Source organism: Emydura macquarii, unplaced genomic scaffold (genome assembly GCF_026122565.2).
Source record: "Emydura macquarii macquarii isolate MOO-44397 ecotype Brisbane River unplaced genomic scaffold, CSIRO-AGI_Emac_v2 contig_2994, whole genome shotgun sequence".
Lineage (NCBI taxonomy): Eukaryota > Metazoa > Chordata > Testudines > Chelidae > Emydura > Emydura macquarii.
This window is the reverse complement of record NW_027133131.1, coordinates 1,903,510-1,964,376: the sequence shown is the minus strand read 5'-3', so window position 1 is coordinate 1,964,376 and position 60,867 is coordinate 1,903,510. Positions and strand designations below refer to the sequence as shown.

At 58.9% G+C, this 60,867-nt stretch overlaps 3 protein-coding genes across 5 annotated transcripts; all 3 read right to left on the bottom strand.

The window, feature by feature from the left end:
- Window positions 1–2,813: 2,813 nt before the first annotated feature.
- On the bottom strand, window positions 2,814–20,841 carry PA2G4 (proliferation-associated 2G4). 2 transcript variants are annotated; one of them, XM_067529889.1, is made up of 13 exons: window positions 20,577–20,841; window positions 17,697–17,825; window positions 15,757–15,862; window positions 15,449–15,518; window positions 14,029–14,121; window positions 12,000–12,063; window positions 9,796–9,874; window positions 8,485–8,563; window positions 8,034–8,167; window positions 7,210–7,304; window positions 6,576–6,703; window positions 5,617–5,670; window positions 2,814–4,800 (listed from the first exon to the last, which is right to left on the bottom strand). In XM_067529889.1, exons 1-13 carry the CDS (start codon window positions 20,662–20,664, stop codon window positions 4,735–4,737), a joined length of 1,185 nt encoding a protein of 394 aa, XP_067385990.1. In that variant the 5' UTR covers window positions 20,665–20,841; the 3' UTR covers window positions 2,814–4,734. The 2 variants fall into 2 exon arrangements, with proteins under 2 accessions (XP_067385990.1, XP_067385991.1); XM_067529890.1 differs by lacking the exon at window positions 20,577–20,841 and adding an exon at window positions 18,161–18,191.
- Window positions 20,842–21,531: 690 nt separating this feature from the next.
- ERBB3 (erb-b2 receptor tyrosine kinase 3) lies at window positions 21,532–54,316 on the bottom strand. 2 transcript variants are annotated; one of them, XM_067529843.1, is made up of 28 exons: window positions 54,028–54,316; window positions 41,829–41,980; window positions 40,274–40,460; window positions 37,346–37,471; window positions 36,260–36,325; window positions 35,800–35,918; window positions 35,513–35,654; window positions 34,915–35,028; window positions 34,408–34,528; window positions 33,984–34,057; window positions 33,671–33,761; window positions 32,802–33,001; window positions 32,442–32,574; window positions 32,257–32,347; window positions 31,916–32,070; window positions 31,402–31,455; window positions 30,550–30,691; window positions 30,137–30,256; window positions 29,764–29,862; window positions 29,383–29,568; window positions 28,716–28,871; window positions 28,322–28,397; window positions 28,025–28,171; window positions 27,391–27,488; window positions 26,677–26,829; window positions 26,247–26,315; window positions 25,714–25,981; window positions 21,532–25,220 (listed from the first exon to the last, which is right to left on the bottom strand). In XM_067529843.1, the coding sequence occupies exons 1-28, from the start codon at window positions 54,110–54,112 to the stop codon at window positions 24,664–24,666; spliced, it is 3,981 nt and encodes a 1,326-aa protein (XP_067385944.1). In that variant the 5' UTR covers window positions 54,113–54,316; the 3' UTR covers window positions 21,532–24,663. The 2 variants fall into 2 exon arrangements, with proteins under 2 accessions (XP_067385944.1, XP_067385945.1); XM_067529844.1 differs by lacking the exon at window positions 26,247–26,315.
- Window positions 54,317–57,603: 3,287 nt separating this feature from the next.
- Window positions 57,604–60,193, bottom strand: RPS26 (ribosomal protein S26). Its single transcript, XM_067529914.1, has 4 exons — window positions 60,010–60,193; window positions 59,486–59,663; window positions 58,432–58,562; window positions 57,604–57,698 (listed from the first exon to the last, which is right to left on the bottom strand). Exons 1-4 carry the CDS (start codon window positions 60,010–60,012, stop codon window positions 57,663–57,665), a joined length of 348 nt encoding a protein of 115 aa, XP_067386015.1. The 5' UTR covers window positions 60,013–60,193; the 3' UTR covers window positions 57,604–57,662.
- Window positions 60,194–60,867: the final 674 nt, after the last annotated feature.

The window sequence follows — 60,867 nt, the reverse complement described above, 5'->3', positions numbered from 1 at the left end:
GCAGAAAGGGGGGGGAGCCGCTAAAGCAGACCAGCTAGGGCTGTAACCGACCCCTCGCCTCTGGAGGTCGGGCGGGCGCTGCCGCAGACTGGCAGACACTGCCCCGGCACGACACTTGCACCTGCGAATACAGCCACGCTGGTGCTGCAAAGACCACTCACCCCACTGACGCTCAGCTCGCAGGGGATACGCCCAGGAGTGCAAGCCCAGAGCTGGGGTCGGGGTACTTAGAAACTACACCCGAGGCTGCCCAGAGGGGGGAAAAAGGAGCCAATGGTAACAGGACCCGCCAACCACTTGTAGCGTCCGTGTAAATAAAGTGAAATGGGAGGAGACGGGGCCCCTAAATTCTCCTAGGGCCCTTCCTCACTCTATTGTTTTCATACAGGGATCTTCATAAAGTGTCTCACCAGACCTATTTAATGACATGCCAGGACACGCCTCATTTCACACAGCAAAGTAACAATACTTTGAAGTATTTCTTCGTTAGAAGCCTTTTTTTCATCTGTGCGGAACTGGTACGAGGACACCTCCAAGTTGGTCACTGCAGACTTGGAAAATGAAGACCGAAATCTGGGTGGTGCCCGGGTACCTGCATAAGAAAGGCTGGACCTCAAGGGAAACTGACAAAACCACAGTGGCAACCCTGGGTGACGATGGCCCTTCAGACGCCACAGCAATAAGCCAGGCTGCTGAATGAGAAGTGGCAGTGTGGATGAGCCAAGGTCAGGACGCCCCAGCGGCCACCACAGCAGAAAAAGCTGATGCAGTCCCGAAAGCGCTGAAGGACAGAAGCGAAACAATCTTTTCCACCTTCCTCAGACCTGAAAAGCAGCTCTGGGTGGCTCGAAAGCTCATCTCTCTCACCAACAAAAGTTCGTCTAATAGAAGATATCACCTCATCCCCCTCCTTGGCTCCCAGTAGAGGTTAACTACTGGGCACACAGCTGAGACGGTGGGCAGCGGTATGGGATCCGTGCGCAGCTCAAGGAAGACTCGGGCATGAAACAGATGTACCCAGCAGGAGACAGCGCGACTTGACATTTCCAGAGAACGGGTGGAACTTTGTGTTTCTTCAGGACAATGCATCACCCCAGCTTGCAGGGATCCCAGCAACCACATGCCATTTTCAATTGCTCCCCCATCACCAGATTTGGTGCCCCAGATTTTTGCCTGTTCCCCAAGTTGAAGGGAGACCTTGGTGGGAAGCATTTTCAGTGAGGAGGATGAGGTGATCGCAGCAGTGGAGGAGTGTCTGAACAAGGACTCCACCCACTTCACTGAGATCCAGGGGGATTATATTGAAAAATAAACAGTTGAATGTAAATTTTCTTTTTTGTCAGCCTAGAAACTTTCTGAGCCCCCGTCATACAGGAGTGCCCCAGGAAGACATCGGAGCAGCCTTCCAGCAGCCATAAAGCCAGAGGTGGGCGAGACCACGGCAGGGATTCTTTTCACCGTGTAACACACACAACAGGCCAACACTGGACCTCCTGTCTGTAGTGGATTTTCAGTACCAAAACCTCGTGGAGCTGTAATAGTGCCAACAGTTAACAAGCTCCTGCCAAGGATGGGAGAATTCCCCACTTTGCCTGGCTGAGAGCAGCACAATTCACATCCATTCAATACATCTCATCTCAAAACCAAAAATCTACACCATCCCCCGCTCCCCCCAACCCAGACCACAGAACAGCTTTGAAAACAGTGTGCTACCCTTCCCTAGTAGCTTCCCTTCGTGAACCGCCCTTGAACGTCACAACCATCTGCTGACAGGCGACATTAGGTCTATTTTAGGAGGCGGGGAAGTGAACTTGCCCAATCCACATCAGAGTGAGGGAGAGCCAAGAATAGAAACCACGAGCCCCCATCAAACTCAGGCTGGCTGATCTACTACATCAGAGACTTGGCAACACCTGCCTGTGAGAGCCAAGCAGCAGTAAGTTGACGGTTACTCAGAGCAGAGGAAGAGGAAAACCTGCAGCTGAGTTACACAGCTGAGCCTAGACATTTAGACTGCAACTCATCCCCACAGAGTGTGGAGCATTAGGGTCAATACGTAACTGCGGCCAGATGGGACTTGGAACAGACTTAATCAAAATCCTACACTGACCTCAGGGAGATGAAGTGCAAACACCGCTTGGCACAGGGACATTGCTTTCTCCACCCTAATGCAGTGCAGTGCTGTGGACACTAACCCTGCCCAATGCTCAGCACCTTGGCCTCATTCACTTACCATCAACTTTCCATTCTGGCACAAGGACCAGAGAGCAGCAGAGGTTCAGTGTCTTATGCCAAACCTACCATGCACTGAATACAGCCCAGTGATTGCTTTGCCTCTTGCCTGTGGTATGGTCAGGCTGGATGACCCTGGGCAATTGTCTTATCTCACCGGAAGCTGTTGTGCGAAAATGACTGATGACTTTAGCATCAGAATTTGAAACACCTCAGCTCCCACAGATCAACCTCAGCAGAATTAAGCAGGAGGTAAGTTGAGTTTCATGCCTGAGTCTGTTGGGCAATACCCAGAACACTAAGGTCTTGTCTGCTCTGTGGGGAGTTTGATGACCCCAAGATCCCTGTCTTTGGCCAAATTCTGTTGCAGAGCATGCTGTGCTTTGTCCAGCAGCCTCCACCCCTGAGGCGGCTGCATTTCAAGGATGCAGTGCAAGATGGGGTGCAAGACGCCTTAAAATCTTTGAGAGTGAAATGAATTACAGAAATAATACAGATCACATTTCTTCTCTCTCTGATACTTTTCCCCCACCAAGGAACACCACAGACCAAAAACAGCAGACCCATTCTTCTGTCCAAACAGCAGTGTCACTAGTCAATTTTATTTGGAAAAAAAATCGGTTACAGAATATTTCTTGGGAATTTTGTTTCAAACTTTTCACAACCAGAATTGTTTTTCTTGTCTCGAGAGGTACATTTTTTAATTGTTATTTAAAAGTAAAAATAGAAAATTAAATAAACTTCCAGCAAGTCTTACTGGTTTATAAATCTGTATTGTGAATGAGAAAGATTAGCCCTGTCCTTCCTTTACCAAAGGCAATAGACAATATATTGCTTATAAATGCTAAAATGTCCCTCTTCAGGAACAAGGCATCTTTATTTTCCCTTAAGCTTATGGTTAACATTTGGGAACAGCCTAACCTAAGTCACCAGCGATTTCAAAATCTTGCCTCTATCTCAGTGTTTTACGGCAGCTGTCCTGCATCCATTGAGAATATAGCCCCTGCAGTATCTCTCTTACTGTCCGATGGCCCATAAAACCCCTACAAGAGCTGAAAACAGTTTAGAAACAGTAGCAGACAGTTTACAGACAGATGGAAAAATCATTCGGAAAAATCTCATTTATTTCCTTTTATTGACAAACTTTGGTAGCATTTGCAAGGTTTTTTCCTCATTTAAATTTTCAAACTCAAATACTGCCAAGGAAGCACCTGAGCTGCAGAAAAGCACAAGTGCGCTCATCGAAAAGGGCATAGTTTAACAGGCAAGAGGTCTTCCATGCCAGCTACCGTAAGTGCTCAGAGACCTGGCTGGATAACAAAAACCCCCACTCAGATCTGTTCAATTCAACCGGACAGCTTTAAAAAAAGACATACTATAGAAAAGAGATTCCCAGGGGTGGAGTCTATCCCAGGTCTGCTCACTTCTGCAGCATTTCCCAAATTCTTTTATGGCACAGAAGGGCATGTGGGGAGGAGAGGGGCATTCTTCTGGAAAAGCCAACTGTCTGCAACATAAGCAGTTGCGGTTGTTTTGGTGCATGGAAACCGGCCATAGGTAGGAGATGAAAAAACGAGTGCTGAATTGCCCCATGATATTGGGATGTTAAAAAACGCTGGCAAGATACTAAACTGAAGCTGGTGGGCGCTGTCTGGAGACGCTGCTTGCCCTTAGGAGGAGTTGGCAAGGGATTAGTGGGGAATAATGACTTGAAGAGGCTGTTTCCTTACAATGTTATGACAGTCTCAATTAAAAACAAGCTCATCACATCTGTGTATTAAAAATAGAGTTTAGACATAAACCAATGCAAGACAGAACTCAATAGACTGAATGGTCTACGGTCTCATGGGGACACAAAATTTGATACGACTTCCCCAATTTTAAATGTACAATCTACAGGCTAAAAAAAAGTGAAGCCTTCCACACCAAGGTAGCAGTTTTAAGTGGAAGAGAAATGTCCTTGTGGGCAGGGAGAGATCTGGGACAGTGCTGGGAAGCAGAGGTGTTATACCATCCATGTGTACCGTCTCCCTAAGCACATGTCGCTTCTTGGGCTTAATCAGTTGGTTGTCAGATGTGGCTGAAGATTTCCCCCCTCCCACCAAGAGGGATCAGAAAATCTTTACAGAGAGAAATGAAAAAAGGGGAGGAGGAAGAGGAAAGGAAGAAGAGCTCTCTACACGCCCTCTCCCCCTCAGAATGGTGCAGTCACTCACCTCTTTAACAAGCACGAGTAGTATCAAAGGTTAGAAAGAGTGGGGATAGACTGGTTTGTACTCCTGATTTTATTGTTTCTTGTTTGTTTGTTTGAAAGTAGTCTGAAGTTGCTGAGTGAATCCTCCCTCAGAGCAGTCAATCGGAGCTGGTTGTTGTCAGTGGGAAGTCCAGGCTGTCTGTCGCTGGGGGTGTAAAGAGACAGACAGCACTAGATTTTTGTTTCTCGTTTTTTGTGGGGGTGGGGCGAGAGACACTCAGGTGCTACATGAGAGGAGCTGGAGCCATTCAGTCGCCAGCTTCATTCTCTTCTGCTGTTTCCCCCGTAGTGGCGTTCTCTGCGTTCTTAGAGGCCTGCGGAAACAAAGCCAAACAAGGATAAGTGACTCTACTTCAGCGTGAGAATCGCCTGGCGAGAGAAACCAAGCGCTCTGGAGTCAGCCAGCCTGAAATACTCTATTTGTTTCAGTCACCCTTCCCTTTCAAAGCCAGCCTCTGCTCCCCACACCACACCCCCCAACTCAGTTCATCTCCTCTGTGGGGAGCGCAGGATGTTTCTCCCCTTCCCAGAATCTCACTGATGTTGGTGCAAGAGTTCTCTTGTGCGATCCAAAAAATCTCCTAGAGCCCTCCATCTTATCAGCAATACCAGCCGTTCAAATCTCTCGGCTGATCTAGTACCTTTTCCTGCCAGCACCTCCCAAAAAGCTTTGACACGTGGCTATGAATCACTAGGCTTCCATGATTCCAGATCAAGGCTGAACAATTTACAGGCAGAAAGACAGTCTCTCTACCTGCCAGTGCTGCAAACTCACTTTGGGATTTGAGGCAAGCTGGGTTTTTTTCTAGCCTGGCCAGTGGTAATGATTCTGCAAACCAAACTCTGTCTTTAGTTACACCTGTGCAACTCCACTACAGACCGTGGGCATTACAGTGCATACACGGCCAGGGGAGGGAGGGCAGAATTTGGGATGTAGCGAATAATCCCGTTGACAACACATGAGCCAGAACGGAGTCCATCTCCCTCTTCCACAGATGTGAGAGCTCTGCTAGGCTGAGAAGAGTCCAAATATATTTTTGCTAGGGCCTGAGTGGAGAGTTTGGGTCACACAAGATGCAGTTAACCCGTGTGTCTGACACAGCCATTCAGAATTAACATAGCCAAATTACCTTCTTTTTTTTCTTTTTCTGGGTCTTCCGGCTGGCAGAGCTCTGTAGGAGTGCCTAGAAAAAGGAAGAGAAGGTAAGCAGCGGGGACAGAGAGCCCTTTTCTTTGCTTTGATGGGGGATAAAGGGAAATTCCAACATAGCAAAACAAGCCTTTGCCAGCCATAAAAGAACAGCAGCATGTCCTGGAGACTGACACTCGACCCACGTAAAGCTGAATTCCCATGGGCTGGCAGGAAAGGATATACCCATGACTAACCAGGTGCCATTTGGGATGATGCAGGAGACTTGGAGAGAGCCTGCTGGAGATCATGTTCCTGACACAATCACCAGGAAACCCGACTGCAGCATTCTGGAGGCTGCTTGGGTTATGATGAGCTGCTCCTCTTTGCTCTCAATCCTGCTGCCACCTTCCCACACATGCACAGCAGCAAATCAGACCCACACCCTCAGACAACTCCAACCAGCTCACTTTGGCTTCAAAATGACATATTCAGCCTTCTCTTCAGACCTGCACTCTCTCTTTCTGCAAGAGCTTGGGCTAGGGCTGCTCCTCTCTGGGCATCAGTCCCCATCTGGGGAGAAAAGTACGGCCCTACCTCACAGGGTTCTTCTAAGGATAAGTACAGTGAAGATCGTGAGGCGCTCAGACAGATCTCATTTCAAAGCTCAAGTGACATCAGATTTTCTTCCTTTCCTTATAGTGCCCCCTGCCCCCTCTTTTACTTTAACCTTTTGGGAGAGTTTGGTTGAGATGTAACCCAAAACGAATGGATTCAAGAGAATAAAGAATGAGCCATCATTCTGAGGGGCTAGCAGAGAGGACTGAATAACCTGCAGTCTCCCATAGAACCACATGCATCCCCCTAAGGCAGTGAACTAGGTCTTGTTCGGGCCCAGAAACGAATGACTGGCACGACTCTATGCACTTCAGGGTAACAAACGTATCTCCTCATACTGACCTTCAGTTCCGCATCCTGAACCTCAAACTCGGATTTGTAGAGTTCTGGCTCAAAGGGGCCGCAGGTTATCCTCATGGGCCCATTGGGCATTAAAAGCACTGTGAATTTGAACTGGGCAACAAACTCTCCTGGAAAGCAGAATCAGAGTTAGAGTCAACACACTGACGCTGGGGGAACAGCGTGCAACCCAAAGCTCTCACTGCTTTCCCGCCGGTGCAATGGCCTTGTACAGTCAGCAAACTGCACCTGCACATTTCACTGGAGTCCCTCCCTGATCAGGGCAGGATCATTCCTCCAGGCTAATCTTTAAGTGAACCAAATTGATGGCACTTCCACCACCACCACTGGGAGATTATCTCCAGGGGCCAGTAGATAATCCTCACAACCAGGATTACTCTGTTGTAAGACCCGGTACCCAATAGCTATGTGGGGAAGAAATATCTTGGTGCATTTGGAAAGCATATTCTGAGGGCGTATCTGCAGAGTATGACCCCACAGCGGCATGGCATTGCAACCACAGGTCTGATCACAGTCCCAGAGTTGCTCCACCAGCCATTCCTGTCATGCAAAGTCCCCCCTCTCTCTCTCCCCCCTGCCCACCTCCTCCTCCTCCCCACCACACACGGGGACTCACCTTCCTTTTCATAGAGGACATTGAAAGGCTGGAGCAGCTCATGCTTGGCGCACTCTACCACACCCATTCTGGCCTTCTTCTCATCCTCGAACGCCCTGCACAGAACGGGAGAGAGCCACAGACCTGAGCTTCTGCCTCTCTCCATGTTCCAATGATCAAACAATCTACTACTGTTTCCACAAGAGGAGGGGGAAGTCCTGTGAGCCAAACTACAGATCCAACCATGCTGCCTAAATTCCCACTAGGGTTTGGCTGGAGATGTTACTCATCCCTTTCCCGCCTAGAGACAGCCCTGTTGTGATGTGTTGCTGGTGCAGGATGTCTGGTAGCAGGATGAGATCAATGAGATAAAGGAGCTAGGTGAATGTAAGCCGTTAGTCTAGAATACCAGAAAAAGCCGACAGATCTGAGGCACGAACGGCACGTTAACCCGGGAAGTAATTTCCTTTTGCTACATCAGCCAAAGAGAGGGCTCGGAACTACCACGTCCCTTTGGCACTGCATCCTGACATGGCTTTTACTCCACCACAGGAGCGGTTCTTGTATTTCAGCTGTAAACCTCCACAAGGTGCAGGAGGGTCTCAAATCCTCACATACCCCACAGGGTCTGACTCTCCTGGTTGGGGTGAAACATCGATGTCAATAACATCCCTTCTCTGTGGCTTGTCCAAATGCAGCAAGCCCTGATGTAACAGCAAAAGCTGCCACCCTCTGTGACACAGCGGCAGTCTAACCGATTTTGCTGTCAATGCCCTGGTGAGGATCTTGCAGGGCACCTGATTCTAGGCAGACGGGGAGGCCATGAAGGAAAGAAGAGAGAATACCTGAGAGTAAATGGCATAGTATCAAAGCGCCTCTCCACCTCACTGAAAAAGGCACGGGAGGTTTTCATTTTCAAGCCGTACTGCTTGGAGGGGTCCCTTTTGTAAATTGTAGTTCTCTGGCCAGCATCCTTCGCCTAGAAACACAAACGAGAGTCAAACCCAGCGCACAGCTTGGCTAGCCGGGCGGACAGTAGGACTGAGTGCATGCTGGGGCTTTGGTTCCTTTGCAGGGCTTGATGTACATACATGAATACTCCCTGGAGGGGTCTCCCTGTGACATATGGGGAAACAGACACCCAGGGAGGTGAAGTCATTGCATACAGCCAGTGTCCCACAGCTGGAATCAGGGTTCAAGAGAACCTGGCTCCCAGCGCAACACTCAGATCAAGTGGCCGTTCTGAAGTCCACCTGCCCACGTGGACAAAGTCATAGCAAGCCAAAGGACACACACCTTCCCCTCTCCAGTGCTGACAAGAACATCGATGGCGTAAACTTCATGGACCTCAAACTCCGCTTTTTCATGGTCCTTCCTAGATGGGAAAGGGTTGGCAAGTGAGCAAAGTGAGGCATCGCTACAAAGCAAAATCCTCCTTCTCCCTAGTAATGCTATGGCGCTGCGGGAGGTGGAAGCACAGAGCACCACAACCACGCATGGTGCTGTACACAGCAATTAGAGGATGAGATCGCTGTTCAGAGCCGCTTACTCAAACTGGCACTCAGGAGATACGGGGTAACACTTCAAAGGCATGGCTCCATGGAGGTGCTCTGTAGCAGCTGTACAGATCTGACTGTTGTCTATCATTCAGGAAATAATTTGCTAGCCCTGGCCATCAGCACCATCTTCAGTCATTAAGGTGGAAGGGACATTAAGAAATAAGTTTATTTTTAATCACTTATGCTGTGTTGAGCAAAGTGCAGAGAGTCAGCCTAGAACATAGACTGGTCAGTTTCACAAGTATTTCCTGCATTAGCTCAATGCTACAGGGTCCAGGCTGCGCACTCTGCAGTTTACAGATCCATTTAAAAAAAATGTCATGGAAACATTTCTAATAAAATGTATTCTCTTTTATTTGTATAGTAGTACCTAGGAGCCCCATCATGGACCAGTACCCATGACCGCCAGGTGCTGTATAAACCCATAAAAGAACACAAAGATGGCCCTTGCCCTAAAAAGCTTACAATATAAGTAGTGGATCTTAGATTTAAAAAAGCCTCAAATCTTTGATGATGGGTCTAAACAAGCAGAATATATCCCTGAAGGGAGGAGCCGATGGAAAGGAAGGAAATTGGATATCTAGGCCCAAGATGTGTCTGAAAATGGCAGCCCATGGGAACTAATTTGATTGGTCTCAATCTAGTTCCTGGTGAACTTGCATCCACAACATTAAAGAAATCCTCTGCCACAACTGGGAATGGTTGACTATTTTGCTGGCAGAAGCCAAGGACTGATTTAGTGATAAGGAAACTTTCTAGAAAGACCAACTGACTGCACAGATGCCAGCGAAAGGAAGTGGTAACGACCTTCAGTCACTGCATCCCAACACAAGCTCCAAATGCAGAGTGTCACAAGTTACATTAATGTAAGAAAAAAATGGAAGACTCGTGGCTAACGAACACCCACTACACTCCCCATCCAGATACCAGAGCCCAGGAACTAGAAGTGATTGTCACTGCAGATCTGGTCTCATGCACACTCGCAATACCGCTGATAGAAGTGACAATCCCAGAGAGGAGAAATGACAACCCCAGGCAGGAGACTTACTTTTGCTGGTCTGTAGGGTTTTGGATGATAGTTTTCTCTCCATCGATCACATGCTGTTTCAGCTGGTGTGACAACATCCCTGCCAAAATAAGAGAATCCATTAGCACCCTCAGAGCTGCAAAGAGTGACTTGCATTATTAACGCTCCAAGAAGCTGCCCTTAAGCTTTCTGCTAGAGGAAGAACAGCAAAGCTAAAATTCGAGACAGTTTGCCCCTCTACTGGCCCCTCCATCCAGAGATCTCAAACAGCTTCATTCATTAGGTTTCACAACTATTCTGCGACATGAGCAAATGTCCCCATTTTAAAGGGGTAACTGCAAGTCCTAAGTCAGAGGCACAGCCACAGATAGAATCCTTTGTACCACTTCCAACTTCCAGTACAATGCTCCAGCCATTAGACCACACTGGCTCAGAGGCTCCAGGAGTACACGGTCCAAGTCCCCCCTCTAAAATCATCCTGCATGTTTTAAATAAGATGGCATTCTTCTTTTCAGCCTCTGTAGCCTGGCACATAAGATACCAGGAGAATCAGCAGTTGCGTGGGATTACTGGCATCCAATGTCTCTGGGCGATGCATTCTTGAATGTCTCCAGGGATGAACGGAGGCAGAAATATTTTTGCCAGTGTTTAGATTACTTATGTCCCCCCTGCACAGTCTAGCTAATGGAGCATTCAGTACATACTTTTGGGCTTAACTCAGTCTCCCTGTCTGCTTTGCATTTCACCTTAGAATTCAGATTCATCAAGACAAACCAAAAGGCTGTTCCTAATCTCTTTCCCAATTCACCAGACACAGCAAGAAAAGGAACATGTCTCCATTTTGGAAGGACTGCAGATGGTAGTGGCAAAGAAATCACAGCCAAGGCAGAAAACAGCTCCATTTGTTTTCATAAACTGGGTCCTTACGCTGCTGCCACTGCCTGAATAATTATGGCACCCGACTGTTTCCAAAACAGTGGCTGCTTAAACTCCCTTGACAGAGTGAGCAGCCGCCTCCTCACTGCAGCCAAGGCGATATTTTTCTCCCAGAGAATGAAGCAAAGCATTGGCGAGACCTACAAAACAGCCCACATAACAAATAGCCCAGTCTTGGAACCACAGCTCTCTGCAGCGAGCTGAGAGAGCAAGCCCGCTACAGTATTTAACTGATTAGTGGCTACATGATTTGTTGCTGAAATAACTGGTTGACAGTCACATCACCATGTGAGCAAACAAACAGGATAACAGAATCTGTATAGACAACATAATTAGGTTTGGAAGATTTCAATTTTTATTTTTGTTTATAGTTTTGATAGATAATTTCCATGCTTATATTTAAGCATTTACTTTCTATTTTTATCTATTTAAATTTTTACAGTTGCAGGAGTTTATGGGGCGGTCAGACAACAATTATTTAGTGATACTGAGATGCAAAAACTTAAAGCTTAATAACCATTAAAACACAAATTGTCAACATGACATGTCAAAATACACATAGTAACTGTCCTGAAATCAACTCTTTCCTTTCTTACTTCGCCAATCTGTAAATTTCAGTTACCAGGGATGGACATGTATTTTGATGGTGAAATTGACGTTTACCGACACAAATCTAATTCTATCAAGCCTAAACATAACTGAGAACTGTGAACTCAGCTACCAGGCAACTTCTCCAACAGTATGGTCTGATTTGTCTAAGGTGCTTCCAAAGGTAACTTCCCATTCTCCAGTTAGAATAGTATTATTGAGGAAACACACATCAGTAAACAGATTGAAGGGAGCAGATCATACACACTGCCTTATAGCATCTTTCAGCAAAGGATGCCCAAGCAATTTATAAACATTCCCTCACATACACAGTAAAACATCTGTATTGTATCAATGGGCAAATTAGAGGCACAGGGGTTAAGTGATTTCCCCAAGGTCTCACAGGAAGCTTGCAGCAGAGTTGGGGAGAGAGCTCCAGTCCTAACTCCTAGCCCTCTGTTCTTACCACGCCTTTTAAAGAGGAAAACAACTGAAGAAGAGGAATCCTTAGCGCTCGGTAAGGGATGTATAGGAAGGAATCTTGAAAAGAAGGCTACAGCATTCAAGGCTGACAGTCTCCCTGACTCAACCATTAAATGCTTCCCAAGGTTTTGAACTGAGGTCAGGACTCCCTGGACATGATTAGCACACCTTTACTTCTCCTCTGGCTGTCACTTGCTCTGAACTCAGCAAGGCCTTACCTTCGATTGGCGTGCAGTTAAACGAGTGCGCTATTTTGTTCCAGGCGTCTGTCACTTGTGTGTTCTGTGGGAGTAAGAAGACATGAAAAGTAGTCGAGGTTTTAAAATTCAAGCCATAAAGACACCAGAGATTTTGTTCTGCCATGAAACCAGTGCATTCTCTAACTGAAAGGCTCCCCCAACATCCCCTAACATTTAGGGAGCTGAAACCATCGTAGGTTGTGTGTTTTTATTTCATACCAGCCAAAATGACACGGTAACAGCAAAAATAAAAATCCAAAAGACAAAATGTATGTTTTATGCTATGATAGTGGTCCAAAGTCCCCACTATGCTAGGCACTGTACACACGCATTGGAGGAGACAGATCCTAATCTACAGTGCAGGTATCAATTGAATAAATTAAGCGTGGAAGAAAGGAGCATTATCCCCATTTACAGACAGGGAGCTACACTCTAGCAAGATTAATTGACTTGCCCCCCAGGTGACATAGTAAGTCACTGGCAAAAATGAGAATTGAACCCAGATCTCCTGAATTTCACTCAAAGCTGTGAACACAAGACCATCTTTCTTCTCAAGAAGATGACACCCTAATCTCAGAGCAACACAAGTGACCGGGGGACTGACAGGATTTCTTTCAAAGGAAAGATTACATTTCAATACAGAGAGGGGCTGGTAACAACAATGAAAGGAGAACGTCAACAGTATTTGAAAAGTGTGAATCCCAAGGACAGAGGTGTATTTTAGGGCCCCAACGGGGAATGGTTAGGAAGAATGACAGGAAATCAAAAAAAAAAAAAAATGTAAACTGAATATCAGGAAGCATTCCCTAACAGCAAAAACAACTAGAGTCCTGTAGCACCTTAAAGACTAACACATTTCTGCAGGCATAATTTGTTAGTCTTTAAGGTGCTACAGGACTCTGGTTGTTTTTGCTGTATACAGGCTAACACAGCTATCCCTCTGGAACTTTATTCCCTAACAGTGAAATATATTCAAATGTGACAGTCTCCCAAGGAAACTGGCGCAAACTCCATAAAATCTAATATTTAAATAATAAGTCCCCTGGGGCAGGGCCACATTTTTGTTCTGTTTGTACAGCACCAAGCACAATGGGGTACTAGTCTATGCCTACTGTTCACCAGCACCATGGTAATACAAACAAACAATAATAAATAAGCAAAAAGACAACTGAGGAGAATGGAGGGGCTAGATCTGACCTAGGTCCTTTGCCATCTTTAACTTCTTCTAGGATTTTATTGCTTCTAATGTGAATGAAAGTAACAGTTTCTGAGAAGAAAGCCAGAGTTTATCCAATGAGATTAAGGCACAGCAATACATGCCTATTGACCTTGGTCACTACTTCCCCACCTTGATGTAAATTCCAAGAAGTAGCCATTGTGAAGGAGCCTGGAGAGATGCAGAAGCCAGTCTATTCCTTTGATACCTTGGGTTTCATACTCAGCTGGAGAGTGAAACCTGTGTACGTTCAAGCTATCCGCAAAACCCACCAAGACGACGGGTCACTGACACAAGCAAGCATGACAGGTTCACTCCCTCTGGCTCTCTTGCTCACCACACCTCAAACTGAAAAGCAAGCCACCAAGCCTGTGAAACAAGATTCATCTGTGGCTTCCCAGAGGGCATCTGTTTGTGTGATCAGCTGCCAATGCCTCGTAACACTTAAAATGGCTAGGAAAGCTCAGCTGTTTTCAGAGAGGGACCGGCAAGTGGAAGTGCCAAATCCTTGTGCGACGCTGGCTTCTTCCCAAGTATGGGGAGAAATACTGTCGGACAGTGAACCCTGCTCACAGCACTGAAGCCACAGCAACTCGCTGCAGATGGCTCCCGTGCTCACCCCAGAATGCGCCTCAGCTGTCTGTGGCCAGCTGGCTGCAGATTCCCCACACAGCTGACGAGCCCCTGCCAGAGAAGGTCATAGCTTTCTATTTCTACATGTAAATGGCCATAGAGCAAGTGCTGGGGCTGCATTTGTCTAGATACCTCTGGACAGCACCAATCCATCCTCACCTGGTTTCCGGGTTTTACCAAGCGTAGGGCAGCCTCGGCACAGAGGTGAGCCGCCTTGACGACATCAGCTTTACGACCCGTCACTGGGGTTACCTGGGAAAAGTTGGCTGGTTTTGAAACATTTCTTTTCTCCCCTCTCTAGGATGAATTCTGTGCTAGTGAGCGCCCCTAACCTGAACCCCACACTGAAATCCTCCATTAGTAGTACGGCAGGACACCCTTCCCCCATTGCTAACAAACCATAATCTAAGCATGGAAGGGACTCCAAATCTAGAGGAGAGGGAGTTCAAACTTCCCAGCCTATTCAATCATCTCCGCTCTGTCAGAGGGGCTAAACTACTGCCAACTGCAATCAAAATAAATTTAAACATGTTAATAAAAGAGCTACAGATAGGAATGTTGTATAAAGTTTGTCCACCATCGCTTGAGACTTCAGAACCACATAGGACAAAGTCCTGGAGACTGTCCTTTAGCTGCCAGAAATATGGACTAGAAGATATCTAATGCTCTTTTCCAGCTCTGTTTTTTATCATCTAGCCCTTATATCAACTCTAGCATGTTCATGGGAGAACTGCTGTCCCCAAGAGCTTATCTATGATTTACAAACATCCTCCTACAAAGGCTACAGGTAAAAAAGTGAGTTTAAAATTCCGTTTACATTATATGTTCATTCAAATTTTACAAATATATTTTTCCCTAGGTGGCAGGTCTCTTGAATGCTATTTGCATAGGTGACTTCCCAACACCGGGACGCATCGGCTGTGCCATCAAGCACATACGTCTTGCAGGCACCTCCACTAATAGACACCTGCTTCATACATTTCAAACTGCCCGAGTAAATATAGCAACTTGCATGCCAGTATACTGGAAGATCACGTAGGCCAAGTGTGGAGTGGGGACTGGGTCCTGAGGCTATCTAGCCTGCTGTACAAATCACCTGAACTTAGGGCTGCGAAGGTGAACACAGCAGCTCCCTAAAGAGGTAGAAAGAACAAGGCTCTCTGCCATAGCCAGCAAGGGTGCAGCAAGTCCTGTCTGACCAGTCTGCTCCATGTGCCCAAGACACTGTCCTCTCAGACTTTCACCGCAGAGCAGACAATAAGTGCAGTTCATCTGCAGTAGCTCAGCTGACTTTTGATTTGTTTGATATATTTTAACGTTCAAACAGTTCAGTGCTGTACTGAATAATGAATACTTTTTTTTCACTGCTTTCTCATTCTGTTAATGTTCTCCAAACTCATCTTGCCAGGGCCTTCACAGCACAGTGCACAGACTTCTGCTCTGCTGCCAACGTCACGTGCTCTCTCTGGAACCAGGGGCACTCGAGCATGGGCTTTTATATCCTGCCTTTGCTAAACCTTGCATGGTCTGAAAGTAGTGTGGAAGAGATCTACACTCAAGCCGTATGCAAGAAACCTACCTTTGCTGCATCAATGATAAAACTGTGTGCTACATTCGCTATGAAGCCATCCACATGGACTCCTAGGTCACTAATACATAGAGGAAAAACAGGGTTAGTTGCAGGCAGGGCCAACATGGCTCAGGAAACGTCTTTATGATCTCTAAACACATCACAGGAGCAGGGTATGTTTCAAATGCGTCACTTCCCTGGCCAATGCTTCCTAGAGATAGCCAGTTTGTAAATGCGCTTACCAGATGAAGTAGCAGTAAACAGAAGAGGCCAGAAGCCAACATTTAACTCACAAGATACATAGCTCAGACACTTACATTTTGACCAAGTCTCCGTCTTTGAGGATATAATCCTGGTCACTCTTCAAGGGGGAGAAGTGACAGACACAGTTATTTACCGATATACTTGTTGGGAAGGCAATACCTATGAACCAAAGGAACAATGGTGAGATCAGGCCTGCCGAGACCTGCGTGCACTGCAGATACCGACCCTGCTGCCAACACACTACAGGACACCAAGCAGGCAGCACCCCATGTTCCATCACAGAACGCAGCAAACAAACTATCTGCGCTTGGGTCCAAACACACCTGTGATTCGAAGCCTAAACCTGCTGTCCACATACGCAGTCTACAACTAGAAGTCTGGTTTGCAAGCTGCCTCTAATGCACCTGAGAAAAAAGTGGTCCAAAAATATTAGAGCTGTACCACCTCATGCTTTGACCGTGTCAGCTCGTTCAAGCTAAGCTAGGCCGGGCCGGTCAGTACCTGAAGAGAGATCTCCAAGAAGCCAGGAGCAGGTAATTCAGTGTGTGCCCTGCTCCCTCGGATAGCAAGCATGACACTAGAGCGTCAGTTCTAGGGAACACAGGATGTTTGGAGGTGCCAACTTTCAGATGAGAGGCAAAAATCACTCTCTTGATTACCCATAGTCATTAAAGATCCAACTCAACTAACTATAGTCGAAGTAATTAGAACTCCCCCTGCATGGACTACCGCATTTGGTTTTATCTCCTGAATTCATCAACAGTGCACACCAATGCCCCAGGGGCGACAGACATTTTTGTGATTCATTTAGTATGCATTACAAGTTAAACTCTCTGGGTTCTTTCAGGAAGAAAGGCACTGTGGGAAAACATTTGATTACTATAAACTCAGGCATCTGCCTTGAATTTGGGTAAAGCAAGTCAGCTCGAGAAGAGAACCAGTTTTAACACCATCTCTTGATCACTTGTTTTTAACTCTCACTGTTGATGTTTTAATTGTTCACATTGTGGGAGATGATGTGGGAGATATGGACGTAGCACATTAAAATAAACAGTGCCCTCATCAAAAATAGAACTTCGCTCGTTTGGAGCATGAAAGACTAAAGCAAAGCTAAACAGGTCAGCAACCTTTATGACATACAAGTGAGGAGACAGCAAATCAATTGCAACCACAAGGCAATGTGGTCTGAGAGTTGGAGCACAAGTCAGGAAACCATGAATTTCAACGTTCTTATCTCAGCTCCACCTATAATTAGCTGGCCTCATGCTCGGGGCAAATCAAAGCCTCTAGGTCTAGGTGTCTGCTCCTCAGCTCAGCACCTGCCACTTGAGGAGGCCAGCAAAGACTGCAGCATGGCATTCAGTGCTCTGAAAACGCCCAGCGCTATAGTACCAACATGTACAAGTTGGAATTTTACACTGGTTTTAAAGCATTGTTCTGTGCTCTGGGCATGGCCCTCATGCCAAAAAACACAACAAGTGTGTACTGTGTCCCTCAGCGTCACGCCAACTCCAGGCCAGGCAGACAGGTGCAAGAACCGCATCTCAAGCAGTCATCTTTCTCTCAACAGTCAGAGACTGCAAGCATCATGGGACAGGAGCCATGAAGCTTGCCATGGCACGTTATGTGGCCACAGAAATCTTGTGAAAATTACAGACCAGCAAGTAGAGTGGGTCTTATTAGAGACAGGGCATTTATCTCCAAAACAAATCTAGTTTGTCTGAATGGGTGTGGCTAACTCAAGCGTGGAACTCAAACTAACCAGTGCTGTGTGGGAGCTGCTGTTGACTGTTCCTTGGCAGAAAATTTGGGGTGAGGTGTCTTTTTTTTTTTTTTTGGTGGCAGTGATAAGCAGGAAGCCTGAATTCAGCTTTCAGAAAAAAATCTTCATTATGCATCTCAGTAGTTTCACTGTATGGTGTGATATAAACAAATAGAAAAGGAAAGGAATTGCCCTACATTGAAAAAGGAACCCTTGAAACTGTACTTTTACCTTTTTTCATTTCTTTCTCCTTCTTGAAGATTTTGCCAGTCTCTTCCATGATCATGGCATCCCCTTTCTCACACAAGCTGAGAACAGACCCTCCAGATTTAGCCGCTTCAACCACTGCACGCAGGACCCCTGGGTTCAAACACACAGAGTTGTTAAGTTTGAAATGGATGCATTCATTAAAAAACAGCCAACAACTTTGAAAAAGAGCCCCTTCACACATGACAGTGCTGCAGCAGGAAGTGGTTTTAGAAGGATTAAAATTGGTGGCTCAGATTTTCACCCCAAAATAAGTACTCCAGACTCGCACAAATTTAAAAAAAAAAAAAAACTGGCATCCATGCAGTGCTCTCACTCAGAAAGTCCAGCAGGCACTACCTTACTGTGACTGCAAGACCATGTGAACAAGCACAGCAACTTACACACATGAAGTGTTGAACTGTAAATGCCCTTGAAATTTCAAATACCTGTCCACTCCCACATCACACACACAGCAGGGTCTGTTTAATAAAGGAGTCAAGTGGAAGCAGCACTGTTCTCCCACATTCCTTCCCTTCAGAAGTCAGGTCTATAGAAAGACATTCAAAAATGATCCAGGAGACTGTGTGTCACACACATCAAAGGAACAAGGGCTGCCATTGTAGATTTCAAGGACTATTATATATAGTTTCTCATTGGGACAGGTCACTTGGCACCAGGGCTGGCAACAGTACAGAACTAGCACAGCTAAGCTACCTAGGTTAGTCTTACACTTTGCAGCTACCTTTCTCACAGTTGTACATAGAAGTGTTTCAGAACTAACCCTTTGCTTCCTTTCATTCTTCTTAACACAGCTAACTTTGTACACATTATGCCCCACCAGATGTTACAGAACGTGCTATTTCCCATTCACAAAACATTGCATGGATCTGGTTTTGGAGGTACTGTGGGTTTGCTTTTCAATCACATCAAAGGACTTTATCAAGGTGCTGAGATTCCATCAGAGAATACAGGGTACATTTCTCTCTTTATTTTATAAATGGCTAGAAAATATTTGACGCATAGGGCTGTTGCTGAAGTACGCCAGTGTCACATCTGTGAACAAATCTTGATTGCCTGACACACAAGAGTAGCCCCTGTGAAGTCCCTGGAATGACTTGAGGGAGAACAGCAAGCAGGTTTTGCACATTAGTCAACAGTCAGTCTATATAGGCAGTGAGAGCCAGGGCTCTCATTCTGTCCCCAGAGCTGCGGCTGGCTGCATGCCATTACTTCACCTCTGGGCTTCATTTCTCCCTCCCTCTATCAAAGTAGGATAATTCTGATCTATTTCACAAGGGAGTTGTGAAGCTTACAATTTTGTAAAGTGCTTTTAGATCCCTGGATAAAAGGCATTTGCTCAGAAATCTTTCACCCAGTTTCTCCTACATAGAGGAAAAGAAAGCCAACTTAATGAATTAAGTTAAAAAACCTGTTTCCCTATACAATCACCTTTCCGTGCACTACATACAGCTGTGAATTTGGAAGTTGTTTTTAAGTATACCTAAAAACCATCACAAAAACAGCATTTAGTGTATGCCATTAAGTTGTGAAGAATGGGAAGCTTGAAATACGAAGTGTTAAAATTCACACAGGAGCAAAACAAATGGAGGTCAATATCCATTAGGGAAGGGAAAAGTTACAAACCAGTTTAATAGCCCAGACCAAGGAACATCTATTCGCTGTGCTCTGTACATGTACAGTGCCTCATTCCGTGAATTAAAAGCACTTTAACGGCATTAAAGACATGTACCACGTTGTCAAGAAGAAAAGAGAGATTTTGAGCTGGCCCAGGAAAATTTAAAACCTTTTTGTCACTTTCTGGATTTTGAATGTTTTCAAAAAAATGGTTCGAGCACCTGCGGTTTACAGAAAAATACTGTGACGGTCTTGCTTTCCCACTGCACTGGGCCTGGATCCTGGTTCAATCCAGCTGGCTGAGCATCCACTCAGCAGGGTGCAAGTCTGCCGGTGCGGGGTAAGACACGTTTGCACCCCCCTCGCACCCAGCCAGAGCGAGCCCGCTCCAAGTGCCAGGCCAGGGACAGGGCGATGAGTGAGGGCAGCCGCGCAGCCAGCTGTCAGCCTGCCACCACGAAGGACGCCGCAGGAAGGACGGAGGCTGGAGCGGAGGCGTAGCCGCTAAGGCAGCGGGCGGCCCACGCCGGGCCCCGGATCCGGGCTCGGGCCTGGCCGAGGAAGCGGCGGGGTTGACGGCAGGCCCCCCCCTCCACCGAGGGTTTCGCTGGGCCTGCCCGGGACCCGCCACCCCCCAGGGGACCCAGGCAGCGGCTTCCCCGCCCCGGGCGGGAACAAAAGGCCAAGGCCGGGCCCACGGGGAGGCGGAGGAGGCGGGCGCCGCACGCCCAGAGCTGGAGCCCACATGGCAGCCGGGACCATGTGGCGGCACTTCCCGACCGGAACAAGGCGGCTCGCGGCCCCGCTCCATGAGCCGCCCCCGCCTCCCCCCGGCCTGGAAATCCGGGGGGGGGCACCAGGTGGGGGGGCTCCAGGTGGGGCCCCCCCCAGCACTGGAGGCTGCTAGGGCGAGCGTGGGCCATGTGCTGGGGATGCCCCGAGGCGCCGGAGGAGCTGCCCCCCCCCCAGCACCCTTCAAGGGGGGGGGGCCGTGCCAGCGCCCCCCCCCCCCGGACAATCGGAGCCTCGTGCGGTGGCAGGGCAGGGCCTGGCGCTCGGGGCGGGAAGGGGGATCTCAGGCCACGCCGGGGGGCCACAGGCCTCTTCCACCCCCCCCGCCCGGACCCCTCCGAGTCCCCCCCCCCGCCGGGAGGGGCCGGCGCGGCGCAGACCACCCCAGACCCGGCCCCCCCCGGCGCGGCCCCGCGCCCCCGGCCCCGCACTCACGGTTGGCGATGTCCCCCCCCATCTTGTACTTGGTCACCACCAGGTCCTCGGCGATGGTCAGCTCGGCCGCCTCCTCCTCGCCCGACATGGTCGGCGCCGCCCGGGCCTGGCCTGGCCTCGCCCCGCGCTAGAACCGCCGCCGCCGCCGCCTGAGGAGAGACCCGGCCGGAGCGAGCGAGCGAGCCGGAGAGAGCGCGGGCTCCGCGCGAGGCACGCCGGGGAGGCGAGTCCCCTCCCCGCCCGCTTCGCCCGCCACCGCGGACTACGACTCCCGGCAGGCAGCGCGCCGCGCGAGGGGGGGGAAGGGGGCATGCCTCCGCCGCCTCTACTACAGCTCCCGGCATGCTGCGCGCCCCGCGAGCTCTCGCGAGAACAGGGGCAGAGCCGGGTCGCGGTGCAGGCTGGGAATGCTTTCTTTGCCTCCCCCGAGGTAGGCCTGAACTACAAGTCCCAGGGGGCTGAGGGGCACGGGGAGGGTGGGGTATCCGTAAGGGAGGGGCGAGAATCAGGGGCACCCCACGTGGGAGGGGCGAGGGGGGGGCACCCTTAGAGGAGGGGGAGAAAGGGGCACAGGGGGGAGGGCACCCTAAGGGGAGGGGGTACCCCAAGTGGGAGGGGCACTCTCAGGGAGGGGGGAGAGACGGGGGACCGCCGTGGGAGAGACACCCCCTGAAAGCTGGGCAAGCTGAGGATGGCCGGTGGGGGGAGGGGTCTAACCCAGGATAAGCCCCCGCAGGGCCTCCAGCTGCAGCGATGGCAGGCAAGGGTGGGGGGAAGAAACTGCCTCCTCCAAGCACCCCTTGGCACAGGGTGTGGGGAGAGGCACCGCCCTGGGGCCACCCACTCAGCCACCCCCTCTCTCAGCACCACGCCCCCAGGGACACGCTCCGGCCATGTTCATCAGCTTCACTTTTTATTTTGTATTTAAAAAAAAAAACAAAGAAAAAAAGACATTAAAACTCCTTCAGTGACAGGCAGCACAGAAAACAGAGCAGCAGGCAGTGGGCACAAGGGCTTCCCCCCTGTAACAACACAGCTGTGGCTCCCCGCCTGCACTGGGTTGCGCTTGGAGAAGCCCTTCCCCCGCGATGTCAGCTCTCACAAGTTCAGTGTGTTTCTGCATTTTGTTTTTTCTTGCAGCTCCAAGCCCTGGAGGCCCAGTCTGTTGGGATTATATATTCATATTAAATAAAGGATGGTTCTAGTCTTCGTCGCTGCAGGGAACAACTTGAAAACGTGACCCCCTCATGTGATCTAAAGGCTCAGAAACCAGAAGGTAAATTCAAACAAAACAAAACAAAACTCACTTAAAGAAAAACCCATGATTTTTAAACTGAGCTTATGATTTTTGAACACTTGAGGTTGGCCTGCTGCTCACAGCGTCCTTCGTGCTGTTAGAACATTTGTTTGTACCGTCTCAGAGTACACACATAGTGTACACTTTCATTGCTTCACCAATGTTACAGTCGCTATAGCCAGCGTCTATAGGAACCTGCAGTTTCGATGCAGTTGGTTTGCCTAGCTTGTGCCAGAGCAAATTTGTTGACGGAGCCTCTTTGTTAATAAATGCAGCCCCAGTTGCTACAAGTGAGTCCATCTCTTTCCAAGACCACAGCCTACATGTGCAAGAGTAGCATATTCCCTTTTGATCTGCACATGCCGTTCTGAAGAATGGAACCTTAGGACTTTTATCCTAGCTGCTGCTGCTACAAATGCTGTTACTATTCCTAGAAGTGTCTCGTTTTTTTTAAAAAAACCAAAACACTAACGCTCGTTCATCCTGCGGCAGGAAGTCCCACCAGTAAAAGTGTAAAGCTCAGAAAGTTCTTTTAACCTTCATTCCACCAGGTCTAACACACAGCAAAACAATGCAATCTGACATTCAACAGGAACAGGGAAAAAAATACTCCCTGCTTTCTAGAACACCAGTCTTTATGCTTTGAAACTGTACAAGGAGGAGTCTCTTCTGGAAGATCCAAGCAAGTCTACAGGAGGCCTTGCATTTGTTTCTTTAAAAGGACTAACTCACAAATTGGTTTACGTCATTTTGCACCTGATCCTTCCCTGCCCCTTGTGTCCTCACTTGCACCTCTGCAGCATGCTGTCATCGCAAGCTGCCCTTTGCACAGGTGTAAACAACCCGAGGAGGAACTGGAGCCGGTGACTACACTAGAATCACTGTGGCTGAAAACAAAACCAGGATCAACCCCCGTGAGTTTAGTAGGAACGTGCAAGCCCGGAGCTGCTGCCCCCATGCTCGGCTCTGCTGGGTGGCTTTTGTTCTGTTCCTTAGTTGTTCTTTCTCCTTTGGAAAGGCTGAGAAGAAAACACAGCAAACCCATCCCCCTGTCACACGATGGATTGTTCCAGTTTTAGAACCCAGGGGTCCGGGCCTATGAGGCTATCATCGCTTGCATTGATAACAAATAAAAAGGGAGGGAAGAAGCACACCCTGCTTAAAATACACAAGGGGTGGGGAGACCTCAGGCGTGTTTCTGTTTTTCATTCTGAAAGACAATAAACCCTCCTGCCCCCCAGCGCTGCACCTGCTCCAGGTGTGAATGGTTTTCTGCTGCATTAGTGCCACTTGCCAGCAGGGGGCAGAGTGGCAGCTTTTAGATGTGTGCAGGGCGGGGGGCCCAGCACTGATCCCTTCGCCCAGACTTGCCGGGGCGGCTGTTGCTAGCATCTCCCTGGAAGATCTCCCTTACACAAGCACACAGCAGAGAGACACGGTACATGACAAACCAACACACAGCGCGGGCCCCTGTATCAAACACAGAGGCCTTTGTCAGACAAGAGGAAAAACCGGGGAAGCTCACACAGAATTCCCCAGGGGCCCCGGCCTCACCTGCCTTTTGCGTGCCAATCCCACAAGCCAGGTCACTGCCCAGGGAGCCTGGCCCGCTTGCCACAGGGTGGCCTGCGGGCCAGGCCCCCTTGCTCCGGCTTCGCAGGTGGACTGAAACAAACCACGCCCCAAGAGTCAGTGCAAAAACATCAACTTCATTTCTTCGTCACAGGCGGGCTTGGGGTGCCCCCCCCAGCTCCCCGTTTGTAACTATCGCCCCCTGCCCCCTCATCGGGCATGGCTTCCAGGAGTGACAGGAGGGAGATCTGGGTTCGAATCCTCCTGGCCTTGCTTTTCTCAGGCCCCAGGCTGGGATCACACCCAGGCACTGGGAGCTCTGGCTTGGATCATCCTCATTTATACTGGTGCCAGTCAGGAGCGACTCTGGGGGACTCGAGCTCAGACTCCGGCCCACGAGCCTGTTACACGAGGGGTAATCTGGGAAATCTCCCTCTACCCTACTGCAACCTCTGCTTCTATGCTGGGCCTAGCGCAGGGGTGCCAAGGGAGGGGGTGGGGTTGTTGGGAAACCCCTGGTTTTGGGGATGGGGGGCCTGCAGGCGAGGTAGAAGACTGGGGCAGCCGACAGTTTAGCCATCGGAGCAGCCTAGAGAGCTGAGCAGGGCTGGGGGCAGGTCTCTCCCGGCACTTTATAAAAGGTGTATAACTATCACCGCCCCCATGGCCCAGAGGGGGAAACTGAGGCAGTGAGCCTGTGGCAGAGAACCCAGGAGTTCTGGCTTCCAGTCCAGTGTTTTACCCAGTAGACCCCAAACCAACAGCCCCCTTTTCTGCTCATCTCACCCCACGGCCCTGCCTGAGCAGTTAAGGGATTCTTCATATCCAGATGTAAACAGATCCCCCTGCATTTGCTTGGAAGGGGAAGGGAAGGGAAGGAAAGGAATGGGGCAGCTGCCCCCCACAGCGGTTTGATTTCACAGTGGGGCAGCCCCTCCAGCTGCCAGAACCACCCTGCATCCCAGTATGCAATGGGCACAGGCACGGGGGGCAGGGCCCCTCACGTGCCGCCCGTTAAGGGAGCATTGGCCGTTTCTGCCCCGAGTCACGGTAGCCCTGTAACGACCTGTGGGGCTGCAGAAGGACGTTAGCCTCCCTGCACCCCGGCGGGACGCGTTCGATGAAGGGCCGGCAGGCGCCGGAGACTCAGCCGAGCGCCGGAGCCCAGAACACAGGGGCCCAGCCCCAGCAGGGCCGGACAGGTTGGGCACCAGCCCCCTAGGTCCGCTGGGCGTCCACCTTGGCGAAGAGCTGGCTGTGCCAGTAGTCGGGGTTGTCGAAGGCGCAGTCCGAGGCTTCCAGGCTCCGCAGGGGCTTCATGAAACCGTTCTTCGGGCCGGGCGAGGTCGGGCAACCCGGGCCCTGCCCGCTGCCGGGCGCCAGGAGGGCCTCCATCACCTCGTAGCCCTGCTCCTCGGGGGAGGCCGGGGCGCTGGACCCGCTCATCTGGGTGTAGTCGTCCTGCCCGGCCCCCGGCGAGCCCAGCATGCTGCTCAGGGACTGGCTGAGCTGGGGCTGCTTGTTCATGTATTCGTAGTCCTCCTCGGCCCTGGTTGCCGCCCGCTGGCAGCTCCGCACGCTGCCCAGGGAGGCGCTCAGCTCGGAGCCCAGGTCCATGTACTCATAGCCCAGCTCCTCCAGCGAGGCCGGCCGGGGCTCTGGGGGTCTCCGGGGCGGCGGGGGGCGTCTGTTCATGTACTCGTACTCCTCCTCCAGCTCCGAGGTGTGGCCCAGGGGCCCGTCCCGCGCCGCCCGGGCACCGCTGGCCGCTCGCTCTGTGAGGGGAGAGCCAACAACAAGCAGGCGTGAGATCCCCCAGGGGGACGGGGTCGGATCTGCCTTGTGGCTCCAGACATCACAATGGCATCAGTGCCCGTCCAGCTCCCGCCCTCCTGCTGCATGGGCTGGGGGCAGCCGGGGGGCATAAGGGGAGAGACCGGAGGCTGCTGGATTGCCAACCCCCATGGCAGCTTCCTGCTGGAGGTGCCCACTTCAGCGAGCCGGGAGCGACCGGGTGGCTCACGGGAAGCGCCACCAGGACCCAGAGATTTCTCCGGCTCGCGGGCTCCAAACAGGCAGCCAGTGGCCAGGTGCAGCGAGTTTGCTGGGTCTCAGCCCAGGCAGCCACGTAGCTACTGCCACAGCAGAAGCCGCGGAGCCCCAGAACCCGCCCCCTGGGTAAGCTGGCAGGGGGGCAGCATCGGGTCCTGTCTCTGCCTGGGCATGGAGGGCTCCAGTCTATGAGGTCGGTCCCGGGGCTGCTGTTACCTCGGCCGTGGCGATCCGGCATGACGTAGCCGTTAGCGTCCTCCTCGCCGTCGGCGGCGCTGGCGGGCAGCAGGAAGCTCCCCCGCTGGGAGAGGTAGGCGCTGTCGCCCCGGGAGCGCAGGCTGCGGCCCAGGCTGCCGGCCAGGGAGAGCTCCTCCGTCAGCTCGCACTCCGAGGCCGTGCCCCGGCCCTCCGATGACTCCGACACCGTCCGCCCCACCGACTCCTGCCGGGCCCGCAGGGTGTGCCGGGAGCCCAGGCCAGCGCTCTGAGAGACGGGGGGAGAGGGGGTGGGGGGAGAAAGACGGCCTCAGCGCAAGAGATCCACCCCCCTCCTCGCCGCAGCGGAGACGGACGAGACCCATGAGAGCAGCAGTAACCCAGCAACTCCACTCCTGACCCACAGCCCCCTGCGAGCCCAGCCCTGGGCTCTACCCCCCCCCCCAGCTCTGCCCGTGCCCCTCACTCCCTTCCCAAAGCCCCCACGGGACCCTCTGGCAGGGGTGCACCTCCCCGTACGCTGCTTTGGGTACCTGGCGGCAGCCACTGAGGCTGGTCTGGTTCATGGGGATGTAGCCGGCCGGGGGACTCAGGTTTGGGGTCTGCAAAGGGAGAGAGGCAGGGCAGTGACTGCTCGGCCCAGGGCAGGGGTGGGCTCTTGGCACCGGGACCCGGCCTGCGCGCAACCTGCAGGACCCCCAGCCACAGGAGGCACAGGCTGGGCTGGAGGGGTCAGCGCTCAGCTATGACATAGGGAGCCAGGTCTCATGCTTCAGGGCCGAGCGCTGCCAGGGTCAGGAAGGAAACCCCTCCCACTCAGGGGCAGTCAGACAGCTGCACATGGGGGGGGGGTCCCCCTCTCCCATCCTTTACAAGAAGGATTTTTAGCCTCCCTGCAGAGGGGCCAGGATGGGGTGGGGGGCGCTACAGGTCAAGGGGGAGGGGGAGACGCCCATCTCTTACCCGGGGATAGTCGACCCGCTGCCAGGAGGCGCAGAGGCTGGCGGTCGTGTTGAAGGGGCTGCTCAGCTCCTCCTCCAGCTCCAGCGTCTCCATGTCGTCCAGCTCCTTGTCGCTCAGGGAGGGCTCGGTGGGGGGCAGCGGCCCACTCTCCCTCTGCATGGGGGGGTGCACCGCATCAGCGAAAGGTGAAGGGTTAACGGCGCCCCGACCCCCAGCAGGTGCTGAATAGCCAGGGCTACCTTCACGCTTAAAGGGACAGAGACGCCTCTGAGGAGAGGGTGGGGGGGCCTGGGACCTGGCTACTGGGTGGCAGGATGGGGAGTGGGGAGGGGGTTTTGACCAAGGGGAGAGGAGGGTGACAGACAACACCTGGCCCAGAGCAGGTCCTCTTACCCCCCCCCCACCATCTCCCCCAAGAGGGAGCCACCCCCCACATCTGCTGCTGAGGAGTGGGGAGCTGGGGGGGCTGGACAGGATGGGGGACTCCCTGGGGTACGGGTCAGCAGGGAACCAAGAGAGCCAGCCGGGGGGAGGGGGGCAGGAGCTGGGACCTTAGTGATGGGGGGAACTGATGGGGGGGGGGATTGGGGATTTAAAGGAATAATGCGCCATGGGCCAGTCAGCTCGTGGCGGGGGGGAGGGGGGGCGCTGGAGGCTGGATCTGCTGGGAGCCCCGGGCACCCCCTCCCGTGGGACAGCCAGTGGCGCACGGACCTTGATGACCAGGTAGCGGGGGGGGTCGCGGGCCATGCGGGTGAACTCGTTGGCCAGCTCCTTGAAGGTGGGACGCACATTCTCGTCGATCATCCAGCCTGCAAGGGGAGAGGGTGAGACCCCGATCCCCTGCCCCCCCCAACCCCCGCAGCACAGGGGAGGGCCTGGAGAAGTGCATTGCAGGGTGGGGGGGGGGTGACTCCCAGCCCCCTCCCTCGGGCTGCGGTCTGACCCGTCCCCAGCCAGGAGATTCCCTGCCTTCCCCCCACCCCCCACCCGAAACCCCGGCTCACAGCTCTGCATCTCCGGGCCTAAAACTCCCCGAGACCATAGGGAGACTCCCCATCTGCACCCCCCCCCCCCCCCCGGCGTATCGGGGTTGGAGCCAATTGCCCAGGGGAGCAGGGGCAGATCATGTCCTTCCACTCCTCTCACGAGCCCCATTCGGCCATGGTACAAGCCAGACCCACACCCCCCTCCTGACCCCACAGCCACGGGCTCCACTAGCCAGGCAGGGCTGCCAGGCAGGGCCAATCTCCCCTGCCAACCGCCCCCAGGGCTGGGGTGTGAACACGGACAGCAGGGAGAGGGAGAAGGGGGAGGACAGATGGCCAGAGAAACCAGAGTGACTCACATTTCACCATCACCATGTAGACGTCGATGGTGCAGATCTGGGGCTGCGTGAGCCGCTCCCCCTTCTCCAGCAGGTCGGGCACCTCGGCCAGCCGGATCCCCACGTAGGGCTCTGCCCCGAACGTCATCATCTCCCAGAGCGTCACGCCTGCGGGGAGCCTGCGTCAGGCCAGGAGGGGCTACCAGGGGCGGCGGGCAGGTGGGAAGCCGTGCTGAGGCGGGTGCATATGGCAGCCAGCAGGGGGTGCTGTGGGGAGCGGGGCAGGAGCGCTGGCTGAGGGGGGCAGGGGGCACTGACCGTAGCTCCAGACGTCGCTCTGGTGCGTGTATTTCCCGAAGTGGATGCTCTCCAGCGCCATCCATTTAATGGGAGTCTGCGAGGGGAGAGGTGGGGAGAGTGTTACTTGGGGGGAGGAGGGGGAGGCAAGGCTGGCAAGACCCCTGGCCGGCAAGACCCCTGGGGCCCGATCCCATGGGGTCCCAGGATTACAACAATGCACATGCTGCTCCCCTGGGAAGCTGAGCAGACCCTGGAAGCAGGGCCTCCCCATCCACCCCCCAATCTGCACCCTCTGTTGGGGGCTGCAGACCCCCGATGGGTAGCCCCCGGCTGGCCGGGCCGGACTCGGCATGGGAGGCAGCCTTGGGTGACCTCTTGCCAGAGTGGAACAGAAGCTAGGGCCACGCCTCACCTTGATCTCGTTGTAGAAGTACTTCTTGTCGTCGGGGTAGAGCAGGTCGGCGACCCCGAAATCCGCCACCTGCACTTGGCTGGGCGACTTCAGCAGGATGTTGCGGGCGGCCAGGTTGCGATGGACCATGCGATGCTCTTCCAGGTAGTACATGCCCTGGGGGTGAGAGGTTGGCAGGCTTGGTCCCCTCGGGTTTCGTACAAGAGATGGGCAGCAGGCTGGCCTAGCCCCGCCCATAGCTTCAGGCTCCACCCAGTCCTGCTGTCCTAGCCCCGCCCATAGCTTCAGGCTCCACCCACCACCCCAAAAGTGTCTCCTCTGTTACTACAGTGATTAGAAGGAAAGAGTTAACGGCATGGACATGTTCAGAACGTCCCCCATTAGGGTTCAGAGTTAACGTCCCCGTAGAAATGAACAGACCCGATTCAGGGTAGCAGCACATCAGGGGCGGGGGTCTGGAAGGACCCCTGATGGGGGAGCCAAGGGGGCCGCTCCCCACCAACCTCTGCCCCTCCTCTGTTCCCTCTCCTCATGCTGCCTGGCCAGGTTTGCTCCCTGACCCACCCCGGCTCTCCCCACTCCAAGCTTGGCTCGGGTCAGGGTGGGCTGGACACTGGCGGGGAGGGGACCCCTGGGAAGGCCCCAGCACGGGCAGAGGGTGGCTCACCTTGGCGACCTGCACGCACCAGTTGAGCAGCAGCTGGGGCCCGATGTTGTCCCGGTTCTTGCGCACGTACTCCAGCAGCGAGCCCAGCGGCAGCAGCTGAGTCACCAGCTGCAGCTGGGTGCCGGGGCAGATCCCCAGCAGGCGTACGATGTAGGCGTGGTCCAGGCTGCCGATGGCCAGCATGTGCTGCGGGGTCAGAGGGAGGCATGAGCGTGTTACGGCAGCCAACTCCCCTGCGGAACTCCTCGCTGCTGGGATTTGATCCCAGCCGAAGGGACACGCACCAGGGGTGACGCCAGCCAGGACCGGTCCCAGGCTGGCGACGAGGGGGGTGGCTGGGGGCAGGGGGGTCCTGGCAGAGGGTGGGGGCCCCGCACTCACGTCGGTGATGGCGTGGAAGGTCTGCCGGCCGCTCCGGTCCTGGATGACCTTGATGCTGACGGGGATCTTGATGGAGTCTCCATCCGGGATCCAGACGCCCTGGCGGGAGAGGACGACCCAGTGTGAACAGAGCTGGGAACCTGGGGGCTGCCCCGCACCAGTCCCCGTCCCCCCCACCAGGGCTCCCCCGAGAGCTGCACCCCCACAGCAGGGAGGAGACGCTGTCTCACCCTCCCCAAGTCCCCCGCTGAGCCACCCACTGCCCAGGACATGCTGCCTCCAGATGGCCCAAGCGCCTGACTCAAACCCAACAGCCCAGGAGCCCCCCCCCCGCGCACCCCCGGCTGCAGCTTCCCCCCTTGCTCCGGCTCACCTTGTGCACCGTCCCGAACACGCCCGAGCCCAGCACCTTCAGCTTCCGCAGCTCGGTCTCCTTGAAGATCCGGGCCAGCACCTTGTTGGCTTTCTCGCTGGGGTCCAGGGGCTCGAGGCTCTGCCAAGCAAGATGGAGACGGGTCAAACCGGAGCTGGGGGGCCCAGCCCCTCTTGTGTCTCCTCCGCCCCCGCCCCCTGGCAAGGGCTTCTGACTCCCAGGAGAAGCAGAGCTGGGATAGCAGGGGGCTGTGGGGCGGGGTTGAGGGGCACCAGCAGAGGATCCCTTCCCCCCCTTAGCACAACCCCCCTTTCTGCCCCATCACCCGAGCACCCCGCGGGCGTGAGAGCCTCCCCCCCCCCGCAGCTCCCGCCTCGTTCTGCATCTCTCCCCCCAGGGCCGCGGGGTCTCACCTCTCCCCTCTCCAGGTAGCGGCGCATGGCCCGCTTCTTCTGGATCCTCTTCCCGCGCCAGTAGAGGAGGGTGAGCAGGAAGCAGGAGCAGGAGATGAAGAGGCAGCCCACGACCATCACCGCTATGACCGTGGGGCTTTTCCTGGGGTGCAGACGCTGGGGGTCAGCGCCGGGCCCCTGTACCAGGCTGGCGGGAGCCCCCCCCCCACCCTATTTCCCAAGCGGTGTCTATGCCTCTCCTGCCCACGGGCTCTGGAACCGGCCCGGCTGAGGCCCGGGAGGGGTTATCATCGGCTTGGAAGCGATTGTGAACGGGAAGGAACCCAAGGCAGGGCGGGGAGGGAGTGGGGTTGTCGGGGCCCCCATGCCATGTCGGGGTCCCCCCACCCACACGGACCCTGGAGAAGTCATGGGGCTGTTCTCAGCCCCAGCTTATAGGGGGGGTCGAGACCAGCAAGACCCGGGCTGGGAGAGGATCCCGATTTGCCCTACAGCGTCGCCACGCTCAGCTGGAAGGCAGTTTGGGGGGCAGGCCCAGGGGCACCCCGATACCCCCGAGTGGCTGGCTCACCTCACGCCAGCATCCGGGCGAGGGGGCCTTGGAGCCAGCGAATCCTTCCCACCTGGGCGCCAGGCCGGGCAGCCCGGGGCAGCCCCAGCACCAGGAGGGCAAGCGCGGTCCGGCCCACACCGTGGGTGCCAAACTCAACCGGGACAGGAGCCCAGCCCCCTCCCCGCCCAAATCTCCTCCGACACCCGGCCCCGGCCCGGCTCAGGGGATGGCGTGGGCAGTGCGCATCCCGTACGGCCCGGCCAGGGCCCCGGAGAGCGGCAGCTGGCTGAGACGAGTACCTGACGAGGGGCAGGGGCTCTCTCAGGCAGTCTTGGAGCTGCGGCCCGAGACACCTGCGGGAGACAGAACCCCCTGATCACCCCACGGACGGACAGACAAACGGGCGAGCGCCGCAGGGGGGCGATGCTGAGAGCGCCAGGCTTCTGGGACAGACGTTGGGGGGGTGGGGGGAGCCAGGACACCTAGGTTCTCTCCCCAGCTCTGGGAGCCACGCAGAGACGGTCCTCGGGAGACCCCTCCAGCAGAGAGACGCCATCTGCCCCCACCCGCCTCCCCAGCCGCGGGATGGAAGCGCCAGGTCCCGGAGCCTGGCTGCCCCTTTCAAAGCCCCCGCAGCGCATCCCCCCCCCCCACCACCCCGATTGACTCAGGAGCCATTCCAAGCCTCAGGCCCAGGGGCCCCCCCAGCCTCCCGCCACGTCTCAGCCCTGCAGCGAGGTCCCCGGGGGCCCGGGCTGTAGGATTGGGGCCCCCGCCCCCCGGCTGCGTCCCCGGGGGACCGGCGGCTCTCACCCCTGCGTGCAGTTCTCGTGGCAGGGGCGGCACTTGCGGTTGGCATCCGGGTACTTGTAGATGGGCCCCTTCTCACCCAGGATGCCCTCGGGGCAGCTGTCCACGCAGTGCGGGCCGTCCTTGAACCGGGCACATCTCACGCAGGCATCCGCGCCCTGGGGGGGGGGGGGGGGCCAGACAGCGTCAGGGGGGAGGCAGGGACGGATCCCTCCCCCACCAGCGGGCCATACCCCCCTCTGGCTCTCCCTAGAGGGGAAAGGCCCTGTGCCCCATGTCCCACCCATCCCCCCCCCCAGCCAGCCCGTCCCCCCGCAGTGCCCTAGAGGAGAAGGGCAGCGCACCGAGCCGTTGCAGGTCAGGTTGGTCTCCATCCTCTCACACGCCGGGTGACACTGGAAGCATTCGCCCCCATGGGCATATTCCCGGCTCGCCCTGCACGACAAAGGGGGTGGGGTGACTGACGATGCCCCCCCAAAGGGTTTCCCACTCTCCTGCCCTCCCCCCCCGGCTCTCAGCCCCCTCTCACCCCTGGTAGAAGTGGCAGGTGGCCACGCAGGTCCCGTCCCGGCTGTAGTTGCGGCAGGAGACGCACTGGTCGGGGCCCGGCCCCCAGCAGCCGTCGCTGGAGCAGAGCGGGTCACACACCTTCCCCTCTTGCACTGCAGGGGAACCGGGGGGTCAGCGCTGGGGTGAGCTCCCAGACCCCCCCCCCCCCCAACTCCCTCCCTTGCCCAGGACCTTTCCCCTACAGGCTTCCGCCCCCCCACCCCACCTTCTTCCACTCTCCCGCACCCAGATCCGGGGAGAGAACCCAGGAGTCCTGGCTCCCAGCACCGCCCCTCTCCAACCACTAGACCCCACTACCCCCCCCGCCCCACACACTCACCGCACTTGCTGCGGGGCTTGTTGTTCTTGATGTCCAGGTCCCCCCGGCGGCGGGACAGGGCCCCCCAGTTGACCGTGTGGTGGTAGCAGAGCTGCCGGTTCTCCGTGATGTAGACGCTGCCGGCGCTGATCTCCCGCAGCGAGCGCAGCCCCAGCGACGTCACGTTCAGGTTCTTCATGATCAGCAGCGAGAAGCCGCGGCTGGGGACGGACGAGCCCCACTTCAGCCCCAAACTGCTGGGGGTGGGGGGGGGGGGAGGGGGAAGGCAGGGCCTCACAGGCAGCATAGCCCCAGCAAAAGTGTGGCCCCCCCCACGCACACTCGGCCTGGAGGGACCCAGGACTCCTGGGTCCTTGTCCCTGCTGCTTGGCCACGGACGCAACCAATAACCCTGGAGCCAACCACATCCTGGCTCTGGGAGTGGTGCCTAGTGGTTAGAGCAGAGGGGGCTGAGGACTCCTGGGCTCTGTCCCCAGCTCTGGGAGGCCAGTGGGGTAGAGCAGGGGGGCTGAGACCCACGGTGCTGTCGGGCGATGGATCCACCCGCCCTGCTAGGAGCGGAGCGGAGACCCGCTGACTCGTTTTACACGGGGCCGGGCTCTTCCTTCCCGACCAGCTGGGGCTGGATTTGAACTGATGCCCCTGAACCCAAAGGCTCCATCCCGCCCCCCTCCCCAGCCTCGAGCCACGGTCCAGCTCGTAGGGACGCTGGCCCCACCGGGCAAGGGGCCGGGGGCAAAGCTCCCAAATCCTGTATGGGCCGTTGGGGCCTCTCCGGCGCAGGGCAGCAGGGTGGGGTGGGGGTGTCTCACCCCCAGGGCGGGGCAGGGCAGGGGTGGGGGTCTCCCTCGGGCCGGGGGGGCTCTCACTTGTACAGGCTCCGGCCCCCGATGGTGATGAGGTTGGAGAAGACGCTGAAGTTGTACATGTGCTTGGGCCACGACTGGATGTTCAGGTAACCTGGGGGGGAGCAACCAGCGTGTCAGGGACGCCCCCCAGCCCCGCACACACACACACCTGCCCCAGGCTTGGGATGGGCACGTCCCCTGGTACCAGGGCCCCTCACCCCCCTATGAAGCCCCCTCTTGGCCGCCCAGGGCACGGAGTCGACGGGGAGGGGTCAGGGGCTGCCATGGTTCTGCCCCCCACCGGCTGGCCCCCCACCCCTCCCCTTCTGCTCACCTGTGATCTCCCGCACTGTCTGGAAGATGTTCAGCTTCTCGGGGTCCAGGGCAGAGATGTTGTGCCAGGGGTCCCTGCGTGGAGGGGAGGGGAGGAGACTCAGACAGTCAGAACCGCTGGCCTGGCTGCACCCAGCTTGGCCGGGAGGTACCGCTCGCCCCCGGCTGTCAGTGCGGGGCGCTACGGGGCGCCATGTGGGGCGAGGGGCTGGCGGGGGGGGGGCACTCTCCCCTGGCTGTCAGTGCTGGGTTCGAGGTCCCACCTCTTCCCTCCCCGTCCTGTAGCCCCTGCTGATTGGCTGCTGTGCTCCACCCCAGAGGGGGCCGCATGTCCGTGGCAGGCAGAGGGCTCCCCCCTTGCCCTGGGGGGGTGCTACGTGCTGCGGGGCCCGTCCTGGGGGGAGGAGGGAGTGTCTGCGACTCACCCCTCCAGCCCGGTGATGAGGAAATCCAGGTTGCCCAGGATCTTGGTGCAGTTGATGAACCGGTCGATGTTGCTCGAGTCGACGGTCTGGAATTTGCTGCCGGCGCCCGTCCCCTCGCAGGCTGGAAGGCAGGGCAGAGAGGGCTGGGCCCCGCCACACGCACGGCTCCCACGCGGGTGGGGGTGGGGAGGAGGAGGGAGCGCCTGGGCACCCCTATGCGCCAGCCAACCCCCACAGGAGCAAACCCGTTCCCTTCTGGCCTCTGCCGGGGGGTGGGAGCAGTGAGTTATGAGCCGGGGCTGGGAGCCAGGACCCCTGGGTTCTCTCCCCAGCTCTGCGAAGGAAGCGGGGTCTAGTGGTCAGAGCAGAGAGCCGGGACTCCTGGGTTCTCTCAGGATCAGCCCGTTCTCATCCCCCATACGTGGCCCATGTTACTGCAGGTGCCCGGAGACGGACACAGCGCCTCGGAGACACCCCCCCACCGGCTGGATGCACCCCCCACGATACCTTTCGGGCAGAGGCCAGAGCACGCCTCACACATCTTCAGGCCGTTCTTCTCCACCTCCATCTTGTTGTTGGGACAGGCCCGGACGCAGGAGCTCTGATCCACCACGAAGTTATCTGCCGGCAGTGGGAGCGGGTGACATGAGAGCCTAGCGGTGGGACCCGGGGGGGAGGGTCTGGGAACCTGGACTCCTGGGTTCTGTTCCCAGCTCTGCCGAGCCGGCTGCGTGCCCTGGAGGCATGCCACCCTGCCTGGCTCTGTGCCTCAGTTTCCCCAAATGGCTGTAACAACCTCTCTCTTTGGAAAGCCCTTTGCCACCCTTGGGGAGGGGGAAACATGCTGGGAGGGGGGATTTCCCCCTCCCCATAAGAGGGGGTGAGGGGCCCAGCTGGGGACTCGGCCTCCTGGGCAGAGCGGGGGCACCGGAGGCGATCTCACAACAGGGCCAGGCCTGCTACCCTCCCCCCCCAGGCCCCACATCACCCCTGCCGCAGCGAAGGGTCTAATGGGGACCAGGGTGGCTGGGAACAACCCCCAGCTCCCGAGGGAGACGTCAGGGCACCCACGAGGAGCCCACCCCTGGCCCCGGGCCCGGCTCACGTGGGCAGCTGGCGACGCAGACGCTCCCGTACTGGTACTTGGTGTCCGGGTTGGGCTCCAGCTGGAAGGTCAGCTTGTTGTAGATCAGCGGCTGGGGGCACAGGGGGACGCAGGCCCCACTGTCGTTGAAGTGGCGGCAGGCCTGGGGGACGAGGGGGGGGGGGGGAGCGTCAGGGACAGACGCACAGACACACACCCCCACTCTCCTCAGCCTGGCACAGACACCAGCCCCCCTCCCCCAGCCCAGCCCAGCCCAGCCAGCCCCCAGCCCCCCCGCGGGGACGTACGAAGCAGTCGCTCTGGCGGGGGCCGGTGCAGCCCCCCGCACATTCGTCGTGGCAGCACTCGCTGGGGTTGCGCCCGAAGCAGCGCCCGTTGCACTGGGGGGCGCAGATGGTCTTGGTCACTGGGGGGGGAGAAGAGAGCAGAGGAGATGGGGGGGGGCCAAGCTCGCTCCCGCCCGCCCCCGAGCTGCCTATCAGCGGCGGACCCCCAGCAGAGCCAGCGCCCCCTGCCCCCCCAGAGGGACCCCTCCTGTGGGAAAAGCGGAGCCCTGTGCCCACAGCCCGCCCAGGGGGATTCAAACCAGCCTCCCCCAACCCCGGGGTCCCTGCCCCCTCCCAGGCCCGGTGGCTACCCTCGCCCTGCCCCCCAACTCGATCCGGGGAGCCTGCGACTCTCTGGTCCCCCATTTGCCAAGGAGCCCGCCCACCAGCCGCCTGCCCCCCAGGCAGGGCAGGTACCCACATTTCTGGCAGTCCCCCGGCTGTGGGCCCCAGCAGTGTCCGTCGCAGCTCTCGTGGCAGGGAGCGCCTGCGGGGAGAGAAACGCCCAGCGTCGGCCAGGAGCATGGGGGACGGGCTTGGCCCAGGGCTCGGACCCACCCGGACCCCCCCCAACTCGTTAGGCTGGGGCTACGGAGGCAGGGCTGGAACCTCAGAGCGGGGGCTGGGAGCCAGGACTCCTGGGTTCGATCCCCGGCTCGGGGAGGGGAGTGGAGTCCAGTGGGCAGAGCAGCAGCCTGATTCTTCATTCCAAGCCTGGCAGCCTTGGCCGGGCCGGCTCTCTCTGCAGCCGGGAGCCGTGCCAGGCCCCTGTTTGCCTTGGGAAGGTGTTTTGGACACCGGCAGGGAAGGCTAATATTTGCCAAGAGGGGTTGTGGCCGGGTGCCCCGCCCTGCAGTGCCGGGGGCACGGGCTGGGTCAGGCGCACGGGGGGAAATGGAGCACGTCCGGGGGGGGGAGCCGGGGCCTGACTTGATCCTGCTGTTCGTGTGTGATTCTGGAAGGTCCCATCTTAGACCCGGGGCTGCACGAAGGCAGAGCAGGGGGACCATCCCTGCCGCCAAGATCCCAGGGCGGAGGGGGAAACTGAGGCACAGAGGGGCAGAACACCTTGCCCAGGGTCACCCCAGGGGTCAGTGGCGGAGTCGGGAACAGAACCCAGCTCTCCTGAGCCCCTGCCCAGCCCAGCCCGTTCATCTGTGCCCATGAAGGGACCCGCCTGGCACCGGCCCAGCGGCTCCTGCCTGCATCCGGCGGGCGGCAAACTCTGGAGCCCGCCACTGTGGGAGGCACCAGGGCAAACGTGCAGCGAGGCAGCCCCCCAGAAAGGAGCCGAGAGCCACTGTTGGGGGGAGGGGGCAGGGGCTCTTGCCAGGAGATGGTGGGACAGGGAACGTGGAGGGCGATTTGAGACCAGATCCTGGGGGGGTTCAGGCTCCTGCCCAGCCTGGAACAAGGGCAGCCAGGGCCCGGGGGCAGCCACAGGCAGGACAGGCAGCGGGGGCCATGGCTGCCCCCCCTGCACCCCGTCTCTCCTGGGGACACTCACACTTCCGGCCATTCTCCCTGACCACGGGGTCGACGTGCTGCTCCCGGATGATGTCCCTCCACTCGATGGTGTCCACATGACACAACTGCTCGTTCTTCTCGATGTAAACCCCGCCGGCCAGGATCTCTGCAAGGCAAGGACCTGCTGGGACCAGGGCCGCCCTGGGGCCATGCCCCTGCTGAGCGGGGGCGCTGCCCTCCCAGCCGGCGATCGCCTACGGCAGGACTCGGGGAGCTTGCAGGTGGTACCATGGGGGAACAGAGAAGGAAGGGGGTGTTTGGGGGCCAGACACATGGAGCGTGGGGTTCCCAGGGGGTCACAGCTGGCCACTCGGCTGCCCCCCGTGTGGCTCAGATCCCAGGAGAGGCCAACGTGCCCGTCCAAGGCCGGGGAGGTGATTTCCGGCTCCAGGAGGTGATTCCTCGCCGGCTCCACCCAGCCCAGCTTGTTCTGACAGCCGAAGTCGGGGTGCCGGGGGTGGGGGCAGCCCCAGAACTGGGGCGGGGCAGGCCGGGCGCTCGCCACGGGGCGATGGCGACACCTCCGTCCCAGGCAGGGCGGCTGGAGCGCTCCCAACGTGAAACAGCCTCGCGCAGCGAGCAGGCCAGGCCGGGAGCCTCCTGCCGTGCCGTGCCCCAGCCTGCGACGGCTTCCCCTCCTGGCGCCTGCCTTCAGGGCCCCCGCGGGCTCCCCGGGGAGTCGAAAATCCACCCCCCCGGGCCGGCAGGATGGAAGGGGACAGGCGCCAGGGTGCTGATCTTTGCAGAGATGCTGCAGCAAGGGGGCTGGGGCTCCTCCTCATTATCCCAGTGTGCTTGGCAAAGCACCCCCTCGGCGTGGGGCTGAACCAGCCCCCCCGGCCCCCGGTTCTGGGTGGGACCAGGGCTGCATGCAGACCTAGCTCTGAGTTTTGCAGCTCAGACTCCCAGGTATTAGAAGGAGGGTTTGTTCCCCACCCCCAGAGTGCAGCCACCTCTGGGGAGGGAGGAATGACGTCTCCCAGCGCTGCTCCCCAACAGTCTAGGGCAGGAAGCGAAGGGAAGGCCAGCGTCCAGGCAGACGCGCAGGGGGTTCAGAGCAGAGCCAGGCCGAGGGGGCAACAGGCTGGTGCTTGGAGATCTCCGACTATCAGGAGCGCTCCGGACCTGTCCTGTCTCATCTAAAAGGTAACAGAGCAGCCCCATGTCCCCTCCTGAGCCCCCCACCTCACAGCCCCATCCTGGGCCATGGGGTCAGCCCTGACTGCAAACGGACAGCACCCCTAACCGAGCCCCCCCCCCGCTCCCTGCAGCAACGTGACCCCTTTGCGGCACACCGGACCGATTCACGGCCAGCCCCTCCCGTGCTGTTTTCCTTCCAACCCCGGCCCGGCCCGGCCCGGCAGCGCATGCGTCCTGCCGCAGCGAAGATGGATTTGACCTTGGAGCCGCCTCCGCCCCAAACCGTTCACCTGCTTCTGTCCCATCCCGGGAAACCCTCATAAACTGCTCCTGGGAGCAGATAAGGGGAATTGATTACCCGTCCTGCCCGCCCATTGGCCAACGGCGTCCATCGGCCCCCCGGACTTTCACCCCACCAATCTCCCGGGAGGGCACGGGTCAGACACGTGTTCTCGGCTGGGGGATGGGCGGGGGGGGGGGGGGGGCTGCCCAGGGGCGCTCGGGGGGCAGGGCACAGAGCATGGTACCTGGAGGGCACCGGCTCTAACTCAGCTCCATGGTGATGAAGACCCCCCTGGTTTAAACCTGGTGCCATCACGGCCCCCGCATCAGCACTGGGGCCAGGGACCGTGAGTGGGACACAGAGACCGGACCCCTCGCTTCCCCTCCGAGAAAGGACCCCCCCATAGGAATAACGCTCCACCCTGACTCCACCTGCAAATCCCCCCGGAAGCAGAACCTCTGACTTCGGGGGGGGGGGGGGGGGGGGGGGTGGTCGAGAAGTGCCAGAGACACCCAGGGAATCCACCCGGGACTTTGCTATTGATATGATGTGGACGGTGCCCAGACGCCGCGGTGACGGACGGCGGCAGCAGCAGGACACCCTAGAAGGGACAAGCAGCTTGTCCCGCAGATAAAGACCTGCCCTCGATCTCTGGGGCCCACAGCCCAGCCCTGAGCTCACCGAAAAGCGGGTCAGACCCAGAAGGGAAACCCTGAGCGTTTGGGTCGTTTCGGATCCCCTGGTTCTTTGGGAAAGAACAGGGGGATCAGCCCCCACATCCCAGCCGAAGTCCAACACGGGGGGGGGGGGGGGGGAGCTACATTTCACCTGCCCAACATCCCGCCCCCCCCCACAGCCTCAACGGCTCCTTGCATCTTCCTCCATAGCAGCTGGTCCTGGCCACCCCCTGGAAACAGGGACGCAGGACAAGGCAGCCCACGGCTCTGACCCAGCCTGGCAACTCCGAGGTTCGCCGTCTATTTTCTGCCTGAGCTGGCTGCGCGGCGTTGCTGTAAGCAGCTCCCGCCCCCACCCCAGAAGTAGCTGCATTTTGCCAGCAGGGTGGGCGGGAAGCTCCGTGGGGCATTGCCACGGCAGGATCTGCCCGCTGGAGCCTCCCACGGAGTCTCTCCTCCCCCTGCGACTCAGGTGAACGGTGGCCAAGGATGAAGTCATCGGTGCGGCTTGTGCCATGGCACCAGCTTCCTGCACACACCGCCCCGGCCGGCATGTCCGCGCCCTACCCTGGGGTGGCAGCGGGAGCAGCTCCAGAGGCCGCTTCACGGGCCTTTGCGCCAGCCAGGGCCTAATTAGCAACAGACGCCACTTGTGCAACCTTGTCCTCTGTCCACCAGGCAGTGGGCTGAGGCCTGCCAAACCCGTGTCACACGCTGGGGGGAGGGGGAAGGGGGCGCTGAGCAGCGGGGGAATTCTCCGGGGCGGTGGGGCAGCCTCAGGCCGGCCCCCCAGCGCCGGCTGACTCACCTGTGAGCTGGTTGAGCCCCACCTGGCGAAGGGCATGCGTGGCGTTGGTGTGATAGTTCAGGAAGACGATGAGGGCGTACGCCTGGTCGTAGAGCTGCGTGCCCCGGATGACGCGCAGGTTCTGCAGGGGCAGGTAGGTGAAGACGTTCATGGCGATGAGGACGTAGCCGGTCACTTCCCGGATGGTCTGGGGAAGCAGCGGAAGAAAGCGCCGTCAGCTCCCCCCTCCGTGCCCAAAGCTCCCCAGCCCCCCTTGGCCCGTCGTCAGCACAGCCGGGGCTTTCCGAAGGCAACGCGCCCCTGCCCGGCCCCAAACAGGTCCCGGGACTCACGGACGACGGCTTGTTGTTGTTGTTCTGTTTGGTGCTGGCGACAGAGGTGCTGCAGACCTCCGTGTATCCGCAGAGCCGGGAGAGGGGCCCCGGCACACACCCCAGCGACAAAGACAAGCGCACCAGCCCTGCTCTGTTTCACTGCCCAGTTCGCCGGGAAGCACACCCTGGCCTCTGCCAGCGTAAGGCCTTGTCTACCCCGGGCCAGGGGGGTGTTTGCACCAACACAGCTTTCTCCCCCCTGCATCCCCGTGCAGACAAGACCCAGAAGTTGCGGGTCTCTCTGGCCTCTGAAGCCAGTTCAGGTCGGCGCTGTCCCTCCCATGGGAGCAGCGGTCAAACCGCCAGGGCCTCGAAAGCCCCCTAAGCACGCGTGAACCCCGTGTCGGGGGACAGAGAGGGCAGCCTGCACGGGAGAGGATTCGCACGGGTATCCGTGTTCGCGCACACGCGTGTGTCTGGAAGTTTGCACCTGCCCGCGCACGCTCCCAACCGCACGGTGCCTGGGCGGCCCCACCTCGCCTGATTTCTCCCAGGGTAGTTTGGAGTTGGGCCGCACCGGCACCACCACGGACTGGCTTCTGGGTGGGGCACCTCAGGGGCCAGCGCTGCCAGGGGGCTATGGCACAGCCGCGTGGAGCCGGAATTGCCAAGGCAGCCACCCCGGACACACCATCTCCCCGAGCCGCGAGGATAGCACAAGGGAAAGATCTGGCAGAGCCCGGCTCTGGCCTTTGTGCCAACGCATCTCCAACCGCCCTCTCCCCTGCCCCGGAGCTCCCAGATCCTCCCCCCCCCCCCCAGCCCCCCGTGCAGCCCAGCCTGCGGAGGGACGGGTCATATCTCCTCCCTCCTGGTCCCGTGCTCCCAGCCGGGCATGTCGGAGCAGGCTGCCGCCTGGCAGGGGAAATCGGGACAGGTGATTAATATTCCCGCCTGACAGGCGGAGGGGACGGGATGGAGGAGAAGAGAAAACGCCCTTTAATCCACAGCCCCACGCCCCCTCCTCCACCCGGCCGCACCCATGCCAGGTGGCCCAGCCCCCCTTCCCCCCAACACACCACCCCACTCCTGGTGGCACAGACCCCTCCCAGCCCCACGTCACACTGCCACCTGCCCCGCACCCGGGCCAATGCTCATGCAGGATGCACGGGCCCCACAGGGTAGCGCCCGGCTGATTTACCTGGCACGCTGGCTCAGAGGCCCCCCTCCAACCCCCTTACCTGCAGGAAGGACAGGTTCTGGTTGTGTTCGATGAGCACGATCTCCAGGTTGCCCATGACGATCTCACAGTTGTTGTACATCTTGTGCAGCGTCTGGTACTGGTGATGGACATTGCCGGTCACACTCAGCCCATTCAGGGTCCCCGCACAGACTGCAACGAGGAAAGCCTGGGCATCAGGCCGCTAAAGGGTTAATTTTCCCCTCTGCTCCCCTGCAGCTGGGGTAGTCACAGCCCACTTGCTGGGCCCCTCCTGGCTGGGTGCTGCCTGGGAACTCTCTATGGGGAAACACTGTTGCAATGAATGTTCTCTTTGGCACCATGCCTGGCAGAACAATCTCACTCTGCAGGACAGACGGCAGCCTGGGGGAACTGGCTAGGCTGCTCTTGCACCCTCCATTTCTCTGGGTGCCACCGTCCCTCCTTCCCTGCCCCCAGGGGGTGCTGAACCGGCTGGGGCGCTTCTTTCGAAAGGGAGCAAACAAACAACACGAGGTGCGGGCAGCCGGGACGTGGGGCGCCCGGCCTGAGTCAGAGATGCCCTCAAGCCTGACTGTGCTTTCTGCCACCGACCATGGCACTCGGCCAGCACAGGGCAGGGTGCCAGGGCTCCCGGGTTCTGTGCCCAGCAGGGCAGGGCAGGGCAGTGGGTCTAGTGGTTAGAGCTGGGGTGACGACAACAAAGGAAAGTCCAGGCTCCCCAATTCCCTCAGTTTTACTGTGGGTTTATTATAACCCATCCCCCCCATTCCCTGCCCCCCAACCCCATCAGTCACCCCCCCACCCTGGTGAACTTTCCATCATCTCTCACAGAGCCTGCAAAGGTCAGATGCCACCTCTCCCCCCCCGCTCCCCCCCCGGGCAACAGAATAATCGGCCCTTTGGACCGGGGACCCAGCGGCCCTGCCAGCTCCGGGGAGGGGGCGGGGCACAGACAGGGCCCTCATTGTGCCCGGCCCGGCCCGATTCAGCCACGGCGCAGATTCGGGGCTTATCTGCTCCACAGGCTTCGAGGGGGGTCTTTGTGCAGCCAAGGGAATGAGAGGAAAAAAGGGGGAGTGCCCGGGGGGAGGGGGGGGGTTGAGGGCCCCAGGCATGTTCTGGCCTCACAATAGGGCGATTATCCGTGGGGAGGGGAGCTGCTCTGCTCCCCCTCCCCGCCTCCACCAGGCAGCACGGCTGGTCGGCTTGTGGGGCAGCTGCCCCCTTAGAACCAGTTCCCAGAAACCCCCTGCCCCTTTCGGTTTACACGGGGTGGGGGGCATCCCTGCTTCTCCCCGCCCCACAGAAAGGAGGGGGTCTCAGCCCTGCAGGGGGAGGGATTGGGGGGCAGCCCCACTGGGGTTCTGAGATTCCCTCAATTCCCGAGGTGGGTAGGAGAAATCCCCAGCCTGGGGTGCCAACCCTTTGTGCTTCTGCTGCCCCCCAGCCACGCCGCCTTAGAGGACCCCCAAAAATCAGAGCCCCCCCGACACTCCCCAGCACCACCCTCCAACCTCCACTTTACAGCCCCCCACCATTCAACACCCTGGTTCACCTCCTACCCCTCACACCAGCTGCCCTCTATCCCCCCAGGCCAGACCAGGGCAGCAACAGGGGTGGGGGCCCCTGCAAGAGAGCCCCTCACCAGGTCCAGTAGCCAAAGGAGCCGCTCCCCCATCACTCCTCCCGAAGGCCGGGTCCAGGCGGGAGGCTCTGGGCCAAGATTCAAGGCCCATCAGACAGACAGCGCCAGGCCTTCCTGCCCGATAAAGGGCCGGGGGAATCGTTTGGGGGCAGGGGGGAGGTGAGGGGTCCCGGCTTCCCCAGCCAGCCCAGCTCCCCCAACCCCTGGCCCCCCCTAGATCTCTCCCCCCCCCCCACTTGCTGAATCCCCATCTGAGTCCTTCCGGCCGTGCCCTGTGGAAGGCCCAGACGGCCCCATGCAGGGCCAGTACCAGACGTGACTCAGGCGCCCGTGTTAAATAGGGTCTTTGTCTCTGGGCTGAGATAAGGGCCCCCCTCCCTGCCCCCCCCCCCTCCCAGCCACCAGGCAAGAAGCTTAAGCACAGAGGTTTGGCACAGGAGAATGTCCCACTGCAATAGACCGCCCCCCCCCCCCCGCCCTGGGGGCTGAGGGAGATTGCGTGGGGGGTGGAAACGCCCCACCGATGCCTACAGCTTAGGGGGATCTGAGCACAGCCCCTGCTCCCCCTCTCGTGCCCCCCCACATGCCCCCAGCTGCAGAGAACGAGGAACTTGTCACAGGTGTGACATGGGGCCCCAGGCCTTTCCCCTCTAGGGGACAACAGCCGATCCAGCCCCATAGCGGTGACTGGCTGGCTCAGGGGGGGCAGGGAATGGGGCTTTTCCCCTTAATGGGGATTTACATATGGGGCAGGAAGGGATCAGGTACCCCCCCCCGCCACACTTTTCAGAGGAACTTTTCTTTGCTGTGTTCCCCTCCAGGCTGTTCGGTCTGCCCCAACCCCCCGCAGGCCCCCGGCCCGAGACCCACACACATGCACCCCGCTCCCCCAACCTTCCCGGGGATACGGGCACAGAGCAGTCCAGGGGAAGGAGGTGCTTTTCACCCCGTGGGCCCAGCTCAGGCATGGGGGTGGGGAGATTCACCCCCCCCCCTCCATCAGTGCAGGGGATGGGGCGTGATGACTGACACATGGCAGCAGCTCCCCCCCATCCCGGCCAGCTGGGCTGGGGAAGCTATTTTGGTGGGAGTTTAAAAAAAGATTCCCAGCTGCATTCCAGGCTGGGTCTGGCCGGGGCCTGGCCCAGAGGGGGGCAGGAGGTGGGGGGAGAAAGGGGGGGTCCCCAGGATGGAGCCTTGCCAGCGAGCCCTAGTCGGAGAGACCATTCCCCAGGGACAGACAGACAGACAGACCTGCCCTGCCTTGCAGGTTCAGTCCCCCAGGGCCTTGGCCCCCCATTAAAGGGATCTCCTGCGTCTAGGCACAGACTGCAGCCCCCCTTCCTTGCAGGCCAGGCCAGGCGGGGGGCCCGTTGCCTGCACCCATCCCAGGTCTATCAAACCTCTGCCCCCCCTCCAGCTTTCCTTGGAGAGCCACCCCCCCCTGCACCCGCCAGTCCCAGCCCCAGCCACGCCCCCAGCCCCACACCGGCCAGAGGGGGCAGGCCAAGGCGGCCTCAGACACACACACGGTCCCCCATCCTCCCCCCGCAGAGTGAGTCACTGGAGGTGAATAGAGGGATCTGGACCCCCCTGGGGGGGGCCGTTCAGGAGATGCGGGAAAAGCTCCAACCCCCTCACCCAGAAACACACAGGTGGGGGGTGTCCCGGGGAGCTCCAGCACACGCAGTCTGCAGGGCACCAGCCGGGACCCCTGGGTTCTAGCCCCAGCTCCAGGAAGGCAGTGGGATCTAGTGGTTAGAGCAGTGGGGCTGGGAACCAGGACGCCTGGGTTCCCTCCCCAGCTGCGCTACAGATTCACTGCTTGGCCTCCCTTTCAAGGGATCCATCCTCCCCCCCTCCACTTTAAACTGCTCCAGGCAGCCAGCCAAGAAGGGCCCAAGGACCCTCCGGCTGGGGCCACCCCAGGGCAGCTGAATGAGCTGAGCCCACCTGGCCCCAGCAATCCCGGGGACCTGCACAAGGAAGCCCAAGAGCCTCGAGGTGCCAAAATCCACCCCAGGTTAGTCATCAGCCCCCGCAGCTTCATCCCGGGAGACCCAGCACCCACCCCAGAGCCCAGAGGGGGGCCCCAGGGCCGCATGTGCCGCCGATGAGCCGGTGTTTGATTAGACCCTGGAATGTGGCTTCCCCGGCTAGCCCAGCCCCGGGCTCCTCGCTGGCGACCCGCAGGGCCCCTCCCGCCACGGGGAACCGTGCTGAACGCGAGAAAACCCAGCAGCCTTGTGCCATCTGCAGAGTCCAGCGGCGACGCGGGCTCCGGTGTCCCAGCCGGGCCCAGCCCCGGGCTGCCCCGCGGCAGCTCCAGTCCAAAGGGGGCTCCCTGGGAGTCACTGGCTCGGCGAGGGCAAGAGTGACTCCCCTCCCCCCCACACTCCACCCCACCCCAGGGCTTCCAAGCCCTCAGCCGTGCCCAGCAGCTTCCATTGCTTTTCCTGCAGCGGCTGAAGACCTTGGAAAGATCCAGCCCTGAGCCCTGTGCCCGTTGCCTTCCCTATTATGCTGAGGGGGAAACTGAGGCACGGAGCAGGACCGTGACTCCCCCCAGGTCAGCAGCAGAGCTAGGTACAGAACCCAGGAGTCCGGATTCTCCCATTGCAGGGTCCGAATAACGCCCAGGGACCGAAGAGTCCCAGGATGTGAACTGCAGCTTCCTGGCGATCATCCCTGGGGTGTCCTGGGCACCGGCTGGCCAGAGCGGGGTGGCAAATCACTCCAGACAAACTCTCCTGTCCCTGCTTCTGGGCCAGGCAGTGCAACTGCACGCAGGGGATTGGAGGGTGGGGCGCCCGTGTCGCTGTTGGGGGGCATCAGACGCCAGGAACTCGACGCCCCCCCTCCTGGCCCGCTGGGGGGAGCAGCTGCAAACTGGGGGCTGAACTGGGCATCCCCGGCATCTCAGGAGGGTGAAGAGAGCGGGCAGAGGCGGCCTGGGGCAGGGCATCCAGGGAAGCATCACGGAAGGCCATTGGCATGCGAAGGAGGCAGACCACGGCGGAGGCTCCATTGACATGCAGATGGGCTCCTGCAGGGCCTGGGCTCCACCGAGGTGGGGCTGGCAGCAGGCGTCCAGCCCGATTCTGCCCCAGCTGGGCCTGATCCAGGACTCCCCTGGGATCCAACGGGCCCCAGAGCTGAGACCACGGCAGGGTCGTCTGAGCTGCCAACGCTTCCTTGACGTCTCTCCCGTTCGGGGCCAGGTGAGTTCTCCGGCCTGGGCACAGGTGAGCCGGCTCAGCCAGGTGAGGGGCTAGCTGGGGGAGCGTGGCTGGCACAGCCCGGCAATGGGCTTCTCCGCTCGTGGGGACGGGACCGTCTCCTGCTGCATCTGGGCCGCGCCGGGTGCTGCGGGACACACGTGACAACGACACAACGCCTGGCCCGGGTGGTCTCTGTGCTTTGGAAATTTCCCCCTCGATGACAATTGGTCGCCACACGTTGGATCTTTGCCTGAATCGCCGCCGAAGTCAAAACCTTCCCCCCTTCAGCCGGTTCCGGGGCTTCTCACGCCAGGCGCTGGCCACCCTCGGAGACTGGCTCGGGGCTGGCTGGATGGTGCTGGGTTCCGATCCAGTCTGGCAAGGCCTCTGACGTTCGAAATCCTGGGGCAGGAATTTTGTTCCAGACCTCGGGGGGGGGGGGGGGGAGAGACACACGACGACAACCCCAGAGCTGTTTGCTGAAAACCCCCCCCCGAATCTTTGTCTCTGAATGTTGCACATCGCCCAGCCCGCAGCCGGCGCAGAGACTCAGCGTCGACGGCCCCTGGTGTCGGGCGATGGATGGGAGCTCAGGGCTGTCCCGTGTTATCAGCGAGACGCGCAGCCCGTGGGATGGGAGCGCACCGCGTCCTGCCCCGTGGGCAGCTGACACACGCATAGAATACAGCTGCTGTCTGCGGCCTGCCACCGAGATCCACAGACTGGCAGGGAGCTTCCCGGGAGCAACGGGACGGGGGAGGAGGAGAATTGAGGCTGGATACTAAGAAGTGAATTTCCAAGCGGGTGAAGCCTTGGGAAATAACCGGGGGGGGGGGGAGGGGGCGGCGTGGGTCTGGGGGGAGGGGATGCTCCTTGGAACAAGGGCCACGATGCCCAGCCTGGCAATAGCCGGGGGGCTGTGCAGACGAGGGGCTGTGAGCCTCTGGTATTTTCACCACCACAGTGTGCAGAGGCCCTAGAGCCGTGCCCTGCTATTGCCCCCGGCAGAGGCCCCTCTGGTGCAGTGGAGGGGGAACCAGGAGGAAGCCTGGGGAGGGAGGGGGGAAGCCAACAAAGACATTCACTAAGAGGGGAAACTGAGGCAGAGAGAGGGACATGACCAGCAGAGAGGCAGTAGCAGAGGTGGGAACAGAACCCAGGAGTCCCGGCTCCCGGCCCCCTCTGCTCTAGCCACTAGACCCACCCCCCTCCCAGAGCCAGGAATAGAACCCAGCTATTAGCCAGCACAGTTCAACGACCGCCCCCCCCCGCCCACAGTTGTGTGGCCATACACGACTCCTAGCACAGGGGGTGGGGGCTGAGTTGCCGACAGCCCCGGGGCAGCCAGGCAGGGGGTCCCGACCCTGTGCCCCCTCCAGTTAACTGGCTGTCATGACTACACAATGGGGCGCCTTTATCCGCTCGCCCCGCCTGGGCGTTGGGCTGGCTTTTCACTCCCTGGCTCCAGCCCATTAGGGCCTTTTGAAAAAGTCTTGCTTGTCGGAGCAGCTACCAGCGAGGAACAAAAGAGCTACAGAGAAAAACCACCATGTCCTGGCCCCAGATAAAGCCGGGTGCGCGGGGGGGGGACGGGGGAGCAGCTCTGGCCGGGGCTGAGCCGCACACAGGAGTGGCAGAAGCCGAACGAAAACCAGATAAAGGCATGGGAAAAAAAAGAGGGAGGGCAGGGAACTAGTCTGGGCTCTGCAGCTAAACAGAGCCAAGAGGCCCTGAACGCACGTCCAGTCCCGTCACAAGCAGCGTGCAGGCAGGCGGCTGCCCGACACGTTCAGCGCACTCGCGATCCTGGTCGGACGGATCCCCCGGCTCTGCCCTGGCCCACAGAACGGGGCCCTGCCTCATCTCCCGCCTTCCTCGTCCCTGATCCCATCCACTCCGCTGCCTCAGTTGCCCCATGTGTGAAACCCTTCCTTCGTCCCCCGTCTGCCTTGTCTGTGCCAAGCGGAAGCCCCTGTCCCGAGGAGCTGTCTCTCGCAGTGGGTCTGTGCCAATCTCAGCTGGGTCCTCGAGGCCCCATCTTAACACACGCCACACGTCATCAATCATTTCCAGGTGCATACAGGCCATTTGCAGAGCAGAGCCAGGCTGGGCTCCAGCCCCCTTTGAAATCCACCTGGAGAGGACGGGCTGGGAGCAAACCCACAGGCGTGCCTCTCCGAGCACCTGTCCTGCTGTTTTCCATTCTGGGTTTCAAAACAACCGTTGGGTGGTTCCCTGCCATCCCGGGCATGTTGTGGACTCTGCCTCTTCCAGCTGAAAGGCGAGGTGAGGCTGACTCATAAGGACCGGGTGTCAGGGCGAGAGGTGGCCCGAGGACAGCCAGGGGAAGGGACGTGATAGCCCCCGGCAGCATCCCAGGGGAGATCCTGGGGAGGGATGAAGCAGAGAGAAGCCGAGGGATGAAAATAAAAACTGGAAGATTGAGATTGGCGAGTCCCTGGGAGCGAATCTACTAGAGCCCAGGGTCCTCGCTAGATGCCAGGAGCCCGACGGCTTGGGACGGTTAAACGCAGAACGCGTAACCACACGGTGCTACAGAGAACGACCCTGCCCTGCCCCCTGGCGCAGCAGGCACCAGAGCTTTTCCATCCCCCCCATGTGGTCCCTCGCCACGGCTGCTCCTGGCTGTACCGTCACCGCCTGGATGTTTTCTGTTTCTACCTTTCCTCGTCGGGCCCTGGTGCTGGGCACTGCACAGAACAGAGCCAGAGACTGTCCCAAAGACGCTAGGGAGGGGCACTTCTCCCCATTTTACAGACCGAGAACAGAGGTGCAGAGAGCTGCAGGGCCTGGCCGCCCAGCTGGGAATTCAATCCAGATCCCAGCCCGGCGTTGTAACCATAGGCCGCCCTTCCTCTCCATTGCCAGCTTGACCGCGGCAGCTTACGCCATCGGTGAGGCACTTGGAGCCGCTCGAGGAGACAACACAGCGGAACATCAGCCGCGGCTGTTGCTCCGTCCAGTCCCCTGCTCAGGACCAAAATAAAGCAACAAATCGCAAGAAGCTAAGGAATGCGGCAGGCCAGCTCCAAAGGCATTTTCAAAGGGCCATTGTCACGGCTGGGAGGCCTAAACTTAGATCAGCCAGCTGTGACCGGGAGCACAGGTGCTTCTTGTCCCGTCGTCCCTCCGCCGTGCCCCACACACACGCTGCTCCCTCCTCTTAGCTGGGAGCACAGTGAAATGGACGAGGATTTTGTTCCTCTTGGACCTGCCGGGATTCAGGATCCAGCATCTTTGCAAGAATGGGGCAGACGGGGAAGGCGCATCTCCTCCGAGAGAGGAGCTTGGAAACAGGGAAAGAGAGGGCTTGGGGTTTTTCCGTGCACAGCTGCTGGGGAGGAAGTCCTTATGAATGGAAAAAAACTTCCTTGCAAGAGGGTTGAGTCCTAGATGTTAGAGATGGAAAAGACCTATTGTAGCATCCAGTTCTCCCCCCGCCCCCCGACCCAGGGCAGACCCATGTCCCCTCCCCAGCCCCATGAATAGAGATCAGATCAGACACTGGAGGGACATGATTGACAAATTATCCCAGCCCAAAGGCCAGGAAGCAGGGCGATAACGATCCAGCCTCTGTCTGTAACACTTGCGGAGGGGCCGGATTCCCACGCTCGGCTTTTCACGAGCGGCGCTCACACATGGGCCTGACGGACACACTCCAGCCCGCCCGCAGGTGCGAGCGAGCCCAACGCACCAAGCCACTGGAAAGGCCGGACTTGCCAAGGAAACACGGCACCGCAGGGGCCCTGTGGTGAAATCGGGCCCCAAGGATCGCCCGGGAAGGCGCCTATTGGAAATCAGTTAGAAAACGAAAGGAAAGGGCTCTTTCCGCAAAGCCAGGAACCAAAATTAATATTAATAGTATCACTTATGAGGAGCTCCCCCCCAAGCTGTCCTCGAGGTCAAGAGTGTCTACAGGACTCCTGGGTCCCTGCCCCCGATGGGTCACACAGGCAATTTTCCCCATTGCAACGTCAGCCCCCCTGCCGGAGAACACGTCCTCATGAGTCGGTACACTGAAACACTAGTCCCGGTTTATGTCTGGGGTAAACTGAGGCAGAGAGCAGCAGCAACTTGTGAGCCCTGAGAGTAGAACCCAGGCGTCCTGACTTCCAGCTTCCCCTGCTCTAACCACTAGACCCCACCCCCCTAGCCGGAGGTGGCAATGGAAACCAGGAGCTCTGATTGCAAGCTGGACGCCACCTTCAGAGGCGGTGTCATGACTCAGCCACGCGCTCACAGGGATTAAGTCACATTGTTAAGTGTGGCAGCACGGCACGGCTTCCACGTCCCCCCCATCTGGAGACGCTCCCGTCCCCACCCAAGTGGCTCAGCGGCTGCTGCGTTAACAACCCCGGGGCGTGCTGTTGTTTTCAGGTAGCTCTGCGCTGCTTCGCCACCCTCGGCTCCCCGCCCCTGGCTTGCGCACAGCCCTGCGTGATCAGGGAGCGCTAAAAACCGGTTAGGAGAGGCTCTGCAGAAGTGATTCAGTTCAGAACAATCCGGCCAACCTTGGGCATGCAAATCTGCTGAGGGAGTGGAGCAAAGCCGTGCAGCTGCCTATACCTTCCTGGCCTTCAGGCCTCGGCGTAAACAGAGCCTAGCACGGCGGAGGTGCTCTGGGGAAGGGGAGATCAGAACCAGGCCAGCAGAGTTTAAACAGGGACCAAGTGCTTTGACTCCCTCCTACATAACACGGGTCAGAGACTCCCGCCCAGGGGTCCCTCCTTGTCCATCGGCCGGAGGCGGCTTATTTTCCCTCCAGCCTTGATAAATGGGGAACCGACTGCAAGGGCTGGGAACATTCACCCCAACCTGGTCCCAAGCAGCCAGGACAAAGCTGCCTTCCGGCACACAGGGATCAATGGCAGGATAACAGATCTCATAATCAAAGCTATTTTCTCCTTGGTGTCTCCAGCCAAGGAACCTGACCCACTTCAGCACTAACTAATCAGCCTGGCAAGAGAGGAATCATTGTGCCTCGGTTTCCCCACAGGATGGGGAAGGAGCAGAGAGGTGGGATGGGGGAGGGGGGTTTTATTTGCCCAAACAATCAATTCCCCTTCAGTGCAGGGCCACAGGCACCAGTGCCCCCCTTGGTGTCTCCTGTTTTCTGGCTGAGGCATGCAACAGTTTAGCCTCCTAAGGCCGGAAATGCTTCGTTCCCTGAAGCAGAGGGTGTGGGGGTGAAGTTCAATGGCTCGTGCCATACAGGAGCTCGGTAAGACGGGGAAAGGAGCCAGCAGGGCTGGTGTGAGGCTGATAAAGGTTGTGAAGCGCTTTGAGATCTGCGCTGGGAAGCACTAGTGATGCAATCCCGAGTTGAGCTAATTAATGGATTCTTCTGGCCTGAAACTCCATGAAGCTTCCTGCGCGGCCGGGAACAAGCCCCTCCTTCCTTTTTCTCCCAGACAATTTTATGGCTCCGTTTGTTGTGTCGCGACTTTAACAGCCTCGGTCGCCAAGCGCAGCCCAAGAAATGTTTTGAAAGTGTCCAATCGACAGAAGAGATGTGGCTTTCCCGCCCCACGCCCAACACACACACACACACACACACACAACAGGTGCCCAGGGAACCGGCTGCTGGCCCGGCTCCAGGGAACGGCAGCAGTTTAAATAGCACCTTTCCAAGTTCCTTAACTTGCCAAAGCCTGTTAGTCAAGTGTGCTCAGGAGACCAGGCCTTGTAAAGCAAGATATCACAGTCCCAGGCTTGGCCCTCTCTGCCCGGCCTTATCTCAGCCTGCAGAATCTCACTTTCCTGCCGCCCAGAAAACCCAGGGTCTTTGCTTTCCCACATGGTCCGAGTGCTCCTTCATTTCTCCTGGCTAAGCCCCTGGGCACTGCAGCATTTGATGCCATGGGGAATGGGGAGATCCTCCAGGGCCTGATCCTGAGATAGGGCCTCGCCTGCCGTGATTGTTGGACCAGGGGCTCGACCAGGTCAACAAATCCGCTGCCTTTTCACATCTCGCCAGAATTAATTGGTTTTAAAAATCAAAACCAGCCTCCCGAAGCAGCAGGAGGCGAAAAAGTCGCAAGGAAAAGGTCAGCAATTATCCTCCAAAGAAATCAACAGGCAAAACGGAGGATCCGGGCTGAAAACATCCCGCCCAGATCCACAGTTACTTACACACCCAACTCCCATGGGATTAGGCACCTAAATCCCCTTGGGAATTTGGGTCTTGTCCCCGCAATGGGCAGAGACCCCAGAAACGCACCAGGGCACAGCCGCTAGCAGGAGCAGGGGCTAATTTTGCAGCCGCAGGCTGGAATTTCTCAGGAGCGGCTAGTGATTCGGGGGGGCCTCACTTGAGACACCTTGAAGGAGGCTGATGGTCAGACAAGGCTGATCTGCAGCCCCTGGAGAGCAAGGATCCCCCAGCCGGCTTCCCAAACCCGACTCCCTAAATCACTAGCTACCTTCTGAACACTCCTGTCCCCGTCCCAGCTCCTGATCTCTGCAGAGCCCGGACAAAAGTGAACTCACAGAGCTCAGGTTTTCAACCGAGAACTTCAGCTTCCCTGCCCGGGAAATACCACCCCGCCCTGGTGAATAACCTCTGGGGCAGATTCCCGGCACTGGGGGGCTGCTGTTTGCTGGGCGGCACCCACACACCCTGGGGGGAACCTGTCTGAAGTCAGCCCGGGCCGTTTCCAGGCCAGCCCCGAAGCGGCAAAACAAGAGTGTGTGGAGGCGTTGTCCCCCCCCCCCCCCCCCCAGCCCTGTCGCTTTAAGACAAACAAAACTTTACCCTCCCTGCGGGTCATGCTCCAGCCCCGACGGCGAAAACAATCCGGGGGGGGGGGGGGGGGCCCCCACACAGGTTTGGCCCCTCCGAAGAGCAGGTTAAAAGGCAGGGGCCATGAACCCGAAACCAGCCGCCGGCCCCCCGCGAGCAGAGCCAAAGAAGAGTAAAAAACACACACACACACACACACGAGACACACACACACACACGACAGACTCCCCCCCCCCCCCCCCCCCCCCCCCCCCCCCCCCCCCCAACACACACACACACACACGACAGACTCCCCCCCCCCAACACACACACACACGACAGACTCCCCCCCAACACACAGAGACACACACACACACACACACACACACACACACACACACACACAAGACAGATTCCCCCCCACACAACACACACAGACCCCTCCACACACAGGCAGGCAGGCAGACACACACACACACACACACACACACACACAGACCCACACACACACCCGGGTTCCCAGCCTGTCACGGGCTACACAAACTCTCGGGAGCGTGTTTCGAAAGCGGCCCCGCGGCCCGGCCCGTCCCGTCCCGGCGGCTTCTCTTACCGGCCTGGGGGGCGGCGAGCTGCGGGGCGCAGAGCAGCAGCAGGAGCCAGGGGCAGCTGCCCGGGGCCCGGCTTCGGCTCCTCATTCTGCGGGGCTCGGAGCTGGCGCGGGCGGGCTAGGACATGCCGGCGGGGCGGGGGGCAGAGATGGGCGAATCCACCTGCCGGCTGCAGGGGGGAGGTGAGGGGGGGTGTCCCGTCGCGGGGGGGGGCTGGGGCCGCCCGGTGCCGTCCCGCCCGTGTCGCTCCTCGCCCGCCGCTCGCGCTCAGTGTCGGGGGCTCCCACGCTCCCCACACACGCTTCATTCAAGGAGTAGCGCAGCCGAGCGCCCATTGGCTGGGGCCGTCCGCCTGGCAGCCAATCAGAGAGCCCGGGGCAGGGGCCGGACGAGCTGGGGTTTTTGGGCAGAGCTGGGGTGGTGGTGATTGGGTCTGAGCCCCCCGCCCTCCCCTCGTCCCCAAAACCGGGCACGTCCCAGCCATTAAAGAATCACCCCCCACATTGTTATTTAACAGCCGGCCGGGCCCCCCTGAGCCAGGTGCTGCTCAGAGGCCGGGTCCCTGCCCCAGGGAGCCTGCAATCACCCAGACCGGACAGACACCGGGCAGGAGGAAGGCAGGGGAGTGTCCCACAGACTTTAAGACCAGCGGGGACCATCCTGATAGTCCAGGCTGACTCCTGCCCATCGCGGGCTGCAGAACCTCGCCCGCCCGCCCCTGGAACGGACCCCTCGCCTCTGGCGGAGGCACCAACGTCCTCACATCAGGTGTGAAAGACGGTCCAGGGTGCAGCGAGACCCAGGCCCGGAATCTCCCCATGGCTGTCACCGTGTCAGTCCCGGGTTAGCAGAGAGACGAGGTGGGGGAGGTGAGGTCTCTGGCACCCTGAAGAGGCAGAGCTCAGGGGTAGCCTGAACACTTGTCTCTCTCCCTGACAGACGACGTTGCAGGTAGAGAGACAGTGCGCACGCACACATGCACGCGTACACGCACACTCCCGTCTCTCTCAGCTGCTCAAAGGAAGGTAAGTGTCTGAAACCCCCTGGCCCGCTTCCAGGATCTGGACCCGAGGTCACACCGAGAGCCTGGGGCAGCGAGAGGAAATGAATCCAGCTGTCCAGAGTCCCAAGAGCTGCCTCCAATCCCAGGAAATAACCTTACACCCCTTTGGTGCAGGGGGAGCAGGGGAAAGACACGGAGGGTGGCCACAGGTGCCGCACGGCAACGTCAGGATTAGAACTCAGGGACCCCCGCTGCTAGCCCTGTGGTCCCGTTACTAGCCAGGCCCCTCTCACCACTGCACCCCCCTGGCCTTTTCCCATCGGCTTTTTGTTTCCACAGTTGGCACGTGCTGCCCCCTGGTCGCTTGGCCAGTCCAAAACCTCTGCTCCCCTCCATTGCCATCTGCAGAGCATCCCACACAACCTCCCTGGGCCGGGGGCCAGCCAGGCCCCAGGACTGGAAGCCAGGTGGGAGGGCCTGTCCCGGGGGGGCGAGGGAGCCTGGGCAGCAGGGTGTGTGGGCACAGCTGGTGGCAAGGCCGTGCCAGGCAGGTTGGGGTGGGGAGCACGCTACGGGGCCAGGAGTGGGCGAGGGCAACAGGCGCAGCGAGGCAGAGGCAGGGCGAGTGACGGGGCCTGGGCGGAAATGAGCGCCGCCATGGAGGCGGGAGGGAAGCTGGGTTCGTCACTGTGACTAATTCCCGGTGGGTGCCCTTCACCCCGCGCCAGGACAGAACAATCAGCCCCCTGCAGCCTGACGTCTTCTCCCCTCCGCTGCCAACACGCCTCCGCCCTGCTGCAGGAGGAGGGGGCAAGAGGGGAGTTTGGCAGCTGCCCCATTCAGGCCCTTTTAAGCACTGCTGGTTTTAGCCCCAAACGGGCCTCTGCGCCACCCCCGTCATCTCCCTCTTTCACCCGGGCAGTTAGGGATTCCAGGGACAAACTAGGTTATTTTTACCCAACTTTAATCACAGAGTCTCATTTATTCAGAACCTTTGGCCTCAGCTGCACTTGTGGCCCCAGCAAGTCCTTGTGGCAGAGAGTTCCACAGGCCACCCACACAGCGTGGGCAGAGAACAGTTGCTGGTTGTTGCCTTTCGGCCCCAGGTTACAAGCGAGGATAAATGAGGGCCCCCTCCAGCCCGTCTCTGCTCATGGTGGCTGTTCCTGTCTCCTCTTATTCAGGTCTGCACTAAACAGGCCCAGATATTTTCTGTTCCTCCTTTCCAGGCCTCCAAGCCTGGCTCTGCTTCTCCGGCCCTTTCCCCACCGCTGGCGGAGCCTCTGCAAGACATGAGTGGCCAGAACCAGAGCCCAAAACACGCTTTTCAAATTATCAGCCTCCGTCTCAGGGGGCCAATCCGGCGGATCCTGAATTGGAAGGGCCAAGCTGATGGCCTGGGCTGAGCCTACACCAGTTCCTGCCCTCGGGTGCCCCCCCATGGCCAGTCCTGGCAGTTCCTCGCTTCGGGCTGGTGTTCAGGACACAGGTGACTAGGACGGCGCTTCAGCTTCTCACCCCAACCTGCAGCTCCTTCCTTGGCCCCGCGCAGCAGGGGAATTACCCCAGCCCCTAGGGGGTGCAAGCTACGTTTTCACCCCCCAGAGCTGGTGCAAAGGGGCCCCCGGCACAACAAATGAACTGGGGCCTGGGAGCCTGAACGCTCGCCTAGCTCCGGCCCCCAGGCGATGGACGGTCTCACCCGTCAGACACTGAGCACTTCACGGCCGGCTCCAGCGGGAGGCCCAGTGGGAGCAATAGGTCACCGGACAGTCCTGCCCTCGTCAGGCGTCATGCTGGGGGTTCAGGGAGCTCCCCTCCCCCGTCTGCGGGGGCAGGGGCAGAGAATTCCAGCTCCCCATGAGAACGGGGCCAGCCAGGGACGAGCTAGGGCTGCCAAAGCAGCGCCACATCACCCCGTTAAACTGGCGGCACAGCAGAGCCCAGCATGGAGCCTCAGGGAGTCACCCCGAGGAGCGGAGCTAGTGGGTGGATGCTGGACATGTGCGTTCCCCCTGCACCACGCGCCAGGCGGGAGCAGCTGCCTCTCCACATCCCTGCCAGATGCCTGAGCAGCCCGCACGGTGCAGCAGCAGGTAACGGCCCCAGTCCAAACTATTCCCCCCTCCCCCCCGCCTGTGATACAGACAGGCCTGTGAGAGGAAAGCTCCGCAGATTTCTGGCCTCAGGCCTCCTTGTGTGCTGCGGGGCCTGTCAACCTCCTGCCAGAACCACAGCACGGCAGGGAGACCCTGACCTCCCCTGGGGAATCCACAGCCGGCCATCGGGATGCTTTCCCCACCAGCAAGAAGCTCCTGCCCTGCCGTCCTCGGGCAGCCGCCCCATCCCAGCCTGGGAGCTTTCAAGCTGGGATGTCTGGAAAGCCCTTCAAAGTCCTGGGCCCCCACCCCACCCCGCAGCCCTTTGTGGGCAGAGGGAGCCCTGCCGCCCTAGGGAGCATCTAATCCTCACCCGCTTGGTTCCAGAGTAACAGGCTCTGTCCTGCCTCCAAACCCCCCGCGAGTGGCAGGACGCAGTGCTGTCTCCCCCCCCACACAGACTCGCGCACACAGACTAGATGTAAAGTCATTTATTCAGGCAATGCCTCAAGATGCACATTTCAGCACGATCTCCTTACATGGGCTTGGGGGGAGGTCTCGGGGCAGCGCCCTAGAGGGGGAGAGAGAGGAAAATATTAAGGTGCATTCAGCCGATAGCTCCGTGATTTGACTCCAGGCAGAGAAAGTCCCGCCAGCTCAGAGGAACGGACAGACTGGATCAGACCCGAGGTCCTCTCACTTCTCTGTCCTGACTGAGGGCGGCCAAAACCAAAGGGTCCAGAGGAAGGTGGAAGAACCCAGCAGTCGGCGGACGTGGGACCATCGGCCACCCACACCCAGTTCTGATGGAGCAGCTAAAGCATCCTCTCCAAACATGTCCCTCGCCCTGCTATCCCCATGGACCATCCCTTTGGTCCCAGCTGACCCACCTACCCCGTACATTCACTACGGTTTCATTCTACTGTCCCAAGCGGAGAGGGCTCTCCTCGGAAAAGACTATTCCGCAGAGAACCACGGACCCAAGGCCTCTGCCGCAAGCCAATTCCCGCTCGCTGGGCAGCTCTGATCAGGCCCCTGCTGGAACACTGCGGTGCATGCTGTGCAGACCCATCTGTCCGCACAGTGGGGGGGACACAAAGCCATTGGCATGGGAGAATGGGGGACTCTGGTGTGGGAGGAGGGGGGCGGCAAGAGTCCCTGAACACACAGGGAGTTGGAGGGGACAGAGGGATGCAGAGACCTCCTGGTGCGTGCAATGAACTTGGCCTAAATGCGCTACGGAGGGCGTGCCCTCCAGTCCCCTCCGCTGGCCAGGCGGGATGGATCTGTGCAGAGATACGTACAGCAGGCCTGAACCTGGGCGGAGGGGTACGGTCCTTCCGGGCCTCCCGGGAACGGTTCCTCACCACCTTGCTGTGGATGGCGCAGCTGACGCAGTAGTGCAGCTTCACATAGAGCTTGGGTAGCACGTACGCTGGGGAGAGACAGGAGAGAGGGACGTAAACAGGGAGCCCGAAGCTGTAGCTTCCCCGGTTCCGCTCCGGTGGTAGAGGCAGCCTTCAGCATCGCCCCAGCCCCAAGAGAACCAAACCGCGAGCTTCCCCGGGGCCAGGAGAGCCGACTGCTGACCCAGAGATGACAGACAGGACAGCACCGCATGATGGGGCGTGCGGCTACAGGCTGCTCGTTTCATGCCATCCTGGAGCACAAACAGGTCACGGTCCTGCTGCCCTCTGCATCTGGTTATTGGCAGGAACACTGGACCTCATGAAGGCTCCTGGTCTGGAACTTCCACCCCAACGGACGCCTGAGCACTGCCTGTCAGGGGACCAGAAGCACCACCCGGCAACCCCACACACCATTACGCGGCAGTGTGGGCAGATGGTTCGAGCACGCAGCCAGGACGCCTGGGTTCTAGACCCTGCCCCGCCATCCACTTTCTTGTGAGCTCTGGCCAGTGAGTTCACCTGTTCTCAGCTGCCTCAGCCGCATAACAAGTGTGAGAGCACAACCCACAGAGACGGCCCACTAGCACCCAGCAAAGGGCTCCGGGACCCTGCCCCGAAAGGCGCGTATGAACGCGATGCCCTTCACCGCGCCGTTCACACGCTGCCAGCTCGGCACGGCGTGTCAGCAGCAGCAGGAACGAGCCAGGCGCCGGGGGAGGCTCCCGAGGCGGGTGGGAAGCGGCTCACGCGCCGGCCAGGGCATCGTGGCCACGGACGGAGCGACGGGGGCGTGAGAACCCTCCCTGCAGCCGGTGCCCCAGCTCCCCCCTCGCTGCCCCGGGCGGGCAGGGCTCTGCCGCTCGGCGGGACAAGGGGGAACGCCGAACCCAGGCGTCCCACACGTGCCCCAGGGCACTGCTCCGTCCGTCCGTCCCTGCTCGGCCCTTACAGTCGAAGACGCTGGCCTCCGAGATGTCCCGCACGGCCGCCGCCTCCACGATGTTGCGGATGACGAACTTCTTGATGGCCTTGTCCTTGGGCACGCAGCGCGCGCAGTTGGTGCAGCGGATGGGCTGCACGTGCCCGCGCCCCTTCTTGGCCCGCCCGTTGTTGCGGCGCTTCTTGGTCTGGCGGGACAGAGACGGGGGGGAGGGGAGAGGCGGGGGGGGGGGCTGCGTGAGAGAGACGCTCCCAGGCGGGGGGGTACGGAGCAGGGGTCACACACCAACCCCCCCGCCCCCAACCCCGGCCCACCGGGACCCGCGCCGGCCCGGGGGGGGGGCAGGCCCGGGCCGGGCCCCCCCCACAGGCCCAAGCCCCCCCCCACGTGGCTGCGACGGGACCCGGGCCCCGCGGCCCGGCACAGCCTGGGGTAGCCCCCACTCGCCACCGCCGCCCTGCCCCGCCCCCTCTCGCGGCGCCCCGCGCCCCCCCCCCGGCCGGGCCCGGCCGCCCCGCGCCACCCGTCCTCACCATCTTGGAAGCGGAGGCGGAGAAAGAGGATCCGGCCGCCGCGCCGGCCCCCTTATATAACCCTCCGCCCTCCCCGGAAGTGCCTCCGCCAAGGGAGCGGGACCCCCCCCGGGGAAGGCCACGACTATCCCCCTTCCCGCCGCGTCCCTCCCGTCCCACCGCCGTCGGAGCAGGCGCGCGGAAGAAGCCGGTCCCGGGTCTTTCGGGACTATTTTTTTTCCTGGATGGGCGGAGGGATCATACGTCAAGGACGAGAGGAGAGGTGACAGACGTTCCCGGCCTGCCCCGCGGCGGCGGCTGGCCCCGGGCCGCACGTGACGGGAGGCGATGCATGCTGGGACCTGTAGTCCTCGTGGGCCAGTAGGGCCCATTGCATGCTGGGATATGTAGTCCCCGTGGAGCCACATGGCCCTGCGGGAAGGTCGGGGAGGGGGCGAAGGAGGGTGTGTGACTGACACACACACACACACACACACCCCAAGCCAGCCAGGGCTAGTGGACCCAGGAGTCCTGGCTCCCAGGCCAGCCCCTGCCCATGCGCTGGTCCCCACTCCATTCCCCCCAGGACAGACCCAGGCGCCCCAGCTGGGCTGGCATTGGCCATTCACATACAAAGCTCTGCTGAAGAAAACGCCCGGCCTGCACCAGCCTCTGCCCAGCCCGCTGGGATTCAAATCCAGCCCCCGGAAACCCGGCCAGCGCCCTCCACCAGCGCCCAGCCTCGGCCAGAGCGAAGCAGAGCGAGAGCCGCCGGTGTGGCCTGGGCCACGTGCTTACAGAGCGAACACCCCACCCTCCCCCGATTGCTCTGTGGAACAACAGCCTGGGAGGAGGCCCCCGTGACCTACAGCCACCCCC

What these genes read in the sequence shown, in the direction of transcription:
- PA2G4 (XM_067529889.1), bottom strand. Translation starts at nt 20,664, where the DNA reads ATGTCGGGCGAGGAGGAGGCGGCCGAGCTGACCATCGCCGAGGACCTG. An exon ending in TAACTGCACGCCAATCGAAG is followed by an intron (nt 9,875 to 11,999) that starts GTAAGGCCTTGC and finishes TTATTTTGGCAG; the next exon opens with GGATGTTGTCACACCAGCTG. An exon ending in TGTCCTCTATGAAAAGGAAG is followed by an intron (nt 6,704 to 7,209) that starts GTGAGTCCCCGT and finishes TCTGCTTTCCAG; the next exon opens with GAGAGTTTGTTGCCCAGTTC.
- RPS26 (XM_067529914.1), bottom strand. An exon ending in GGAGGCCAGCGTCTTCGACT is followed by an intron (nt 58,563 to 59,485) that starts GTAAGGGCCGAG and finishes GTCTCTCCCCAG; the next exon opens with CGTACGTGCTACCCAAGCTC. An exon ending in CGCCCAGGTTCAGGCCTGCT is followed by an intron (nt 57,699 to 58,431) that starts GTACGTATCTCT and finishes CTCCCCCTCTAG; the next exon opens with GGCGCTGCCCCGAGACCTCC.
- ERBB3 (XM_067529843.1), bottom strand. Translation starts at nt 54,112, where the DNA reads ATGAGGAGCCGAAGCCGGGCCCCGGGCAGCTGCCCCTGGCTCCTGCTG. An exon ending in GGGGGCCGGAGCCTGTACAA is followed by an intron (nt 33,002 to 33,670) that starts GTGAGAGCCCCC and finishes GTCCGTCCCCAG; the next exon opens with CCGCGGCTTCTCGCTGCTGA. An exon ending in GCCTCAGTGGCTGCCGCCAG is followed by an intron (nt 25,982 to 26,246) that starts GTACCCAAAGCA and finishes CCCGTCTCTCAG; the next exon opens with AGCGCTGGCCTGGGCTCCCG.